Raw genomic sequence first — 71,831 nt, forward strand, 5'->3', positions numbered from 1 at the left:
CTTTAAGATTAGACTCAAAACTTTCCTTTTTGATAAAGCTGCTCATGTGGCCCTGAACCATCCTGCAGTTATGCTGTTATAGGCTGAGGCTGCTGGTGGACCTCCTGTGATGAAATGAGCTTCCTCTCACTCTTTCACTCTCTCAAATATACTCTCCCACAGATTTGGCTTATTGTCTGTTGCCTCACCATATAGTTTCCTTGCTCACGTAGTTTCTGTTCTTTCTTTTGCAGATGTCCCGTCATGGAGCCACATGTTATTGTCGGCCCCACCAACAGTTTTGGAATGTTTTGGATCTCTATGCTATCCTTTTCTCTCTCTGCTCTCCTCTCACTACACTCTCTCACCGGTTGAGGTCCACCTCTGAGCCTGGTTCTGTCAGAGGTTTCTTGCTGTTAAAAGGGAGTTGAGAGGGAAGCTCTGTTGGAGGTTTTTCTCCCTTAAAGAAGAGTTTTTGCCTCCTAGCTTATGTGGGATTTGCTGAATTGTTGGTTTTCTCTGTATAATGCTGTAAAGTTCTGCTGTGAAGACTTTAATGTGTTAAGTGCCATGAAATAACCCGTGTTGTGATTTGGCGTTATATAAATAAAATTGCATTTTTTTTTTACTTACAATAAAGTTGTAAATATAAGTAACCATTCCCATGGTAAAAATAACACCATTTTGCACTTTATCTCAAAGTAGTATGTAATATTTATATCACTAAAATATAGGTTACTCATTATCTATGGTCGAATAAGGTAACACAATCATTATTGAGCCTGTTGATGAAATTCCCTGCCTTTACAGTATTATAAATTGAACGGGCTGCTTGTTAATAGCAAAATTTGGGGAAAAATCCCAAGCGAGTGAGGCCTTTTCCATCACCAAGCAATGTTTTATCCACCAGAGTTGACAGACAAAGCTAACACAACAGGCTCACTCCTCAACTAACTTCAATCTTTGGAAAGTGAAGTCCAAAAAGGTGGTAATTATTGCATACACACAAATCAGCCACAATGTTAAATCAAGAGCAGGTCAAGTGATTGGCATAGATTATCTAATTACAATGGCATTATCAAAAGGTTGGACAGTAAGTGAACAATCAGTTCTTGAAGTTGACGTGGTGAAAAGAGGGAAAACAGGCAAGTAAAAAGATCTGAGCGTCTTTGACAACAGCCAAATAATGATGTCTAGATGATTGTGTCAAAGCATCTCCACGCAGGTCTTGTGGGATGTTCACGGTATTTAGTTGTTAGTCCCTTCCAAATATGGTCAAGGGAAGCACATTCAGTGAAACAATGGCAGCGTCATCAGCGCCCAAGGCTTACTGTTGCACGTGGGGAGCAGAGTCTGGCCCATGTTGTCTGACCCCACAGAAAAACCCTGCTGCTTGCTTTGAAAGAAAGGTGTCAGATCACAGAATATGTGCATACAAGTGCATATCATTTTTTTGTATTTAAATATCTTAAATATTTAAATGCCGTGGAAGCTTTTCATAAAAAAATTTACGAGAGGAAATATACTTGTGTGTAATGGAAATCCACGATGATGTCAGTCATCGGACTGACGTCATCGTTATATTAGGTTGTTGCCTTTAAAGCTAAGTTTGAAAAAGAGCATACCCCCAAAGTCAGCGAGAGCACAGGTTGAATATGACTCACAGGCAGGACCACCAGCTATTGACCTTGGATAATAATTGATGACGAGCAGAGAAGGTAATTCAGTACACGGCTGTATCAAATGTAAAGAGAGAAAAATTGCAGATATGCTCCTGTGGCTGGAGGAAGGTGACTTACAAATAAAGTTAGAAATCAATCCCAATAAAAGTGAATCATGCATGTTAAATTATCTAACCCCCCTCCACACACACTACCACCACCACAAATGTGAAACACAATTTGTGAGAATAGTTTACGATAGACAGTCAGGGCTATTAAAAATAGTTTGTGTAATTGCTGTCATTGAAGTGGTTGCAATATAACACCACAAACTGCATAGACACTAATTACTTTTTTAAATAAATGTGACTGTACAAAAAGAACTATGAAATGTAAATCGATTACAGTTTTACCAGTGCATGTAAAAACCACAGTGACAGTTTCACTAAGGGTATCAGTTTGATGTATAATTCTTGAAAAAGAACCCAAACCCAAATGAACAACAAAATATTTAAATATGGTAAGTTGAGTTGCAAGTCAGTCTTCTCAGCGGAAATTGTTATGTTCTAAATAGGGAGTAAAAGGCCAAAGCCTAGAGGGGTTCAGGCCAGTGGGCATGTATGAATGTAACAGTCACCCTGTTACTCTGAAGGTCAGTCTGAATATGACAGCACGAGACCATCTGCCCAACAACACTACTCTCCGGTGTGTATGTAAGTGTGTTTGTGAGCGTGCAGTTGAGTCACGTGGAGCACAAGCTACTAACGGTCACTAAAACTTTCATTGAGTTAAAAATCTACCCCTATGGCAACTACCACAAAAAAATCGGGTCAGTTTCTCTTTAAGACAAGATAAATTATCCTTTTAGACAAATCTTTATCTGATTACACAGTTGCCTCCAAATGTATTTAATTTTAAATCAAAAACTGAAATCAGTCATTAAAATAGTATTTAGACTTTTAATTCAATGATTTGTAGAAGCCCCATTTGGCAGCCATTACAGCTTCAAGTTTTCTTGGTAAGTGTCTGCAACCTTTGAAGACCTGGATTTAGGCAGTTTATTAAATTTTTCGTGCAGAGCGGTCAGAACTGTCATCTTCAGGGCAGGGTCACATAAGGGCAGTCAGAGACTTATCCTGAAGCCACTACAACATTGTTTCATTTCATATGTATACGCTTGTACAAATATATATATATATATATATATATAAGCACAGGAAGGAATAAAATAACCATTTTGCTGAAATAATCCGAATTTTCAGACAACATTCTACACTGTAAAGGTACAAAACCATAAAAAATGTCTTACAAAATCTTGCTGGAGGGCTGCTGTTGAAAACATTAGACAGCTGGTAAACACTGGCACAGAAATGTATAAATGTCATATATACTACATGATTTTGTTGTGTACTGATTACCTCTATGTCACAGGACAAATCATTATAAAGGTTCTGTCTTTTCTGCCCCACCCTCTCTCTCTCTCCCTCCCTCCCTCTTTTTTCTCTTTGATATTGAGGTGTAAAAGGGAAGGGAGGGACTCTTATATGAAGATCCTACGGTCTTTGCATAGAAACGCTTCTATCTGTGCTCTCGGCTCTGAGACAGGAGCTCCTCTGCACTCTACAGGATGCTTGGAAACAATAAATCAGGCAGGTATTTCAGGAATAGAGCTTTGCATAAAAGAACTAAAAAGAAGAACAATCACTTTTTCTGCATGTCATCTTGGTCTCATCCCATAATTTTTCAACCCACCACTCCATTGATGGCTTTGTGACTTAATTCAACTCTTAAAATTTCATACCTCTCTTGCACATTTAAAAAAACGCACATTCACATTGTCAATGGTGCGATTCTTAAGATAAGGATATAATTCATGCTGAGACTTGTCTGTGAGTTGCTTTGTTTTATTTCCTATCTTGTTCTTTTCTTGGTCTTTGGTTTCTTCTAGTTTGTGTCGTGTGGGTGGTGTTGGTTTTTCTGATGTTCTGTAGAAGGCTGACCAGCGTGGATGCAGCACCCCACTGTATCAATGCCCAGGCTGGGTGCCATGGTCTCTCCCTGGCCAACCTGTTTGACCGGGTCATTCAACACTCAGCCAGGATGCACGGCATTTCAAACGACCTTCATTCTGAATTTGTAAGTCTCTTCATACAAATAGTCTCAGAATATTTCCCTAATGATGTTAATGAATATGTTTGAATTTGAAATGGGGATAAACTAAATGTTTTTTGTTGACAATGTGTAAATGCCCCTTAAACATGACAACATTTTTATACAAAGTTATTTTATAATATTGTTGTATTGAGTTTTTCCATTATTTAATCGACTCTTGTTGATTTAGATAGGATGGACAAAATAATAGAAACACCTGTCGGTATAACACAATACAGTTACACAGTACCACCGACTGCAGCATCGGAAATGATTAGTTGAATCAACACCTCTCTAAACTTTAGACTACAATTGTGTTGTGTTAGGCTGACTTAGTATTAGCTAAACAGGGAACTGAGTGTAGACACACACATAAACACAAACATTTGCCCAACTATCCTTCGAAGATCACATTGATGTCCATTGATTGACAGCCTAACCAAACCCTAATCCTACCCTTAACTATAATCAGATCATGCATAACCCTTATCTTGATCTAACTTCAATTCACTTCTTGTCTGAACATTAACTAGGATCCTAAGACATTATGATTTTCCTCCTTAGGACCGGGCTTTGGTCCCCATGAGGTCTACTGATCCAGACAAGGTCAGTGTTTATACCGGAAAAGGTCCCATAGAGGTAACAAAAATCTGTGTACACCCACACACACGCACACACACCACATTCTACTATTTCATTCATCACTTCTGCACTCTAGCCATAGCTGACATTTATATGACACCTGACCTCTGACATTGTTTCATTTTTGTCTCGTCAGGAGCTTTACTTCCTGCCCAGTAAGAATCAGATCGGCCGGGTCAGTCGCAACTGTCACACCTCTACCATCCTTACCCCAAACGGCAAGGAGAACGCTCAGAGAATGGCGGTGATTTACCCTTTTAAAACCTTTCTTGAGCTAAGCTGTTTGATCTTTGCTCTTTTGTGCAACACCTCATATGGATGTTTGAGAAATGTTTTCCATTTTAAATTTTCAAAAGTTTTCCTGTATTATCTATATTACTTAATTTTTTTTTTTTCTTCATTTTGCATCCATTTACTTATATTTTTGCATCATCCCAATACTCCAACAACAATCAGTGGTTCAAGCGTATGACTATCTACAAACAACTGTCAAAGGATGACTTCAGTTTGAACTGGTTTTTTAAAATGTATTATGTGTTTAACTGTCCCATTATCACCGTAGAGAGAGGAACTGACGGAGGTAATCCTAAAGTTACTGGTGGCATGGAGAGATCCTTTGTGGCACTTCCACCAGAACATGGCTCACCACCATGACTTCAATAACTTCAGCTCTAATAAATCTCTTGAAATGAGTGACATGGTGCTCGAGCTACGCAAAGGTGTACAGAAAGTGGTTGAGAAGGTACTGTATCCCTTATACCAAAGTGAAATAGTATATCACCCAGTTACAGTACTTGCTTCAAGTCAGAATCAGAAATACTTCACTGATCCAAAAAGGGACATTAAATCGTAGAGTTAAGTGGAGAGTTCATTCTAACATTTCTATCCCAAAGAGGAGACTTAGAACCCAAAGTCACTGTCTCACTGCATCACATTCATCAAAATGTACCAATATTTGTGGTAAATGCTGGGAGGTGCTGTTTAATGTAGCTTCCTGGGATGTAGTTTCTTGTGTAGTTGTATAACCAAAGTAATTGACTGTGAATGAAAGTGACTGAAAAAAAAGGTCCTTGCGTCACTAAAAAAAAAAAATCAAAAAAGCACTGCTCACCTCCAGATGACCTATTGCTCGGAATCTAGGCAAACGTTAAACCACAATCTAGACATTAAGAAAGAAATAGACTACACTTATATACGCTCTCACACACACACTTCAGTTGATAAAAAAAAAAAAAGTGCAGGCATTCAGACTTTCTTCTCCCTGGAATGTGTATAGTTTAGATTATAATGCATATTCTGTATCAAATCTGTTTTGTGATTGTTTTTTTTTAAATACACTAAAATGGCTGAAATAAACAGTGAATAAATAAAATAAAAAATCAAGATAAACCCAATACAAAAAAGATACCCTTCAAGAAGTCAACCTACCTTTGACTTCTTGTACTTAGTCATTTCCAGGATTGTGTGCTCATAAACAATGATGTCTTCTTTCTCATGAGTGCAGTTTGTTGTAATTGTACGAAGCTGATGTGTATATTTGTGTCCTTTTTGCTTCAGATGCAGATGCTGGGACTAATAAGTAACTCTGTTAGCAGCCTTGCTTCTCCTGAGGCTTATTTGGCATCAGACAGTGCAGAGTGGCGCCTCATGAAAGACTATGACCTCCTCTACTGCTTTCGCCGAGACTCCAACAAGGTCCAGAACTACCTGAAAATTCTTAAATGTCGCATTGTTCCAGAGCATGGATGCTAAAGGCCAAAAAACAATGGAGATTGTGTTTAACCTTTGGAAATATCAACAATGGAATGGAAATTATTTGACTAGAAACTACACAGATAAAGCTGTAGTTTTTGTTGTTTTCGATCTGCAAAGTATTGGATGTTACACACATATATTCAGTCCCATGATGACTGAAGTGTGAACCCAAAGACTCTTCCCACCCTGCCCCTCATGCCTGATATTATATAGTCCATCCTCACCAAGGATGGACAGGATTGGATGAGTGTAATACATGTTACGATACACTTCTGTAAAATGCATATCATGTTGAAATCTAGTAATTATATAAACATTTCAAGAAACCCCTTTTTTTTTTCATTTCTACTGAGAAAATGGGTAGTGAAAAGACTTGTCATCAGAGTATAATGACAAATCACACATGATGCTCAGTGTCTGAGGCCCACAGTTCACCCAGTAAAGAAGGGTCTGTTGTAACAGAGTACTCATAAAACATATGTGCTTCAGAAGAGCTGCTAAAGGAGGTCAAAATCAATCATGTCTTAGAATGTTGTTGCAACAGTCAAAGTCACCAACTCTCTCTTAATACGCTGAGTCCAGACCATAAATATTTGAAAACGCCTTAGTGCAGGCTAAAGGAGTACAGCTGTCATCACAGACCCTGATACAGTGGATGGAGAAACACCAAAGAGCCTTAGACCAGCTCATACAAATCATTTCCAATTTGCTTGGTTATCCTAACTTCGACCTCCCTTTTGTGTTACACACACACATCAGAACAAGGGCTTGGTGCTGTGGTATTCCAACCCCAAGAAGGGAAGCTCAGGGTAATTGCCTATAGATCCAGAGCACTAACCAACATTCCTTCAGGAAAACTTGTATTTCTGGTGTTAAGGGGGCCATAAGTGAGAAATTATGAGATTACACGTACCCAACTTCACTGTGTATCCGAATAACAGTCCGTTGATATATGTAATGAGCACCACCAAACTCAATGCGCTTGGCTATCGATGGGTGATGCCGACACACTGTCAAGTATTCCATTAGACATTGGCAGCTATGCTGACTCATGTACGGAGGAACTTCCATTTTGGTGACATGGGACGGCAGCCGAGCTTCTAAGCAAGGAGACGCTGCATATTTCCCTGTCCTGAACCTGTAGCAAGATAGTTCAAACTTACAGTTGCCAGAGGTGCTCCCAACCATAAATCATGACCAGCTCATAAAATCTCTGCGGGATGATTTCGCCTTCAGTCAAGTGGAAGAAACTTCACTTCTAAGATGGTATCTTATACAGGAAAACCAGCTAGAGGAGTCAACTGGTTTTGTGCGTTCAGCATCGTTCTGCGGTACTGGTATTTCGGCACTGTTTGTGCACTACCGCAGAAGGCACCTCCATGGCACAAGGCCGAGGACTGTGGGACATCTCAGAGCAGCAATCTGGACAGCTGTCCTAATGAAGCACCGGTTATGAACAGGAAAGTCATTATTTCCCACTGTCACAGAGGGCCACAGCCCAGTAAGTTTTCATCTGGTATGTGGGTACAACATAAACAATCGCAGCTATAAATTGTTGGTCATTGAAAGAAGATTCTCTAAATTTAGTGCCCGGTGAAGATTAAGCAAACCTGATACAAGGTTCAAAACAAGGAGGCCTGTTCAGCTGCAACAGTAGAGAACACGTGATGAACTGATGGCACTGGAGAGGCATACCAGGTGTCAAGCTGTCCTTCATCACAGACTCCTAGATGCAGCCTCTTACAAAAACTGGTCTGGTGCAGGGATGTGTGGGAATTTCACTGTCTGATATTTCACTGTTGTTTGCTAATCTCCGCAGCACACGTCACTGTCCGGATAAGGGCACATGTATCTGTTGTTTGCTAAATCTCCGCAGCACAGGACACTGTCTTGGGGACAACTCCAGATAGGCAGTGACTGTTGACGACATCACGGTGCCAGGTGCCCAGCCAAGGCTACCGACATGCAGCCAACTCATGGCAGACAACACACCGGGCAGAGAGCCAATTGAAGGAAGCCACCACCCCAGAGGAACTACCTATACAATGTACTATATAATACTGGAGCCAGGGACAGACAGTCAGTCAGACTTTGCGAACTGACACTCTGTTGTTGTCAGGGACACATGGTCTGGGCTCCTAGCTGGAGATCTGATACTCTGTTGCTTTTATAATAAATGCTTTTGAGACCAGCCGATTCTCTCCTATTGCCTCATTAAAGAATATGCAGGACTGGGGGCTGACACATATTGGCGTTGTACTAGCATAAGCCCGAAAAGTCCAACAGATGGCACACAAATGGCACGCAACATTTGTTGGCACTGATAAAGACATGTAGAGCAGACCCACAAGGACAACAGATTCACCCCGCTGGAGAGGAACAACACTTTGCTGGAAACACAGGGGCAAATTTGACGCCCAATTCATTCAAATCATTTCAACAGAAACAGGATCACTGGCCTCAAGCTGAATTAGTACAATTACTTTTTAGGGGCCAATCACAAGTCTGACCAGTACTTTGCAACAGAAATTGTATCATTGTTCTGCATTTAAATACAGAATTAAAAAAAAATTAACCAAATAGATTGTTAAGGCTTTTCACAAATTTAGATCAAAATAAAATTTTAACTGAAAAACAGATATGAAGTACTGCACAACATTGCCAGCTTTTCATCTAATTATTTGGACAGAAAAGTTTTCTCATTCCTGCATATCAGGTATAAAAATAAAGCACTCTTTACTGAGTGCATTATTAAAAAATTATTAACAAAGTGAAAAAGCTATTTTTAATACACCTACAAAAGTTGAGGAACTGATACCAAGCTACAAGCTAATGTTTAATGCAGGGATCTTCAACGTTTTTCAGGCCAAGGATCCCCAAACTGATAGAGCTATGGAGCAGGGACCCCCTACGATATATATTGTATAAAATTGTGTTTTATATTAAACTGGGCCTAGTGCCATGTATAAACATACCTTGTTATTGTGCATTCAAATAACACACGGGTTCATATGTTCATGTTTTTATTTTAAACAAGTAAATATTGTTTTTTCATTTTTGTTTGTACAACTGTATCTTCTTTTAAAATAACATTGCAGCGTGCCTCCTTGTGTCTGGGATCTTAGTCAGCTGGGGACTGAAGGTCAATCATGGGGAACCTGACAAAGCCAGCATGTAACATGCAGCCTTGTGATTGGCACAGCAGCGATAGGGGCGGGTCCTCCTCTTTGTGTGCAGGAGGCTTGGAGGGACAGGTCCAGGTTAGTCTCACCTGCCAGTGAACAGGTGCCCAGTTTGAGAGAGCTCCTGTGTCATGTGAGATAACATCTTCTGCCTCCATTTATCCATTCACTACAATATGTTGGATTCATGTTAATGTGTATTTAAAGACATTTAAATTGTGGAAGAAAAATTGGGGGAAAGAAATATGAAAAAAATATGCAAAATTGTCTAATCAACCAAAACTTTCAAGACCCCCTGCAGTACCTCTGCAGACCCCTAGGGGTCACGGACCCCCTGTTGAAGACCTCTGTTCTAGACAACAAAGGAAGAACGCTGTTTGTGCAGCTACACCTGGGTTGCAACCCAGTTCTGGTTAAATATGTACAAGCATTGTCCTTGTTTTTCAATGTTCACCTTGAAATTGTCATCTGAATAAGGGCTTTTTAAATTTTGCAAGAAGAGAGCTTTGGAGTTTTTCTTGCTTTTTAACCAAGTTATTCCAAATTGAACCTGCTTGAAATGTACAGTCACAAGTGATGAGACAAAATGGCAAAATAATATAGTATAATAGTTTTTATTATTTATTTGCTTGGGTTAGGATTAGGGTTAGGGATAGAGATTAGGGATAGGGATAGGGATAGGATTAGGATTAGGGATAGGGATAGGGATAGGGTTAGGGATAGGGTTAGGGATTAGGGATTAGGAATTAGGGATTAGGGTGAGGGGTAATGGTTAGGATTATGGCGTCTTCTTTGCAGGAGTGGAATCTGCTGCTTCGTTTCTTGCTTGAATGCATCTCGTTCAGCCTTCAGCCTCTGGATCTCCTGCTGCTGCTCTGATAACGTTTCAGAGTGAGACCTCCTTTCTGTCTCAAGAAGGTGCTGAAAGGTGTCGTTCTGTCTTTTGGTTTCTTCTAGCTGTTTTCCCAGTTTCATCTTCTCTGTCCACTCATTGAAACTCTTGGTTTTCTCTTTGCGTAACAGTTGGCTGCGCTGCTCCATTCTGTACTTCAATCCCTCTCAGTCAGCCTTCAGCCTCTGGATCTCCTGCTGGTGCGCTGATACAGTTTCAGAGTGAGACCTCCTTTCTGTCTCAAGTTGCTGTTGAGGGGTGTGACTCTTTGTTCTTTCAATGTCATATCTCTGGTTGCCACGGTGTAAAACTCTCATGTTTTCAACCTCCTTCCTCATTTAATTTTGCTTCTTCACCAGCAGATTCACCTCTTTCCTCTCATCAGCCAGCTGGCTCTGGGTTTCTTCTAGTTCCCTGCTAAATGTGATCCTCAGTCTCTGCTGCTCCAAATATTTGGCGATGCAGATCGCGCTGCTCCTTTGCCAAGGTCTTTTCTTTGTGGAGCTCAACGGTCAAGTATTCAATCTGGTCCCAGAGTTCTTTGTTTTCTTTCTTTTCTGACATCAGGTTGTTGGAGAGCTCTGTGAGGCTCTTCTCCTGAGAGACATGGTGTTCCTCGGCCCTTTGCAGCTCAGCCTTCAGCTCCTCCACCTGTCCCCTCTCATGAACCAGCTGCTTCTTGGTGTCTTCGAGTTGTTTGCTGAGGTTGATCCTCAATTTCTGCTCATCGAAACATTTAGCTCTTTCTTTGCCAAACAGATCGCTCTGCTCCTCTGCCCAAGTCTTTGCTTTGTGGAGCTCAACGGTCAAATATTCAATCTGGTTCCTGAATTCTTTGTTGTGTTGCCCTTCTGACTTCAGGTTGTTGGAGAGCTCTGTGAGGTTCTTCTCCTGAGAGACATCGTGCTCCTCGGTCCTTTGCAGCTCAGCCTTCAGCTCCTCCACCTGTTGGAGTAGAGCGTCCTTTTCCCTGATTAGGGCTTCTTTCTTTTGGCGTTTCCTTTCCTTTTTTGTTCCTGAGAACTTGTTGAAAATCTGCTGCCAGGCGCTGTTGTTGGTGCCTTGGGCAGATTAACTCGCTTTCGAACTAATCTTGTATTACTGACCTGTTTGTTTTGTCTATGTAAATTTCCCCTTGTAGGATTAATACAAACTCTCTCTCTCTCTCTCTCTCTCTCTCTCTCTCTCTCTCTCTCTATCTATCTATCTAGCTAACTATCTTAAAACTCGCTCAGGGTATTGTGTCAGCAGATGCAAGGTTTGGAACTGAATGACCTCACAGTTTGCCAGATGTCTAAGTATAGACCTGATGATGTCATAATGGAAGGGAATATCCAGGCGAGGTGTACTAAGAGATGTTCACGTTTCAAGAGGAGGCGGAGCTTCACCGTCCAAGACCGAAGAAAACATGTCAGGTCAGGAGACACCAGGTGGGTTTTCTTTGACGTTGGCGGGGTTGTGTCACTGTGAATTCGTCCCCCAGGGTCAGACTGTCAACACCGAGTTCTACTGGGACCTTCTGAGGTGTCTGTTATGGTTTGAACTTCTTTTTTGCTTTAATAACTTTAATAACTTTAATATCAAGACAAACTTTCAACATCCTTCAAGACAATATATTCTAGACCAGGGGTCTTCAACGTTTTTCAGGCCAAGGACCCCAAACTGATAAAGAGATGGAGCAGGGACCCCCTACGGTATATATTGTATAAAATTGTGTTTTATATTAAACTGGGCCTAGTGCCATGTATAAACATATCTTGTTATTGTGCATTCAATACTAAGCTATTCAAATAATACACAGGTTCATATATTCATGTTTTTATTTTAAACAAGTAAATGTCATTGTTTAAAAAAAAAAAAAATTACAACAGTATCTTCTTTTCAAATAATATTGCAGCGCTACAATATGTTGGATTCATGTTAATGTGTATTTAAAGACATTTCAAATTTGTGAGAAAAAAATTGGGGGAAAAAATATTTAAAAAAACATAAAAAAATTGTCTAATCAACCAAAGATTTCATGACCCCTTGCAGTACCTCTGCGGACCCCCTAGGGGTCGCGGACCCCCTGTTGAAGACCTCTAATTTAAAGGATAGGCTCAATATAAAACAGCTTATAATGAAGTCTGTTATTAGTGTCCATAATAAGGATTGAAATGCAGTTGTGTGTTTCTTTATTCCATGTGTGTACTTCAGTTATTTCCCTGACTTTAGAGTTTGGTTAACGACACAGCAACACAACTATTTCTCTCTCTCTCTGTTTATCTTAATTCCTCACTCTTCCTTTTCTCCTCCTTACTACATGCATAAGAAAAACATGAATTGCCTTATACAAGGCACTCAACGATATTTTCAACTTTCACGTAATGTGATTACGCTACTTACCCAACACAGTTTGCATGTAGTAAATTCAGATGCAAATACAATCTATACATTTATGTGTATATACAGTATATATATATATAGTTCATATAATCAAGAGAATATAATGATCTCAAAGTTGAAGTAGTCACTTTTCTTATCCAGGAAAAATGCACAATCATTTGTAAAGTCTCACTTAAGTCCTCAAATGACAATAAAAATGTGATCATGCAAGTTTGAAACTAAAATGGATGTACAAGCGTGTCTTGACCAAAAACAAAGTGGCATTCAAACTAAAAAAAAAAAACTGAAGGAAAGTGTTATTATACCGACACAAATCTAAATGCTTGTTTGTTTGTTTTTGTTGTTGTTTTTTTATAAGCACATAGCATCAAAATAGTACATTTATCATGGATTTTAATGTCAAATCAAAAAAAAATATTAAGACAAACATGGCATCAGTGCTGTGCAGCCTCAGTGCAATTTATTCATTGGTGTGTTGCAGAGCGTCATTACAAACAGTAGAGGGAGACATTCGATTAAATGAAAAGGTCTTACATGAGACAGAAAACAGCTGAACAAATAAAACATTTCTGTGCTAGGACAAGACATTGCATTATTTAATTTAATTATTTGGTATGGCTGAAATCGTACTTTTTTTTGTGACAGTCCAATAGCTGCTTTTTCCCATTCATGCTCAATTACAAACCATTTTAACACTTAAGCTTGAAGAGAGTTACATTACAGATATCTGTGATTCAATTATGACCAGTGGAAACATTAACAAGAAATAACTTTAACTTCTTAAAATGCTTTTCAAACATGTCCTGTAAACTCCAGCAAAAATTACTTTTTTACTTGTTCCTTTCAATTGTATTTATATTTGAAATAATACCTTGTCTGTGTTATGATTCATCATCGTTAAAAGGGAGATATCTTAAATGTACTGCTTGAAAAAAAAAACATACAATAACAAAACGCATGTTAGTATAAGTATAACAAGGAGGAACACATTACAGCAATCAAAAATGGTTTTAATGTACATTGTTTAATGTACATAGTTGATGATCATGTGTCTATTGTTTTTTTTTTTTATAAAGACTTGAAAAAAATGATAACTTTTAGAACTCTTACACTTGGTCAGTAAGCAGAGGTACTGTATCTGAAATAGCCAAAGCCACATCCTTCAGGACAATAGATTTATCTGCCATACGCAACATAGATTTAAGACTTGCCCAGAAAACCTGCTGCTTCCGTTCGTTGTTTGGCCACTCGAGGTACGTCTGCCTCCTCATTATCCTTCTAAGTCTCAAGAACTTCTTCGGAAGAGAGTCTGCTGGAATGGGCTCCAATAATATGAAGACTAAAGAGTCCCGCTGAACGCTGATGGCTCTGTGCTGGGCGAAGAAGAGCTCGTAGTTGCACCATTCGCTCTGCACAAAATGTTTGGAGAGGACAAACAGTGTCTTGTAGCTGGACTCCACACAGTTGATGATGTTGTCTATGATCCATTCACCCGGGACAAAGTCTCGCTCATGGACACAAAGTGAAAACCCAGCACCTTCCAAAGAGGCCACCAACTGGGTGTCCACCCAGCCAGAGTCCTGATGACTGTAGGAGATGAACGCATGATAATTAAATGATGTATTCTTCAACATGTTGGAGTGTTTTTTGCCTCTCCTCTTCATCCTCATCCAAACCCATAACATCTTTGTATACCAGACGCCATCGCATCTATGGAAAACCAGACCTATGCCTGCAGCTATTACTATTATCAAAGGCAAAGAAACAGCCAATTGAAACCACGTCTCACATGACAGCTCACTAGGTTTGTACTCTGACAGTGACAGGCCTGCGAAAGATGGCGGGGTACTGCATGTGTAGTCTAACGGCCAGTCCGAGAGCAAAGACTTGTTGAAAACAGTGACGAACCAATAGGAATCACACGAGCAGACAAATGGATTGTTTCCAGCTTTAAGGGTTTGAAGTCCGGGAAGGCCTGCCAAAGTCTCCCTGGATATAGACGAGACAGCATTCTGGTCTACGTAGAGACTGAGCAGAGTAGGGGCAGTGAGATCTGCAGGGATGACCTGGATACGGTTAGAGCTGAGTTGGAGATGTTTCAGCTTTGTAAAGCGGGACAGATCCTCTTGCATTATGGCTGTTATTCCCGTCTTTGACAAGTCAACCCTCTCAAAGTTTGATGACAGATATTTAAAGACACTGTTGCCTAAGTTGTTGTTTCCCAGGCTGAGCTCAGTCAGCTGAGCAGGCCAAGAGCAGTCCTTGTCCAAGCGGATGGAGTTGAAGCTGAGATCTAGAGATGCCAGTGTTTTCATCTGATGCATCATCTGAGAGATATAGGAAAGACTGCTGAAGCGGTTCTTGTTTAAAGACAGCTGCTGCAGTTTGGGAAAGACAGAGGTGTGAGAACACGGAAGCCACCAGAAGCCTGACTCTGTTAAAAGATTATCTGACAGATCAAGCGTCTCCAGTGACGGCAGGGCAGATATGAGTCTGCAGGGTAAAATGTTCATTCCAGTCCCAGAGAACTTTAAATAGGTTAGTCTTGAGATGGCCTCAAAACTCATGTTGATGGTGGGATATTTGTATTGATAGTGATTGACACTGTTGAATGTAACAGAGTAGAGATTAATTGTGTGATTTATAGTGTGAAACTGAAACCCGTCTGATGTATCTTCATTATAAGTGATGTTTACAAATGAAAGGTCATAAAGTTGGGAGAGCCACACGTTCTTCAGTAACACCTCCATAAAGGAGCTGTTTATCCAGGTGTTTTCGATTGTGAGATTTTGTATAAATGGCATTGTTCTAAGGTTCTTAAAGGGGTTTCCGCACACATGGCATTCATCTGGAAATACATTGATGAATCTCAACGATTTTGCTCGTGTCACATTTATGTCCACGAGGAGGTCATCCAACATTCTGAAGTTTCCACAAAACGATGCTTGAAGGGAAATTTTTTGGAGAGACTTAAATTTTGCAAGAGAACCAGAGTCATACTTTTGCCACTGAATTCCTGCTCCCAATACCAGATGATCCAGAGAAACATTCATCAAGGGATCAAAGTCATTGTGGTTAACTGATGAAGCGGCTCTACTACCTAATAACAGCACTTTCAAATTTGTTAAGTACTGAAATGATGCAGGTACTTGATAGCTGGTGTACCAATTGTTAACCAAATCCAGAACTTTCAGCTGTTTCAATGAAATGTGAGGCATAAAAGTCAAGTCATTGTAAGATATATTGAGAACATTGAGTGCTGGTGTGTGACTGAACACAGCAGTAGAAATCTCCTGCAGGCCACAGTGAGTAATCTTCAGGAAACAGAGCTGGGACAGTCCAATAAACTGAGCTTCTTCCAGTCTTGGGATGAAGTTGTGAGAAAGATCCAAATACTGCGTGTCATTGGAAAGATTGGAGGGAACTTTTGTCAGATTTTGATTGGAGAAGTCTTTCATTCCTCTCCTTGATGTGACGCACAGTTTAAATCCCTCGTCATCTTCCATCACAGCGACACAGTCAGGTGTCATTAGGGACACAATGACAATGGTCCCAATCAACCAAGCAATACATGTGCTGAAACATCAAAATACATTCGATAAATCACTCAATAAATGAAATGCATTCCAGGACTTGGTAATTTATTACGATGATGAACATTCTAAACGTTGACAGAACATTCTATAAGCTGTATGGCAAAATAGAAGAATAAATATAGCCTACTAGAGAAGTAAATATACAATACCTTCGAGTGGACATAGCTCCAGAAACAGTGAGAAACTAAGGTCTGAAATGTGTGCACTGACTTGCAGAGCAATTTATAAAAAAGCTAAAGCTGTGTTCCTTTTTTTTAATCCCATAATTTCCTCTTTTCTCAGGTTTTATTTCACATGACTGTGAAAGGGGAAGTTTTGATTGACGGTTACAGCGAAAGAAAAACACAGACAGCAATATAGCAAGCCTTCATGTTGTATTTCTTTTTTTTTTTTTTTATAACAGCAGCCAAACATGAGGATGAGATAAAGCTATAAAATGAAACTATAGAAACATTTAAGATATTTGTGAGGAAAAACAAACATGTCTAACAAAATTTTATATCTAAAATAAAATGAAAATGAATTAATAAACAATTGTATAGTCACACAATTTGATCATCCAGTTATTTTATTGTCCCAATCCAAGTGACATATGATCTGTCATTCAGGTAAGTTGACAATGTGTTTCTATATACAGTACTTTTCAATAGTATTAGCTAATGTAGAATTCAATCGATTATTACTATTATACATTGACGTAAGTTCTGGAACATGCACAAATTGCTGGTTAGTGATTAGAGGTGTGGCAGAGTCTGGAGAAATATATCTGCAAAGACCAAAAAAACGGTTAAACTATAGGCCAGTTCATAGGATTTTGACTTCTCTTCCTTCACAGTTTTTGGTCAACTCAATTTGTACCTTGTAATACAGCTTTTGTTTATTTGTGTATTTTTTTTGTATACACTGTTTGAAATCGACTTTTTTTTTGCATTTTAAAAATTTCAAAAACACACATATCTTATAAAATAAAAAAGTTATTGCTTTTTTAAAACTAAATTTAAACTTTAAAGCCTGCTAAATAAAATTGCAAATTTAGAAAATTACAATCAATTTGAGAGAGTGGGAGTTTTTTTTTTTTTTTTTTTTTTTAATTGTTGCTTAAGAAACCATTAAAAACTTTTGATTATTTGCAGAGGTATTGCTTACACTTTACTCTGTTTTTTCTCCAGTTGACCAACCACCAAACATATTATTGGTCAGAAGTGGATAGCAGTAAGTACACAGAGGATACCCAAGTTTGTATTTACAACCACACAACAATAAACTGATCAAGTTTGTAAAAGTGATATGCAGCCGTTTGTTGTGACAGACTCTTCAGCTGGCACTATCCAAGGATCAGGTTACAGGTGTCCGAAGCATCTTGTGTAGTGTGGAATGTATGATTTTATTGTATATTGTCTAATAAAGAGGAAGAACAGTAATGTCTGGTGAAAGTTCATTCCTTGTTTAGAAATAATAAAAACAAATCTTACTGATTGACATACAGTTTCCTTAAAGACATATGAAAGGACAGATTCGTGTCCATCCTGCCAAGAGTGGTTCAAACTCAATTGTAGAGGAAATCCCAAAGTTTCCAAAAATCCCAAATATGTCAGGCTGAATTTTTGAAAAACATTTTAGGGAAATCCTGTAAAATGCATTTCCCCAATGTAAAAATCATATGGCCTTACGAAAGAACTGGATCCACACAAAAATAATATTCATGTGATACTGAGACAAGGTGCGTGTGTGTGTGTGTGTGTGTGTGGGGGGGTAGATTGATATCCACCTTCCTTTGTTGGAAGTGAGTATGTGTAAGTAATATGACTTTTTTTTAAGGCTGATTATTGCTGTACATGCTTAAGTGTCTTTGAAGTGGATTTTCACTTAAAACAAAGTGAATTCTGAGTTTCTCTACTGTTAGTTGCTAGGACCACCAGTATTGCTGCCTACAATTCTTGTTTTATTATAAGGTGACTGACCACATGTCAGTGCTCCTTTGTCTGTGTCTGATGTTCAATGTCACAGTATTTTTTTTTGTAAGTCTTTTTAAAAGTGATCAGTATACATCAGTCATCACCACTCACTGTGTCTGAGTTCAGTTGTCCAAACTGCCTCGCACTATAGCGAGCACAGGAAGTTAAACATTTAACATTATCACATCAACACCTTTGCAATCCCATAAGGATGCTGAAGTCCACTCCGAGACTCTCTACATTGTCTAAAGTAACTTTAACAAACTCCCTCCCTCAAAGATCCGAGAACTCCCCTCAAGGTCCCCTTGCAGTTGTAGCTCATGGAATCTTGCTCACTACCCAAGAAACCTCCTTCAATTAATCTTCTCACTGATTCACTCAAAATCCTCATAAACCCACCTTCAGTCAGCTTTAGCAACCCTGGCAAACATTCTGGAATCCACCTCTCTGAAGTACTCATATAACCCCACAAGTGACTTTGAATACCACTTCCCCAATCGAGTGGTTTCCCACATCATTATTGTCATAAGTCCATCCTCTCTACTGTGTTTGTGCAAAGCTTGTAGAATCTGAAACAAACAGGAAGGAAACTATATGTTGCTGTTTGAATGTTCCACACAAATACAAAACTTTGGACAATCTGGTGTGACAGACCTGAAGGAGTTCAGTGCTGAATAACAGTAAGCCACTGGTTTTAGCTCTAATAATTTATGGAGCTTCATAATGAGTTAATATACTACCTGCTCAGCCCCAAACAGTAAACAGACACAAAGACTAGCGAGTCAAATATTTCACTCCAAAGTTGGAAGAGTCCAAAAACTGAGCTGAAGAGAATCATTATTGGACTGTGTGTACATAAGCTCCAAATGAAGGATCATGTTCCTCCATTTCATCTGGATAACTTAAGAAGTTCACCCCTGAAACATAAAAGGTGATGATATTAAAAGTTTCAAAACATATAACATGTCAGTTTCTTTCTCCAGAATCACAATACAGAACCCACTGCTGGAGTGGGTTTGCTCTTTAAATTACCTGTGTGGTCTTTATGTTAGCCTGAGTCCAACTTGAGCTCCCATTGCCAACAGACATTTGTGCAAACACCTAAGCATAACCTACTCCAAATCCTTACCATAGTGGAAAAGAGAGTTAGAAGAGGAAACAGACTTTGACTCAAGGCCATGCCACAAGCATGTGTCCAGCAGATGTCTTCACAGTTTTTTCAGTTTTCCCCAATGTGCACTTGCAAAGTCAATTATGAGCACATTCATTTTCCCCAAAGGAAAAATGATTTATCTTTCAGGCCATTTAAAACCTTTCCCCTATTATTTTCGCTATTGTCATCACTATTATTTGTGTGTTGTAGATGTTGGTTTTGGGCAGAGTGTGTAGTGTAGTGAAATGTAGGCTATATTCAATGTTTCTGTTCATTCTCTGGTCAGAATGTGAGAGAATGATTTTTGTATAAAATTATTCTTGTCATCAGAATTTGCTGGAAACTGCTAATTACAAATTTCACAGAGAATAATGCACTGGTACTAAAATACAGTTGTAAACCTGTGAAATTAAACACGAGTTTTGTAAATTGAAAGTAAGAGTTGGGTCTTAGCAGTCATTACAACAATGTAAACAGAGAAACAGATGTTTTACGATAAATGCATATTAATGTTTTCACCACCAACACTGATTTATGGACAGTTTGTTGTACTTCCTACACCAGGAGCAGATTCTGAAAAAACTATTCCACACATTCAAGTAAATCAGGTTCAACTCCTCTAATGCTCTCTGATGACACAAATTATTTTTTTTCTTTTTACCTGACTACAGGCATTCAATATATAAAACTAAACACAGCAGCTGAAAGTGTTTACCATACATAACTAATGATTTTTTTCCCCATAGTGACCAATTTAGAGATCAGGTGATGATAATCTAAACAATATCAGCGACAATGTTTTTGCAGAAAAACACAAACTGATAAAGTGAAGTGTCTCACTTTCAAATGACACCACTGAAATCATGGAGGAGGCATAGACAAAGACAGAGGAGAAAACACCTGCTGCCTGCTCAGTTTGCTTCTGCATTAACTTTAGTCCTGCCTTATATACTCATGGATGTTATAATGCCCCCTGGAATCCAAGCAACAGGCTGTCACACTTCGGGCATGAGCCTTCAAAATTCCTCTCTGTAAATTGCCTCTGAAAATAGTAACAGAGTTTGACTGGAGTTTTGTAGAAAATGTGTGTTGATGAAATGTTCTTGTCAATTTGGAGGCCTTTGGGAGTTTGCACACCTGTTTAGTATTCAAGTTCATTCTATTATCGACTGCATATGTAGCCTATATCATGTCAAATTCAGCCCTTGAGCTCTAATTGGAGGAAATATGACTCCTCTCTGGTTGAGCAATCGCAGGATAGTGTGTGATGGGAATTTCCAGTGTAGCCATTTCCTTAAAATAAGGTTATGAAAACATGTTATCATACATTATTTCACAAAAAACAACTCCATTATAATGCACTCAACCTCCTGATGTGAATAACTGTACTGTAACGTGCTTGTAGGAAACTTGTGTCCAAGCACAATGTCCATGTGGGTTACATGCAGGCTAAACGTGTCAAACATTTATTCAGTAACATAAGTCCCATACCAAGTCCCTTGGTTTCTTCAGGGTCAATGCTTTGAATGGAATGAATAATCAATAACCATTTAACATTTTAACACTGTATTTACATATCATATTGATTTAGGTTTCTTTAAATTTGAGAGAAAAAAACACATTCTTTGAGAGTATTGCATGATATCCTGTACATTTTAATACTAAGAAGGCATGTTTCTAGTGGCATAAAATGTCTCAAGATGTTTTGGAGGGATTTCCATGCAATTTGTTTCAGCAATCAGGATTAATTGTCATAATTGTGTTGGCCCTGTGACTTTTCAGTTCGTGCCATCATCAAGTTCAAATTTAATTTGTCCACTAATTTTGTTAATGACCAAATACATGCAGACTAATAATATTCCCATCAAACTCAGCTGCACACTGTGTTTATCAAATGTTCCTGAGACCATGTGGATATATACTGTGCCTATTTGATCTAAAATGAGATTGACATTTTGGTATCTTTGCAAAATGTTTAGATTTCCATTAGAATGTGAAATGAACTTCTGTTGGTTTGAATGATTGAATTAGATTTGAGGATATTTTTGAAAAAGTCGATTTTTGTTGTTGTTGTTGTTGTTTTTTGTGTGCATTTTTTCCATCCAGGACTAAAACAAACATTTTCAATTCAATTACATTTTATTTATATAGCGCCAAATCACAACACAGGTTATTTCATGGCACTTAACACATTAAAGTCCTTACAGTGGAACTTTACAATATTATACAGAGAAACCCAACAATACAACAATTCCCACATAAGCTAGGAGGGAAAACCTCCTCTTTAAGGGAGAAAAACCTCCAACAGAGTTTTGCATAAGAAGCGAGTGTGACAATGGTGCCGCACAGTGGACGGATACGAGGCGACAGGTTTTCGGTAAACTTCGTCTCGAGCCGTCCATTTACGAAAGAGGCCGAGATTGAGCGGAGCTGTCCGGAACATCCGGCTGGAGCTTCTCAACATAAACAGCAATGGCGGAGGCAGCAGCAGCGTCTACGGCGGCTTCATCGGTATCAGGAGGTTGGACCAAACACGTAACCTGCAGGTAAGACAAGGCAGTCGAGTACTAACATATCGAAGAAGATTCTATCGTCTATCGTTGGACGCTAGTGAAGCGTTGATACGATGGCTGGCGAGCCACTGACAGCAATGTCTTTTCAGGCTCGGCTCAGCTGTTGGTTAGCTAGCTGTAACGTTACAACACTGCTGTGTTGTTATGTTGTGGTCTCAGAGCAGACTGGTGTGGGAGGTTAGCGGCCAGCTTGCTAGCTACGTTTTTCAACTATTAAGTCGGCTAATATTTATGCAAAACTGTGAAACAAGACTACGTAAATGAGCTGTCATACCACAAAACCCCGACGATAACGCTAATGTTCACAGGCACTCGGTACACTCTCACTCTAAAACCAGCTAATTAACCAACGTCCAAACCAGCGAGTTGTGCTGGTTGCTGTCTTATTTTCGTATTAGTCACCGCACCAGCTGGCTTCCACATTAGCTAACGTTGTGAGTTGAATTGTTTGTTGTTCCATCTGAAAGATGAACTTGATGGCGTTACCAGTATGAAAGTGAAAGATGAAAGTTACCTCGCTTGAATCGAGTTAGCTGTTTATCCTGTTATTTACCGACCAAGTTCAGCTTGACATGCGGATTTGAAAAAAAACGAATACTTCGTTTTGGTTCAAATTCAACTGTGACCGGGAACATATCTGTTAACTCGACAACTTTGTTTTGTATTTTCAGATATTTCATGCACGGTCTTTGCAAAGAAGGAGACAACTGTCGATATTCCCATGATCTGACCAGCAGCAAACCTGCAGCCATGATTTGCAAGTTCTTTCAGAAGGGAAACTGTGTGTTTGGGGAGCGTTGCAGGTAAAGATTAAACTAAAACCAAAATAGATATACACACTCTAGTCAGATGTGGGTGTAATTGAGAAAGGCTTGGATCTTTACAATATGTTCAACTGGCATGTTCACATTCAGCTTAAGAAATAATTATCAGTTGAGCTGCATTCAAATTTCCTTTACTCTCTAAAACTGTCTGTCTTTGCAACCAAATGACAGCACAGCAGCTTTGCTAAGGGGCTTCGCAGAAGTGCAGCCTGCTTCTCATGTGTATTTGACACTTGAGACTGCTGCTCCCTAATGTCAACATGTTGTTGGTCTGTGGCAGCCCATGACAGGCCAAGGAGTCCAAACTGTGCTCGGCCCTACAGCTTTGCTTTGCTGGATAAAAGTATGCACTGTAAATATATAGGTTTTACATGTTGTGGTTGTGTTTGTAGTTAATGCGTGTTTTACTTGCCTGCTAGCACAAATCTCTGTCTGTCTACAGAAGTTTTGAAAAAAAAAAACCAGAGTAATGATTTCCCACTTTTCACATTTATTATTTAATTCAAAGGAATATTTGAAATGTATACACAATAAGCAAAACATGAACTTATTCTGTCACTCTTTTTATTAAATCACTTCAGTTTTTATAATGTATCCAGTTTCACCTGCCATCAGGTAAAGATGGGCCAAAATATATTGATTAAAAAAAAAAAAAAAAATTCAATTTGGCCATCCAAAAGCATTCAGAGATTCTTGTAACATTATTTTAACCTTGTTTTTGGAACACAACATGTTTGTATTAATGTCCAAATATCTCCTGCCTTTCTACAGCTCCAGCATTTTATTAATTTCACTGCAGTGTAATAGTCAACTGAAACTTGCCTTAGCTTGGTAATCTATGTGAGTCAGTGATCATCATGTGTATCATCAGTTTTATTAATATTAAATGTGTTCAGAATGATTTAAAAAAAAAAAAAGGCTTCTTTATCATGTAGCAAAATAAAAGTAGACACAATTATTAGGCTCCCAGTCTGTTGTCAAGAGTGTACCCAGACAGCAGCAGCCAGCTTGTACAGACAGTGTCTGCTCCATGTCTGGTTTCAGGAGCATCCCCATAGCTACTGAAGTGCTCTTGAGGACCACCCTTCACAGCAGCAGGGAGACATCAGCTCCTCTCTTTCTTCATAATTTTTTATTGAATAGTCAGCCCATTGCCTTTAGGAAACCTTTTGATCGAGTATATATATCACTGAGCTGTTGTTGTGCTGATAAGTCACATTCCTTCATCCTTCTAAAGAAGCCGCAGTGAGGAGGGTGTCCTCATTATTTCTGTGACCCAGAGGGGCTGTGCACCCTGTATTAAGAGTCCAGAGAAAGCCTCTCGTTGTGGGGGTTTATTATGGTTGAATTCCCTGGGCTCTCTATTGTGATGGACTCTGTCTCGCTCTCTCACTAAGTCTCTGTGTCTATCCCTCCCTCTCCCTTCTGCAGCCCCCAGGGCCAGACAGAGTGCTCTGCAGCCTGCATGGCAATTGCATAACGATCTCTGTTTCCCTCCTGTTCTCTTTCTCAGAGCTTCTCCCCCTCCTCCTCCTCTGCTGTTGCTGGGTTCCTCAGGTTCACTGTGCTGTAGCACCCTCCTCCTCCTCCTCCTCCTCCACCTCCTCCTCTCTCATTTCTGTATGCATAGCTCCAGCAGACCCCCTCCCCAGTTATCCAGCACTCCAGTGGCTTTCTTGGAACAGACGGTTAACAATGTTTTAAGATAGAACTAAGCATCATGGAGGAGGCTGAAGGAGGACAGGACAGGTCTTACTTTTGCATAGCTTTGTGTATCTGGGGATCACGGCATGTTAGTCATGCTCTATTGTCTGAGTTGTCTCGCTTTTTTAATAGAGGTCACACTGACAGACAGTTCAATGTGGATGAAGTATCTGTTTTTACCAGGGCTGCGCCATTAACATATTATAATTTTGATTCCTTATTATTTGCTTATAATATCAGTTAAAACATTTTTTTAAATCTCTTTATTAACTTTTATAATAAAAGGAACAACATAAACAACAACAATAAAACATACACAGTTTGAACATCTCAAATACACACCAATACGATGAAATTTAAATTAGAAATTAAATGAAATGATAATTAGAAAATAAAATGGAATATAATGAATTATTTAAATACAAATAAAATACAGATTTAATTTTTGTTTTAATTAAATTGAGAATAGAAAAAAAAGGAAGGGGGCTAGCCCTATAAGTATTTAGAATTTAGCTTAGCTCATCAGTCCATACATTGTATTCTATCTTATTATGTTCCAAAACATTCTAAAAGACTTTCCACATTTTCCAAAACTTATCCATTTTGTCCTTTGTAAAGTAACTTGTCCTTTCAAGTGCAAAGTTAAAAGACAACCCTTTTAGCCACTAGGAGATTCCATATGTTGTTTGCTTCTTGCACCATTTAGCCTGCAAAAAAACAGACATTAAGCAGGGACTTTTCATTGTTTAAAGTTACTAAATCATCAGGGTAAATATTCCGAATACATAGTTTAGGGCTGAGAGGCACCTCATGATCTACCTGCTCAGGTCTAGCACCCTTTCCCAAAAGCCCATTATCTGTGGGCACTCCCATACATAGTGAAATAAGGACCCCTTCTGGTGATTACATTTAATGCACGTGTCGGGAATATTAGGGTTGAAGTGGTGTAACGAAGCTGGAGTGATATACTGTCTGCTTCGCCATTTGTATTGTAGTAATTTGGAGTGTGTATTTTCTGTTTGGGTTTGCACTAAAGAGCAAGCCTCTGACCATTCCTCCTCAGTTATATTCTCCTTCAAGTCAGTTTTCCATGCCGGCAGGATATTGTTTGATGATCCTTTGCACTTTACAAACAAATTATACAGTAAAGACACCTGCCCCTTGGCCTCCAGGTGCTCTAAAGTGATGTCTTCCAGCCTAGATAAATTGGGAAGCTCTAAACTGTTGCACTGCCTGGACATGATAAAACTTTGGATCTGAAGATATTTAAAAAAGTGCTCTATCGGAATTTCATATGTGGTCTGAAGTTCTTTGAATGACATGAATATGAATTTATTGCCATTGTAAAGGTCGGACATCTTAGATATTCCTTTCGTACACCAGGATTTGAAACCTGGGTCTTGCCCTGCCTGGCCGAAAGTTATCATTACCAAAAAGCGGTGAAAACGAATAGTTGTTGTATTTCACAAAGATGTTTGAGAGCACTGTGCCAGACCGTTACTGTGTTTTTCAGGAATGGGTTTTGTGTCTGTTTAATTACCTTTTTCTTATCTACATATACAAGTTAATATGGCTGGTAACTGATTGGGGATTCCATCGTGACCCACACTGGGGGACGGTCCTCAACAAAGTAAAACATAGGTGCTCAAATTTGAGTTGCCTAAATATAGCAAGGACAGTCCAAGTCTTGGCCGTTTGTTGTTCCAGATAAAATTTGTAAAGGTTTTCTTTAGTGATTGAAAGAAGGACGATGATGGCGAGAGTGGGATTGATTTGAAGAGTTACAGAATTTTGATGATTTGATTAATAGTTGGGATGATTTTTAACACCCAGATAAGTAAATCCCAGTTTTGAGACCACAAATGGGGTTGAGATCGGAGGGTTGAGTCTCTCGTTTTCGGACATAAACATTATTACAGATTTGTTGTTGTTTATTTTGTAGACACCAAATCAAATACACCCATCAGATCAAGCAAGGTCAGTACAGTTTGTTCCAGGTCATGTGCATATAGGGCTGTACGATGTTCCATATCTCCTGTTTATATTGCTGGTATGCCGGGGTGATAACGGACTGTCATGGCTCGATAGCCAGTGTAAACAGCAGATGTGATGAGGGACAGCCCTGTCTTGTTCCTCGGTTAAGTTTAAAGGTAGTCGATGTAAGTTCATTAGTCAAAATTTCAGCTTGTGGGTTAGAATATAGAAGCCGCACCAATGTTCCTCTTATGCCAAACCTTTTTCAGGACTTCAAATGGGTACTGCCATTCTATCCTGTCGAAGGCCTTCTCTGTGTCTAGCGACATGATCACATTATCCGGGCAACAAGATTTCTCAAAAAGTATGTCAAGCGTCCTTCTTATGTTGTGAAATCCATGTCTTTCCTGTACAAATCCATTTTGATCAGGATGAACAATTTGAGGTAAAATTGGCTTCAACCTCCTATTTTGTGCTTTACATAGAATTTTTTGATCATTATTGAGAAGAGAGATTGTTCTGTAAGATCCACATTGTGTCGAAGGTTTTCTGGGTTTTAATAATAGTGTAATTATTGCAGTGTTAAGCGAGGGAGGACGGGATCCGCTATCAAACGATTCTTGATTCTCGAACAGAGGCGGTATTAGTTTGGTCCTAAAAATGTTGTATATCTCAAATGGAATTACGTCGGGTCCCTTCAGGCTGGATGTAGCGTCAGACAGTTCCTGTGCTCTGAGGTCAAGCTCCAGTAAATCTAGTGATTCTCTGGCTAAGGGGATACATTTTGATGACTTTAAGAATTCCTTTTGAAAGGTCAAATTGGCATTGGAGTATTCGGAACTGTACAAACCTAGAAAAGTAATATTAATTTATTTTGGGTCATGGGTTATCTCCCCCTTATCTGTTTCAATTGAGCTTATTGCCCTCTTTGCTTGCATTTGTTTGATACGCCAGACTAGTTGCTTGCCAGATTTTTCACCTTGCTCATAATAAGACTGCCTAAATCTCATCAGGCTTTTTGTTGCCTTATCCGCACACAAGACATTGTATCTTGCTCTTAGCTTATTGATCTCTGCTGTTAACTGATTGCAATGATTTTGCAAAATTTTAGTTTAGATTTCTTTTAATGATTTATGAATTTGGTCCATTTCCAATCTGTTAGATTTGTGTTTAAAACTTATAAAATGTATCATCTGACCTCTTCAAAATGCTTTAAAGGCTTCCCACCTCACAGCTGCAGAAGTCTGAGTCGGTGTTATTTTCAAAATAGAAATCTATCTGTTCCAACAAACCTAATACATTCTGGATGCCTGAGCCAAGTTCTCTGAAAGCGCCACTTTGGGGCATGGTTTAAAATTTGGGGAAATTTGAGCAGAAGTGAGAAAGAGGCGTGGTCTGAGATTAAAATGCTATCATACCAACAGCATGGAATTTTAGATACTAGGTCAGCTGAGACTAAATAATTGTCAATTCTGGTAAAAGTCTGATAGATTGTGGAATAGCAAGAAAATGTAAACTGATTGGGGTGTTCAATCAGTTACATTTAAGCTAGGGAGGTAACAATGCACAAAGGTTACAGTTCGGTTTTGGGGCCGCAGTTCAGTACATTTTTGGTGCAGCAAAGACAACAAAACAAATGCAAAATAATGCATTTATGTTACCAAATGTAAACATTCAACAGCGTGTCACTGCTGCATAATGTCAGTAAACAAAATGACAGTAATTGTCTAAACTCTATCTTGTTTAATCTAAAGTATGAAACAATCAAATGAAACATGTCAATTAAGACAATTGCAACATAATTATCTTTAACATTAAAGCAGCTTTGAAAATTGCATAACATATAATGCTGCTTTTCTTTCTTTTTGTCAGCATTGAGAATAACCCCATCTTGTCCGTCTAAACTTCTTTGGAATTCTCATTGGATAAAAACTGACGGGGGGCTTCATGCCTGCATTCGGTGTGAACTCCACGTTGTGGCAGGGTTGAGTTTGAGCAAAGAAGTCGCAGGTTTGGCCATGCAGGATAGCAAGTTCTTGCTATTTTGCTGTAGCTTTCCTGATAGCTAATCAGCTACAACTAGCACGCAGATAACCCCTGGTACTGAATGGTTGTAAATACTCCTCAGTTTGCCTGTGTTTGGATCAGCAAATGATAAAACAAACACCATAAGACAAATTGTCCTTTAAAAAAAAAAAAAAAAAAAAAATTTCATGACCAAAAAGGAAAGGCTTCCAAATGTAATAGAAATGGAAGACCAGTGAAGAGTGATCTATTCTCAAAAAGCATCCAGACCAGTTTTCCCAGGTGACAGAACCAGAACTTTATTTGTACCAGGCTGGGGCCGGGTATCCAAAGAATGTTGAGACCATTACCGATACTTTGATGCTGCGCTGCTTTTTCAATATCATTTTTACCGAGTTGGCACAGGTGAACACAGGTCAACTTGAGTTGATGACAACTTAATTCGTTACATGAATGTAAAAAAAGCGCAATAAAAACCAAACCAGAATATCAGCATTTAGTTTTTAAATGTATCCTTCCTTCCTTTCTACTGAAAGTAGTATGGATGCTAATGTTAGCAGCTCTGCTCCTGATCAAGCTAGCAGTCCAACACAGAGCTGCAGCCCCCCAAATATCTAATTTTATTGTGTGATGTGATGACATTTTATATTCAAACGGTTACGTTTACTGTTATTCAAAAGCTCTAAAAACACCTTAACCTATTGTGCCATAACGCGGGAACAAAAAGGGAGATTGGGAGTATATTTTCTATTTGGTGGTATACTGAATGGGTGACAAAAATCTTGGTTGTCCACCTAGAAACTCTGGTGATTGTATTGATATCCGTGCTGTCGCGGTGACGATGTGACTTATCCACGTATTTCACTCATTTACCTGATACAGAAGGAAACGCAACAACATATATGAAGGTGCCTGATAGAGGAACGGGAATGTAAACTTTGGACACTTGTTTGTTTTGTTTTTTTAGCTTAATTGCAGAAGAATAATGAATCTGACAGTAAAAAACAATCAACCTCAGTCTCTGCTTTTACTTTTACAAACATTTGAACAAAAATAAAATAAATAAATCTTGCATTTTCATTTTGCCAGTGTCTCACTCACAGACTGCTGGTTTCTACTGCATCCTTGTAATACTGCATCGAGGGAGAAAGTAGGAGCACTTGTTTTGATGCAGTTGATTTCCTTAATGAAAATGTGGTAGAATCATTTTCATTTAGAAATGACATCACAGAGGTATGAATTAAGAGCACTTTTCTGATACAATTAATCATGCAGCCCCTATTCATGTTTCCTAGATGTTTAACCAGCCCTTGTTGATGACTGTTAGCAACCCACACATTGCCAGGAGTGTTTTGCTGCAGCACTCTGTATATCGCTGCATATTTACACAGGCACATCTATGCAGCCATCATCATAAGTCTGGATGAGACTGTGCAGCTCTACCGCACAAATATCCATAACCAGAGGCTGAAAAATGAAATCATCCTACCTGACAGGCTTGCATGGAAACAAGCCAATTAGAGATTATAGTTATTTTATCATGATGACAAAAAAAAAAAAGTTTTTCATTGTAGCATCAGATGTTGCTGTGCTGTAGAAATCCTGTGTCATCCAGGCCCCTTCTGGACCTCTAATCCTTCCCATCCCCCATCCTCAACCTCCTGTTAATGCTTGGTACTATGTTCCCAACATAGCAAACACAGCTTGGGGTCAATGCAGCTTGTCATTTTGCTTGATTGTAAAGCGGTGTTTCCCTACAAGCATTTAACAGTGGTGGTACCCCGCTGATGAAATATAGTCATGGATAAATTTGTTGATAAACCTCAACATCAACATGAAATAAAGCTTCAGTACTCCCTACAAGTAACAAAATATGTTACCTTTCCTGATCCACAGCTCTTAATACTGGTAGTGTCTTCTAACCTGGCTAGTAGCTGATAACTGGAGAAGGAGAGGAGTTTCTTCCCTCCTAGCTTATGTGGGAATTGTTGAATTGTTGGGTTTCTCTGTATAATGTTGTAAAGTTCTGCTGTAAGGACTTTAATGTGTTAAGTGCCATGAAATAACCTCTGTTGTGATTTGGCGCTATATAAATAAAATCGAATTGAATTGAAACTGCAGCGACGTACTGAGGCTGCATACAGAGGAAACACCGGTGTCCGCCTTACCACACTCACCATCGCTCATACTCACTCACTGAGCCCCTTTTTATTGGAAACACAGAACCGTTCAGAGAGGCTGAACATTTGGGATCTGACAGACACGTTTTAGTGTTTGTCATCTGTTTAAGTTCTACAACGTAGGAGGCATGTTTGTTACCTTTCATTTTTCCCCCCACAACTTTCAGTTGACCTGTTGCTCACCCAGCACCTGCTGCTGCCATTATAGAATATCTAATACCGAGAGCGTCTACAGTAACACAACCAGGGTCAGAGGTGGGTGGCCATCTGCATCGACAGGTCGGGACAAGGAAGAGAGAAACGAACAGCATAGACATCCAAGAGACAATAAACTGTTGGTGTGGCCAGTAATGGCAGACCAGACACATAAAGCTCCAGAGACAGTTTTACCTGGATACAAATGCGGGGGGAACTACAAAGATGGATAGAAAACAATAAACACAACTTTGAGAGAAGGCAAAATGTTAAGGAATTCTAACCGTGGTATGCAGGTATTTTGAGAGGGAAGGAATGAGAGAGAAGTTGAGTTCATCATGAGACGTCCCACAGCAGCGTAGGCCTATAACAGCATAACTGTTGACTCATGGTCACCTGAGTCAGCTCTAACTATACGCTTTGTCAAATTGGATTTTTTTTTTTTTGCCTAATCTTAAAAGTAATATCACAATATATCTGGGTATTTTTTAGGATATGATAAAAACTGAAAAATAATTGATTATTAATTTTAATTACATCCAATTTCAACAAAAGTGTTATAGAGTCGTCAGCAAAAACTTAACATTATGCCTTCAGATATTCATTAACAGACTAAACAAAAATGATGTCTCAGTTTTTTAGTTTGTAAACAACAGTACCTCCAAGTGAGATTCAGATTGTGAGGGGGGATTTGGAGGTGAAGCTGTGCAGGAGAGCCGCTGCTCTACCGTGATCAGCTGCAGAGCTTATAATCACTTCATTACCACTGTAGGCAAATTCAGCGGTGTAGGTCTGATTTTCTAAAGTTTAGGGTCGATGTTTGCTGTGGTCTGCTGTGACTCCGAGAGGACAGAGGAGGAAATGGAGGAGAAATTGCGCGTCCGTCAATCAAACTCACACAGAGCTGAAAACCTGTGGAATACAGCGGCTCTCAGGCGTGCTTGTTGCTCGATAAGCTGCAAACAAATGTCATACAGTTCCACTGCGTCATTACGTCGACAGGTTGGGAAAATTGCCATTATCACGATATCATTATATCATTTTTTTAGTTTGTAAACTATATATATATATTTTTTTTTTATATCGTCTGAAAAATGATACCGGTATTATCGTGAATGGTACGATATGGCACATGCCTCGTGTCGGCCTCCTGCACCAAAGCGAGGAGCTGGTTTCACAGCAGAGGAGCCTGAAAGCCTCTGCCTCTGCCTCCCATTCCACGTTTGGAAACTCTAGGAAACCCCAGCTGGCCAACAGTCTGAGAGCAAAGCGTTCTATTGGGATAATACACTTCTGTAAGCTCTTTGAGATAAGATTGAGTTTAGCCATGAGGGGTTTTGAAAGTTCTGCGAAGAATTTTGAATTCAATTCTTAATTTTTATGGGAAGCAGATGAAAAGAAGCTAATAGAGGAGAATTTTGTCTTGCGAAATCGTGTCAATACTCTTGAAGCAGCATTTCTGATCAAATGCAGACTTTTCAAAGAGTTATTGGGACATCCTGACAAAAAGGAATTACAGCAGTCGAGTTTGTCCGTAGTCGTTCCAAACAGAATCACTGGAAGGCGAAAGTGAAAAGCCTGCCAATAGGGTTGTGTTAAAGTTGTGCACCTGCCATGAATGGTTATATAGCAAATAAGGGAAAAAAAAAAAAAAAGGTTAGAAAGAGATGTAACACCTCCGGACTCGCTTTTGCCTCCACACAGCTGGCCAATCATGGCTCGAAGTGGGTGCGGTGGTTAGATCGTTGATCCAAACTTTTTGTTTGGAAAGTCACAGATGATGCTTGACACTGTCGTCATCTGTGATGCTATCTGATCTTTAAAGCTATTGGGGGAGGGGCTTTCTAAGCTATCCAACCCTCTGACGGACAGTTTGGACAGACTGTAACTTAGCATAATGCCATATTGAGATGAAGAAACCCCAGGACAATGACAAAAAGACTACTAATCTAAATCTAAAGTTTGTTTAATGCTTCCTTGTGGATCTGGAGATATATAGTCGTAGGATATTAAGATCCTGGGTTGCACATATTTGGCATCTTAAATATGTTTTTGGATTCTTAATTGTGCACTTTAGTTTGACTGTAATCCAGCTTTTCATTTTTGGCAAATAGTTTTTTATTGGTCACCACTCTGGTTGTAACTTTCCACCATTCGTGGTGTAAGACATTACATCATTTGCACTGTAACAGTTCTGGTCTGATGTGCTCCCTCAGGTTCGAACACTGTAAACCGACAAAGAACGAAGAGCCGCCGACCTGCCAGACGCTGCCGCTACCCTCCGTCTCGCCCGCCAGCCAATCAGACCCCGAATCCAGTGGGCCACCACCTGCACCAGGGGCACAAGACTGGGTCAATGCTGCAGAGTTTGTTCCAGGACAACCGTACTGTGGACGAGGTGATTGGCCAGTGTTATTGATAATGTTTATTAGTGATACTCGCACTTTTTCTAACTGTCATAATGGGATGGTCTTTTTCATACCATCATATTTACACATACCTGACAGTAATTGGTGATCATAACTGAAAGTAAGGGGTGCACACTTGCTAGACTCCAGCCTCCCCCTCCCTCTGAGATCTGGTTCCACTCTCACTGTGACTCTGTGACTTGACATCTTCCCAGTACATCCTTGGATAAGTTCCAGTTCTGAAGCTAGATGACTTTTTCATGATGCAATTGCGAATGTAACGCCAAAGGAAGTTCTACAGCTTTTTTTCCCCTGTTGTTTCTGTAGTTATTCATGTCTGTTACTTGTCCACCTCTGAACATAATCGCTTTCATTTAAAAAAAAAAAAATGTGGCAATCCACATTTGCAAAGTTAGGGTTAGGGTGCTTTCTTTTCTTCTTTTTTTTGTTGTAAATTGCAATTGCTTGATTATTGTCTTTTCTAAAAGAAATTGTGAAACAATTTGTGGAGTTTTATGGATTTTTGTTAAGTGGTAATTCTTTTTGAAATTACAGGAATTGTTGATTTTTAATTTTTTTTTAAACAACTACCTAATAAAGACAGCCATATGTTATATGCATTCTGCACGTCACTAATTTTTTTTTTTTGGTTAAGGAATCATGGTCCCAAAGTTACAAAAACATTTCTGAGTCATAAAAGTGACATGGCTCAGGCTACATCTTCTGTAAAAAGTAAAAGCCTCAATGCTGTTAAAAATAATAGCACTTAATACACACTAGAAGCACAAACACAAAGTGCAATCTCTTAGAAGTGTAAGGGTCTAGAAAACCCATTTTAACACAATTGATCACATACCTTATTTTCATAAGACCATATTGCGCATAAACACTCACTTCGAGGATGTTGGGAAGACCATTGCTAACTGTAATTGAGTTATTTTTTTTGTTGATTAAGCAAGTTTTGTTGAGAAAAGCTGACTGTACCACCATACCTTCAGCAGAGCTTCTACTGAGTGCATCTATTGTGGAGATGAGCATGAAATCTGAGAAAAAGTATTTTGGAGATTGATTGAATTTGCATTATTGGGAATGCAACATTGCGATTTCCTTGAGGGACTGCTTGTAGCTTGCTCTGGGGATGGGGCTCATCCACTGCTCTGAAACTGCAGAGGAGCTCAAATTTATATCTTGTCAAGTTTAATTGTAAAGGTTCAACAAATTGTATTTTGAGGTCTAAAAAAAGTTTTGTCTTTGTTGTGATGTGCATGCAGCTGAGCCAGTGAAAGGGGAAAGCTCCGTCCCGCTCATCGAGGAGTTTGACAGTGATGCAGCGATGGACAACAAACAGTTGAGAAAGCAGCTCTGTCCGTACGCTGCTGTTGGGGAGTGTCGATACGGAATCAACTGTGCCTATCTCCACGGTGACGTGTGTGACATGTGTGGCCTCCAGGTGCTCCACCCCACTGACAACGCCCAGCGCTCGGACCACACTAAGGTAACAGCTTCAGTCACATTGACTGTAAATGAGGGCGATGCGGAAGTGCCATAAGCTGCAATAGCACCGAGTGCCACTAGAGGTTGGCTTTAAAAAGCCGTTGGCTCCATAGACTAACATTCAACTTGTCTCATGAAATACAAAGTCAATAAAAATTTTCAGCGAGTTCGTAGGCTGTTGTTAGCTAAAGTCAATTTTATTAGTTTTCTTGCTGTTCCGTCTGAAAAATATCACGTCGTAAATGAGAAAATAAGCCTCAAAAAGCTGTGTTTTTGGTAGTTTGATTGAAAGGTCTGTAGTGCAGTCAGGTTTCCACTACTGGTGGGCGGGATTTAGTATTGTCAGGTTTCCAACAAGATCGAGTCAGATCCGCTGCTCACTCGTCACCAGCTCGTCCACAGATTAAAATCAAATTGAAACATTTATTGACTTTCTAAGAATATCCGGGGTGATTTCACACAGAATGCTTTGGGGTCTCTGTGACACATCTAGATTCCTGGTCACTGTTTATCACTGAATTCCCTCCATGTCCCCATACTCCTCAGCAAGATATGACATTTTTACATCATTTTAGTTGCACCTTGCTGATGCATTTCAAAGGGATTTATTGCCTGAGGTTTTCAAAGGGTGAGGGTTCACCCTTTGATGACGTCGGAATGTTAAAATTGACCGGCCATATTTACTTACATCAGCGTTGCCAAGTTATCGCACATTTTTATCCATCAGCGGTCTTTTCTTTCTTTGTTTAGTTACTTCTGCCTCTTTCTCTCTGATACTACAGGCATTGACAGAGTACTTGAATCAAAGATTCAACGAGAGATTTGTTGCCCACAAACTTTAAGGAATACAGGTATTTTAATAACTTGGACCCAAATACAAAATAGAGCCGGTTATTGGAACCCGCCCCTACTCGAGCCAAGTTCAACCTATTTGCCTGAGGACCACTGCTGTGTTAGTACAATGGTCTCCGGGAGTTAGGAGGCTTCTTTTTGTATGCAGCGCTTTTGTCGTCTGAATACGCCCTGAAAAAAAAGTTTATTAAAGCCAAAACACACGAGACATTATCTGAGGACCTCAGCTGACTGTTACAGTGATCAAATGGAGAAAAGGCTGGTGTGTTATGATTTAACTGTTGACTCTTCTAGGCATGCATAGAAGCTCATGAGAAAGACATGGAGATTTCATTTGCCATCCAACGCAGCAAGGACATGATGTGTGGAGTCTGTATGGAGGTGGTGTTTGAGAAAGCTAATCCAAGTGAGCGCCGTTTTGGCATCCTCTCCAACTGCAGCCACTGCTACTGTCTAAAATGCATTCGTAAGTGGAGGAGTGCCAAGCAATTTGAGAGCAAAATCATCAAGTAAGTAGATCTACCTGTTTGTGATTAACTTGGAAAAAGAGGAACAGGCTGTAAAGTAGAATTGTTCTATCTTTGGTAAAGTTTCTATGGATTTTAAGTATTTGTAAATCAAATAAGTTGTTTTTCTTGAGTTTAAGTCTGTAGAACCTTAAAACGTATGACCAAAATGGTGCGAGATCCATGTGAACAACTGTGAAAACCAAAAGCTATTGAATTTACGGTTAGTTGACACAAAGACTAACATCTGCACATCTGATAAGCTTCAACCGATGTCTTAATAAAAGTTTTAAACAAAAATCAGCTTTCAAAATTGCCATTGAATAATCTTCTGCAATAACTCAATCAAGATCATTTCAATGCTGTTCGTCATTCCAAGAGTAAACATTGTTTGATCAGGTTGTTTTTAGCTGATGATATTTTAGCAATCTTTGCACCATAAAATAAAAACTACCAGGACTTTTAATTTATTTATTTTGAATTCCTATTTATGAAGCTAGTTCTCTAAATGGCAGGAAGCTCTAGATATAGTGTCAGTTAAAGCTCATCCACTTGCTTGACTAATGGAGGCCAGACTGTCTGCTTGTGTTACCAAATTTCAGATAGTTAGTAAAGTTTATTTAGCAAAGCTACTTTCCAAGAGCAAGGTCACAAAGTGTTTCACAAAAGTAAAGTTATTAACAAATAAGATAATCAAGTAAACAGTAAATATAACATTAATAAAACACTAAAAACTATTTTTAAACAAACTTTAAAGAAAAAAAACCTATAAATTCTGACCGATCATATAATAGATCATAACTCTATAGGAAGAGCGTTCCACAGTGTTGAAGCCACAACTTCAAAGACATGGTCACCTTTTGTTTTTAGTCAAGAGCGAGAGACGACCAGTAAACCCTTAGTGGAAGACCCCAGTAACCTAGTTAAGGATGGAACAGATCACAGATGTACTTGACCATGCAAGGCAATATTTGTGGAGACAAGAACCCCCAGCTAAATCCCAAACACTATTTGCTGAGGCTGTTTACGCCTCACAGCAGCATTCTAAAGTATTTGCAGACGGTACAGGGACAACAAAAGGGAATTCCAGCGGTCTAACTGGGATGGTATAAAAGCGTGGATGATCATCTCTGGTTCAGGTTGTGATTCAGCAGACCTCAGTTTGGCAGTGATGTAAAGTACATTGTCTGAGATTAAAATATGACTCCTAGATTAAACCATGCAATTGAGGCAAGGGAACTCTACAGTGAGCAACCTTGGAAGCGACACTGTCTGAAGCAGAGATAACTACCTCAGTCTTATCAGTGTTCAGCTGTAAAAGGTATTTAGCCTTTCAGTTAATGTCCATCATGCAGTTGTTTATGTTATTAGGTTTAAAAGAGACATAAAGCTGAATGTCATCAGTGTGACTGATGTGAAATTCCTTTTAATTTGACTGATAATGTAACCTAAAGGAAACATATGCAACGCAAGACAGAACCCAGGGGCAAACCACAGGCGAGAGAAACGGTTTCAGACATGTAGGGACCAAGTGACACAGAAAAACTCCCGTCTGGGAGATGGTAGTCCATGGTGCTTAAAAATTTCAATTTAGGATACTGGGATCTACAGTATCAAATGTAAACTAAGATCCAACGGCACCAAACATAGCATTCACCACATCAGAAGCCCTCATTATGTCATTGAAGACCCTGAGAAAAGCTGTTTCAGTGGAATGTTTGTGACGGACACATGATTGTAATTTATCTGAAATGTTGGATGCAGTTGGGACACTGAGCTGTAATCATCCAGTGAAAGTCTGATATTGCGAGATATAATAGATAAGCAGGTTTACCAAGTGAAGATCCAGTCAGTGGGACCTATGATACCCAGTTGTCTGCATTTTCAAATCTTCTCACGGCAGACTGAGAAAATCTTTCTTGTAATTTTTTTAAATGTATTTTAAAATTTGCGATTACACTTTCACCTTAAATTTTGATTGGATTTTATGTACTTTCAATTCTAGAGTAAAGAATCATTTCTGTTTCAATTTGCTTCTAAGCTGTTCTATAGGCTAAAATAAGAATCAACAAGATTTTGAGATGAAAAAAAATTAGCAAGTTTAAAGGCTGATAAACGGAAAATATTTTATTTTTTATTCTGCACCCAAAGCTCCCACTATGTGTGTACCTGCGTGAGGGTCTTTGAATAATAGTTCCCAGCATATATCGAACAGTATTTTTGCTTAAAATGCCCATCCCCAATTGATATCAGTCACCCTCTCTTCTAAATGACATATGACCAAGCCAACGGCAGGTTTTCTTTATTCTTTTAGCTTGCCAGCTCTGTAAAGAAATGACTCCTATGTGTTTTCTTTAACGTAAAAGTTAGGGCAGTGAGTCGTGTGAGGGCAGACATATAATGTGAGCGCGAGTTTCACAAACTTATGGAAATCCAAACTATAGTTGCTGAATACAAGCTGAAATTCTGAATTTGATATACATTTTACAGTATACATAGACAATGGTGGACAATGTCCAAAACACAAATCCACTGTGAATCCTTTTGACCCTAACATGATTTCCCCTCACATGGTTCTCAATGAGACCGTTTTTTGATAAAGAAAATATGATCATCTCTTTATAAAGCAGCAAATGGAGTCTAGTTGACAGGTTGTCTTTGTATTAAAATGCCAGGATTTCTCACTGACCCAAAACAGTGACCTCATAACTAACCTTGCATTGATCTGTTATTAGTGACTATTCCTGTTAAAAGGCCGTGTTTGCTCATATAGGAATTGTTTAATTTTAAGTTTCTTTATAATATTGCACGGTCTCAGCATTACTATGTAAAGTGCCCTGAGATTACTTATGTTGTGTTTTGGTGTTACCTAAATCAAATTGAATTGAGCTGATTTATTTATTTTATTCATTTAAATTTTTTTGTACTGTAGATCTTGTCCAGAGTGTCGAATCACATCCAACTTTGTCATCCCAAGCGAGTACTGGGTGGAAGATAAGGAAGACAAACAGAAACTCATCCAGAAATACAAGGACGGCATGGGGTACACATACAGTTCTTTTTCTTTTATGTTGTTTAATAGTAGTTAGCAAACAGCATTTAGATGCATTACTGCCACCTTCTGGATTGGAGCGGGGAGGTTGTTACTAATGGTTCATATAAACACACGTCCACACTTCCACACACTTACTACAGTAGAAGACCAACTGGTGTGTCATCCACTGGATGTGATCAGAATCATCAACAGGAGTGTGATGGTGAATCTGCAGGAGTAACGTGTGATGGTGGGAAACTTTGCAAAGGAGCGGCCAGACAGAGGACGGAACAAAACTGGGTGGTGCAGACCTAAACTTTGAAAAATCTTTTGGAAAAGTGCTCTTCATTACAATAATGAAAAGTTCCACTCAGAAAACACCCATCATCCAAAGAATTATGAGTGTTGCTGTGTTTTTGTGTGAGACGGTCTAACTTGCTTTCTGTATTTTCTGTTGTTTCCAGGACTAAACCATGTCGATACTTTGACGAGGGTCGTGGGACGTGCCCTTTTGGCTCAAACTGCTTTTACAAGCACGCCTTTCCCGATGGACGGCTGGAGGAAGCTCAACCTCAGCGAAGACAGACTGGATCCAACAGCAGGAACCGGGTAACAGTTCTCACTAGCTTCTAAAATACTGTTGTTACATCCTCGAAATACATTAGTTTGCATTACCAAAGTCTTCAGCGCCAGTACATAGTAGAAAGTGTAATAACATACAGGGTGCTTCAGACATTAGAAACACCTCTGTGGTAAAATGCAATATCAATGCAATGACCTTGCTTAAAAATAATCTGTATTTGTTGTATCAGCATTGGGACGACTTTATAAAATAATGACATCCAGTTCCACTGCACCACCAGCTGCTGCCTCAAAAACAACTGAAATATAAAAAAATAAGGTGTTTCAGGTTCGTTGTATGGAATTGTATTTTAAACAAAATGATTTAAGTCCAGTGATTTAAATTAAAAATAATAATAATAATGTCATGGAAAAACTTGATTCGCCTGTTTGTGTTGTTATACTGTCAGCAGCTCATTTTAGTTTTTCACTCCACATTAGTGAGTTTTTTTTTTTTTAATGTAAACTTTGGTGAATGGTGTCATCAGAGCAGTAAACAGCTTTCTGATATGAAGGAACATATTAAAAAGTCTTTAATCTGCTTTACTCCTGTGTTATTATAAACATGTAAAAATTGTGCAGTACTTTCTACAGGATTTCTTGTGATCTGCTCCCTCAGTGCTATTTTGTTAAATGGTTTTTTACATTCATTATACTTAAAAAATATATTTATCCTGACAGTTTTAGAAATGACACGTTTACATTGTGGCGAGTATGGTAGGCAGGTATTTATCAAAGCTGGGAATGTTAAGATTACGAATAATGATTTCAAGTTTTAGATTTACTTGTTCCACATTATGAGATACGTTGTCAGTTTTAGGAGATTGTCAAAATTTGGAGCAACTTTTAAAACACTTTTCCCCTTTCTCCCCCAGAACTCGAGGCGAACACCGCTGTGGGACATCTTCGATGAGCGGGAAAGCACCGACTCTTTTGACAACGAGGATGAAGAGATGGTGACGTTTGAGCTGAGCGAGATGCTCCTCATGCTGCTCGCCGCAGGAACAGATGACGAGGTGACAGATTCCGAGGATGAATGGGACTTGTTTCACGAGGAGCTGGACGATTTCTATGAGTTTTACCTATAGCAGCCCTACCCACTTAGCCCCGCCCCTTCACTCCCTTCATGTATACTAGACACTAGAATGGACTGTCTTGTGCGAGTGATGGACAGTAGCTTTCCCCTGACCCTTCTGTATTGTGGCAGTGCCTTTAAGCAGGCCATTAATAAATGAACTTATAAAAGATTTAAAAAATAAAAAAAATTCCAACAAGTCAGTGCGCTCGTGCTAAACATTTTCTAGACCTCTATCCTCGTGAGTCTGTCTTGTGCAGTTCATGTTTAAAGGAAAAATCACAAAAAGAACTCAATATAAGATTTAACAAAAATTATAACTTTCTTCAGATAATAAACATCGTCAGGTTTATTTGTGGGTGTGGGTTTGACTTGTTTGTCATCTACCCAGGTGTTTGTACATACTTCTGAGACTCTAAGGATGCACTCAAACTTACTCGGCACCATTTACTGTTATTGTGATGGGCATGTGGTAAGATTTTACGTACGGTTTTTGAAGGCCGGAACTTTTTTTTTTTGTTGTTTATTAAAGCTGCTGATAGCCAATATATTGTGCTGATGTTTAATAAATTTACCATAATCATTTTCGTGTTGTACTGAAAAGTATTTACTGTGTCCCCCCAGAATTCTGTTCTTTAATTTTTTCAGGGTGAAACAGCCTTACACGAGGTGTTTAGATCACAATGGAAAATTAACTGCAGCCCCGATCCACCACGGCCATCTTTGTTACTCTGAAACTTCACTCACTGAGCAACTCGTGAAATTCTTGACAGGAGGAATGCCTAAAATATGAACACACCAGGTGGTCAGTAGTCATTGGAGAAAACTGACCGCCTTTATTTGACACCGGACAGATGAAGCAGATAGAATCCGATAAGACCCAATAAGATTCTGAGCTTGTAAAATTATGAGGAAAAATCTCCAAGACTGTATTTTTCATGACCTTTAGTAAATTCAAGTTGGTCAATGCATTGAAAAGATAACTTTAACTTCTTTTGCTGAATTTTCTCTCGGGTTTAAAAGGCAATGCTATGACCCCTGGCTTTAAACTGAAAAGTCAAACCCATTAACTTGAACCCACAATGTGCTGCTCAGCAGCTCTGCACCTAGTGCTGCTGTTGGTGGCTGGAAGCTGTAGCACAGCATTACTACTGAACAAAATGGTAATCCCCTTTGTACTGTATATGTTTGAGCCACCGGTGGACACTTTTTTTAGCTGCTCAGTAACTGAACTCTCTGGGTTATGGAGGTCAGTGATCAGGACCCTGTCTGTAGTTTTAACAGCAATGTGATTGGCTCCCAACATCAGCAAAGTGCTGCATCAGTCAAATAGACAAAATAAAGATGGAAAACTTCATTTGAAATCTTTTCTATTCCACCATCCTGAATCTCAGCATCCAGGGACGCCTGTGGTACCCAAAGGAAAGTCCTCCTCAAAACCAAGAGTCTCTGCGTGATGTCAGAAAGTCTTCAGCAGAATCGGCAGTACAGCAGACATAACACTGCAGTCATGGAGCTCAGAGATGCTTCATGTCTTAGAACACCCGTGTTAATTATTAATTGACTGTTCTCTGTTGGCTTCACTTAGTAATACATATTAAGCTTTGCTTGTTGAGACACTGACCCACAGACTCTGGACAGCTGGTGCTGACTTGTTGAACTCCATTGGAATGCATATGTTTATACTGAAATGTATGTTTTCTATGTTCCACAGCCATCCATCTTAACTTGAAATTAAAGTTTATCAATCTCTGTACTGTGTTGAGCCTTTTTGCTTGCTGTATGTACATGGAGTGTAGGTTTTTAAGTTAAATGCATGTCCTTAAAATCATGACCAAACTAAGTGAGTACTGAATACTTTACTTAAACTTTGGTCAGCGGTTGATAGATACTGTATGACGTGTCACTCGTAATCCATCCATCCATTATCTATACCCGCTTTATCCTGAACAGGGTCACAGGGGGGCTGGAGCCTATCCCAGCTCACATTGGGCAAAGGCAGGGTACACCCTGGACAGGTTGCCAGTCCATCATAGGGCCAACACATAGACAGAGATCATTCACACCTAAGGGCAATTTTGTAGAACCACCAATTAACCTGAGACGCATGTTTTTGGATGGTGGGAGGAAGCCGGAGTACCGGAGAGAACCCACGCAGGCAGAGGGAGAACATGCAAACTCCGCACAGAAAGGCCCAGGCCCGGATTTGAACCCAGAACCTTTTTACTGTGAGGCGACAATGCTAACCACTGCACCACATGCCGCCATCACTCATAATGAACTCAGAAAATTATCACCGGACACAGCAGTCTACTTTTTTACTCAGCTTTTTAGCATTTCTTGCATCCTTGTTTTGGTTTTATCAATCTGCACACTCTCCTTTAGTCAGTATTGTTTTCAGCAGCAGATGGCAGGTTTTCAGTGGAAAAACCGACAACACTACCTGCTGAGCAGCAAACGGCACAGTCCCAGAGGGTAGCGGTGCAGAGTGGGTCGTTTAACCAGTATGAAACTGTAAGCTGTAGGCTACATAATATAATGGGAAAATGAAAAGCTGAAAAAAAGTAGTAATGAGGAAATGTAACTTAATTTTGTAGCTTTAGGCTCTGAGTTCTGATTATTTACTTTCAGTCAAAGTAACTCAAATCCATATGCTGTATCCACTTCCTGGTTTACAAATTGGCTTGTTTTCTTTTCACAGCTTTTAATTAATTGTGTAGAGATGGTTCTTGCCATAAATCTATCATGAAAAGCCCAAGCACACTGTTCCCTAATGTGACCCCTGTAACTGTGCCTGCAGGGTGCTGGTGGTGCCTGGACATACACAGAGTGGGTGTCCACTCTGAGAGAGAAGCAGCTGATTCCTCTGAGACCTGTTGGGAAGTATATGCAAACAAGAAAATAATAACAATATTTGAATGGAATGTGAAATTAACACTCTTATGTAATTACAAATGAGATTATGCTGTGCAAACATGGAGTGAAAATTGGTTTTATTGCACTTCCTGACAAAAGAACAAGAATTAACCGACCTTGCATTTTAATGAACTAATCAAGATTCACAGTTTTCAGGACTCATTTACTGTCAAGGGAACAAGAGACCAGTTTAATTTGTGGCCACAATTTCAGTGGTTACCACTAATGTTATGAATTAGTAAATAATGTGTTTCTAAGGCCTAACATTTCTAATTGTTATTTGTGCTGAAGAATGTGACTTGCCGTTTTTACAGTGTATCTCAAAGTTCAGTTTTAAACTTTGTCTGCTGCCTCCAAGCTGCGAAAACATCAATAAAAGCTGGTTTACAGACACATTAATTATTTTGTTTGCATACATATTGCATACTGCAGATCCCCCCAGATCATTTTAAATTTGTACGTTCCTGTCAGATCACTGGTGAGCATGTGAAACTCAGCTGTGACAAACTCAAGATATCAGATTTGATGTTATTTTCCTGCTCTATCGAGCTTAATATTGAAGAAGGTGAAGGGTCAGTTCTGCCTGTAGTACAACTTCATGTTTAAGGTGCTAATGTCAGCTTCACAGCTAAAATACCTAAAGATGTGGCCATAAAAAGGCATGAAGTATGCAATCATTACCTTCAAACCAGAGAAAAGAAGGCTTTTGCAGAATTAAAAAATGCAATTAATGCCTGAAAGTAGAACATTTTTCCATTTAGAATGGAAGGTTTTATCCCTCTGTTGAACTGCAGTATACAACTGTAGTGTGGGGTTGTGGTTGGCAGTAAAGAGCTAGACGACATACTTACATGTCAATAGAATTTAACTTGGACAGACCATCAGTTCTGACTACTCCCTCTGAATAACACATGCTTAAAATTGCAATGGCAAAACTTGAAGTTGAATCTGAGCTGAGGCTCTGGGGGTGTGGGTGTCCTTTAGCTTGCTCGATCAGAATTCACAATAAGCCTTAAGAACTATAGCAGGAGTCAACAGAAAACTATCCACCCATTACCTATACCTGCTTTATGCTGAACAGGGTAACAGGGGGTTTGAGCCTATCTCAGCAAATTTTGGGCAAAAGCAGGGGTATATCTTGAACAGGTCACCAGTCATTAGGGCCTAACAGAAAAACAGACAACCATTTTCATCTCACATTCACTCCTATTCACGACTGATTTAAAATCACCAATTAGGATACTGGAGCACAAATAGATGCAAACTACACAGAAACCATATAGCACAGGGTCAGCTGATATAACCAGGACCTTAATGCAGGTTCTTTGTTACCTGATTTAAAGGTCCAGCCTGGAAGAGGGTCCCTTATTTCAATTTTATTCTTACATCTAGCAGATTCCTGAATTTTAATTTAATTTATTGCGCATCCGGAGAACAGGGGAATAAGATTCAGTTAAACATTTGGGACAAAGCAGGTTCATCTAGCTCCTGTTGCCACCCAAAACCAACACCAAGACATATACAACCCTGTTTCCAATGAAGTTGGGAGGCTATAAAAATAGAACGCAATGATTTGAAAATCGTGTAAACCCATATTTGATTGGAAGTATAACAAAGGCAAGATATCAAATGTTGAAACTGGAATTTTTATAGATAAGAAAATATGTTGTCTCATTTTTAATTTGACTCCGGAAACACCATTCAAAAAAGTTGAGCCAGGTCATGTTTACCACTGTTTCGCATCACCTCTTCTTTTAACAACACTCTGTAAACATTTGGGAACTGAGGAGACCAGTTGCTGGAGTTTTGAAAGTAAACTGTTGTCCCATTCTTATCTGATATAGGATTTCAACTGCCCAACAGTTCAGTCTCCTATGACATGTTTTTTGTTTCATGATGTGCTATATGTTTTCAATGGGTGACAGGTCTGGACTACAGGCAGGCCAGTTTAGCATCCAGACTCTTTTAGAACGGAGCCATGCTGTTGGAATACGTGCAGAATGTGGTTTGACATTGTTTTGTTGAAATAAACAAGACCTTCCCTGAAAAAGATGTTGTCTGGATGGCAGCATATGTTGCTCCAAAACCTGAATATATCATTCAGCATTAATGGCGCCCTCCCAGGTGTGCAAGCTACCCATGTCATGTGCACTAATGCATCACCATATAATGCTAACTTTTGAACTGTGCGCTGATAACGAGCTTAGTGGTCCCTCTGCTCTCTAGCCCATATAACATGGTGTCCATGATTTTCAAAAATAATTGAAAATTTTCATGTTTTGTTTTGCTGCCATCAAATTCAAAATGAGCATACATTTTTCATAAAACAATACAATTTCTCAGTTTCAGCATTTGATATGTTGTATTGGGTCCATTATCAAATAAATATGGGTTTACATGATTTACAATTCATTGTATTGTTTTTATTTACATTTTACAGTGTATCAACTTTTTTGGAAACAGGACTGACAAAATTTAGCCAACAAAAATATGTCATAGCAATTAAAAAAATAGACAAATAAAAAGGACAGCCTTTTAAAACTGACAACCAGTGGAAACATATGACTTTAACATTTATTTTAAAATTTGCAAATACAGTTGGTGTCACGTTGCATTTTCTTTATTATCAATATTTTTGTTCTTATCAAACTATTTGTGTATAGAAGCCTGTTTGTTACATGTGTACCTTTTACTTTTGACATTTATAATGATTGAAAAACGCATAAACAACCTATATTCAAATGAATCGACAAGTAGATGAAGCAGCTGTAGTCCGTTCCATGAGAGTCCATGCCTCTCTTTACTCATGGCTCTTTCTCTCCACCTTTAAAAGCATCAGGAAGGAAGAAAAGAGGAGAAAGGGAGGCGACAGCACAAATACAATGATCTCTGAAACTGGGAAAGACATTCCGAAAAACGATTTTCTCCGATCCGAAGCCACCTATCGCCCAGACTCCCCCGTCTCCTCTTCCTCTGAAGCCGGGCAGCTGAGCAGGAGGCGGGACACCCAGACCACCAGCGGCAGCATCATCCCGGAGGAGAGCAGCAGTATCCAGCTCCTGGTCTCCTCATCCGCAGCCGCCGCCTGCATCATGACATCGGGGGAGTTCATGCAGACTGCTCCCCTGCTTGCCAACAAGTCCAAGAGGAGCCTGCTGTACAAGGCGCTTTGCTTCCTCCTCCTCATCTTCCAGGGCGGCATTCTGGACTTCTACCTCATCATTTTCACCGACTTGTACTGGTGCTCATGGATAGCCACGGACCTGGTGGTGATTTCGGGCTGGGGAATTTTCTTCATGAAGAACGCGCGGAGCAAGAGGGAACGGGCCTGCGGCTTCCACCAGAAAAGCTCAATTTTCGGCTGCAACCTCGGGGAGTTCACCTACGCCTACCTGGCCTGGCTCATCTATGTCATCGCCTGCACTCCGAAGATGGTGCTCATCCTGGAGACCTCCATCCTCGACCTGATCGCGCTCAAGGTCCCGTGCGGAGTGACCGGCTTCAAAATTATCATGCTGCTGTCAGCACCGCTGCTCTTTTGCCTCATCAACTCCATCATCGAGGATCTAAACGGGTCAACGCGGCACCACTCCCAGAGCTGCTTCATGAGCACCTGCCTGGACCTGCTGGACAGCTTCACGCTGGTGGAGATGCTGCTGAGGAACGAGATCCCCACCCTCTACCTGAAGTACACCGTCATTTCCGTGTATTTCGTGGCCCTGGCCGTGCCGGTGATCTGGCTCTATGAGCTGACGGCGTCGGAGCTCCGCTGCCGGTGGCTGTGCGCGCGCTTCTCCACGGGCCTGGTGGTCAATGCACCGCTGTTGGTGGTCCGGTGTTTCCAGGTCTACGTCTATAAGATGCCGGTGTCGGTGTTCATGTTCAAAAACATCTTCGTCCTGGCGTGTAAGTTACTGGAGCTGATGGAGCAGTGCGTGGCGGTCCGGGGGGTGCGGAGGTTGGCTGGCGGCAATCCGGCCCAGTTCTCCCACTGCGTGTCCGAGAACGACATGTGTCCGCACGGATATGTCAACACGCTTGCCGTCACCCAGTCCTAGAGCCCGGAATGAAAGCCAGTGACTGTGGTGATGGGCGGAAAGTGTAGGAGTTGCGCTGCCCTCCAGATACAGCAGAAAACTGGGAAATCCCCAAAACAAGCCCAACCTCCGCCTCCGGATAGTGGCTTCGGTGATCACATGGAAAGCAAACCAACACAACAAGCGGACACATCAGGTATTTAGGCAACAAGGTTAAGAGAGTAAAAATAAAAATAGTTTTAAAAAAATATATAGAAAACAGTCAAATCCTACATTCACATTAAAGGGAAAATGTATTTTCCAAAAAGATTAAACTTAAGTTGTCATCTCACGCAAACATCAGAAATCATCTAACTATGAGATTTCTGTGTTCACCTCAATATATTGGCAGACGGAGTAACCTCCGTCAAGGAGTAGCCTCCGTCTGCCAATATCCCAGGGACAGGTAGTGAGCTATCGGCCCCTCTTGAGCCTCCGGTATAGCTTAGTTTGGTTATAAAAGCATTTAAGTATAATTCCAACTAAAACATATTAAAACGTTTGTCACAGGAACTCCTTAAAAGAGGGCTCGTGTAGGGCCCTGGGGCCAAAGCATTGTGCTATACAGGTGAATAGAAATAGTTTGTAGTCTAAAATCTAACATGGATGTTTTTTTTTTAAGGAGCATGTCTTTTCATAAACAGTGTCCTGATAACTCTGGACAAACAGACCGAAGACAGTTTTTATAAATTCCTATAAAAAAAAAAAAACATCGGTGACTTTTGGACACATCGTTGCTGTGTTCCAAGTGTACTAACGCTCACTATTTTGAGTGCATAAGTGCGTTCACACTGTCAGTAGAGATACGTAAATAAATTTGAAATTAAGGCATCTGAGGAAGCAGCAGCTGTTCCTGAACACTACAAAAAAGTGCTTCTCTTTCGTTACTGCTGCTGGACAGAATTTATTTCGTGTTTTAAACAGAGGGCACAAAAACACGTTAATTTCTAGGCAAAATGATTAAAGCTGCAGATATATTGGCAGATGATGTGTTCATATGCTGATGTTATTTCCTGTAAGTGCAGAACAGCAGTGTGTGATCTGAAACAACACTACCCTGTCAAAATTCCTACATGACAAAAGTAAGAGTCCTTTGGTGGAGGAGCACTATTTATTTGTGTACTACGGGAAGTATGTCATTTGGAATACTGCACCTGAATCCCAGACCGTGGTACTTGTGCGAGGCTCCACCCGGTGGTGCGCAACCACCTTGCTGAAAACAGTGGTGTGGTATACTTAATATACTAATCTGCAGATTCACATCTAGTGCAAACTGAAATGTCCAGAAACATTAAACTTCACTGTGATGAATACATAACAGGTTCGATTAAGACACCGTAATGGATGTAATCATGGTTGTGACTAAACATTAATAGGAGCAGAATCCATGTGAGCATCTCCAAAGTGAGAGATTTGCACACATTTTTGCGCACAACAGCAGTCGGCTACCCTCTTCAAGTACTTAGTCAATTTTTCCTGATAGACAGGAACAGTCATTATCTAATAACAGTAAATGAGAATGTGTAGCCTGTTTTTCCTCACTCACTGTCAACAGAGTAACAGTCTATAAACTACAGTTAAATTATTGTTCCATAGCGCCGCCTCAGGTTGAGGCTCAGCATAAACTCCATCACTTTAGAAATACTTTTGTCTCACTCTTTGTTAAAGTCTGTTTAAAAATGCAAGAACCACATTCAGGCCTTTATCTTGGTGGTGCAAATAGCTAAATAGCTAAATAGCTTAATGATGATGAAATAAAGTACCACATAGGAATTACCACATATACAGGTGTTTTTTGGGGAGGGGGCCTGGAGGCCTTTAGCCCTCAGACATTTGCCTACTTGGTAATACAGGTGTAACCAGCTTTGGTTAATCAAAAAACACACTGCAGTTATGATATTAATGTTATGTTATTAAAGTTATGACATTCTGACTTAACATCATGTAATGCAGAACAGAATCTACTGATTCGGGCCTGAGCACCGAAGGTGCGAAAGCCTTATTGTTATTCATTATTACTTCTCTAAAATAATTTTCAAAGCAGTATGGCTCAGTGTGTGTTGTAGCTGTGTTGGAATGACATCAGAAGTCTGCACATCTGATAGTTTGGAGCTGACAGTTTTTTTTTTTTTTTTTTTTTTTAAGTTTTTACTTGGAATTCTGACTTTTGGGGTGGATAACATTCTCCATGACAAGTGAATGGATTTTCCTGTTTTTGGCCACTTCTGGTGTCGTCTGTACCAGCCTTACAATGATCCGTCTTCAGACAAATCTACAGGTGCTACAGTCAGACACAATACCTGCAATATTGTACATCAAATGGAGAACAAACTGCAAAGTCTTGGACCACGTTGGGTTTTGTCTGTTCAGTTTGTGAGTGTCACCGCTGTACTTGAATGGAATACAGAAGGACAGCAGCTGGACTGTATTTTAAGATGCAAAGTGCAACGAAAAATCCTTTGATTTCACTCCAAACAACAAGGCTTTGCTCCGCCCATGTACATTAGTGTTTTCTATTGATGACAGTGTTGTGTGCTGGTCTGTGCTGGTTCTAAAAGCTGTGTCTGGTACGAGTAGACATTTATGATGTAAATTAATGCCATGCGTACAGACCCAATAGTGCCATGACAAGTTTTCTAAAGTCCTTTTCAAATGGACCCGTTGCCAACAGCAGTTTCTGTTGGTATCACTGGCTGCTCTACTGTTTTACTATTTCTCTCACTTTTTGAATTGTGAGTCCTAAAAGATCACGGGCAACTGCTCACTCCGACACCTGTCATTTCAAGGCTTGCCGTTCTCTGGTTCACAAACAGGCCTAATTCAATTCCTCAAAAAAATAACAACAACAACAACAACAAAAAAACAGCCTTCCACCCACTAGTTGATTCTCAGACTTACAGTAGGTTCTACCCTGAGAAGCTCAGCACACTTTAAAAAAAGGTTTGTCATTTTCAACACACCTGTAACAAAAATTCTGGGCAAACTAATATTTGTTTTATTTTCTCTTAAATATATGGAATCCCATTTCTCTCAAGAAAAGCCATTTAAAAATAGAAAAAAATAATCACAATGATAAACAATGTTTTCAGTATGTCATGATATTTTTTGCCAAGCAAAGTCCATTATGAGATAGGATGTCACAGATTTGACCCCAGTATTACAACTAAGACTGCACTAATAAATATCTTTATATTAACAATTAGATTTAGATTAGATTTAGACTTTATTAATCCCATAGTGGGGAAATCCTGTCGTCACAGCAGCACAGAAAAACAAAAGGTGCACACAATATGAAAAACTTTACAAATACGTATAAGATATAAGAAGTAAGATAGATAAAAAGTAATTATTTTAGAAAAAAAATAAGAGCAATGATTAAATACACACACAGACACAAAAAACAAATATAATAAAATATACATAAATAAATACAGTTTGGGATGATTGGAAAAAAGCATCAGGTGCTATGGAATGAAAAAGAAATGAACAGTGCAACGTTATTATAGGGTGGTGTTGGAAAGTCTGACAGCCATCGGAACAAACGACCTGCGGTAGCGCTCCTTCCTGCACTGAGGGTGCAGCAGTCTGCCACTGAAGGAGCTGCAATTAATCAAATGACTATGTTGCTCATATTGAGGAACCCACAAAGAACCCTTCTCTGATGTTCATTTTAGCTCTTCACAGCCGTTTTAGCTTGTTTCTGCTGAGTGTTTTGGTTTTCCAGTGAGCATTGTCATCCTCGTCGACCTGGTTTCAGCAGACAGCTGTTTTCAGTCAAAAACAGCTCTGATAAGGTTGAAGACCCACTGAATGTGATGCAATGCAAAGCTTTTTCCAATGTATGTTCTAAGGGATGTAAGTGCCTCTCAAAGCATGGTGGGACACCAGGCTATTTGTGAGAAAAGGTGAAGCAGGTGAAACAGTGAAAGGAGGTTTTGCTGCTGTGCTTACTTATCTGTGTACGGTAGACAAAGGTTGTGAGGGTCATGACTGTCATTTCTGAAATCCTTTTTTTGTGTGCTATGCCTTCAAAATTACAGAAAACAGAGAAAACGGGGTGCTGAAGGGAGACTCTTCACACATAGTCATGTAAATTGTTGGAGAACACTTTCAAACTCCCTTCTACTGAGCTTTTGAGCTGCAGTAAACATGGCCCCAGATGGATGATGATGTTACTCTGTGTCAGTATCTGTAACCATATTCACAACAATGATTTCATTCAAGGTTTTCAAACGTCAGTGTTGTGTTTTTAGCATGTACAAACAAGGCCAAATAAACAAAAAATATCAATAATAACAAGGAGGCAGGTTTAAGAGGTCATAGTTATACACATATTTTTTAACATTTCTAATCCTCTGTTAGATTATTGTGGGAGTAAATGGGCTTCCATATTATATAGCATCCCTCCTTTTTGGTGCCACCAAGGATTTCAGTGGACTTCAAAGTAGAAACTGGAACTGAGATATTGTTGGTTCTGATGCTTGTGGAAATGCAGCTTTACCAACAGACATGACATCATCTTTGCCACAAAATGACAGGATCAGCTGTTCGATGAAACACTTACTTTGTTCATGTTGTTCTGATATGCCACCTCCTGGGTGACTGCAAGTTGCACATCATGGCTCAACAAAGCTTTAAGTTGTCCAACGCACTTAATAGTCCTTTACCACAGCGGTGACAGATTAGAAAATATGATGACATTTGTGTTGTTGAATGCACTGACAAACAATATCGTACTGACAGTAGGTCAACTCATTTAGAGGGCACCGAGTTGGAGGACTAATGGCAAAGTACCCAGTCCAGTTATGTCCTCATGACAAAGCTCCCAAGTTTAGGCTCTGAGCTGCGCTAGCTGTTTCCGCCTCCACTGTCTGTTTTTATGCTACCTACGTCTCTGCATATATAAGACAAGACCATCAAACAACAAACTGTTCCATTGAAATGATCCATAGACCAACTTAAACAAAGGAAACTGACACAAACGCATTATCCAACAGTTTGTGTTGAAAATCCATGTTTTTCAGAGTTTACATGCTGATGAGTTAAAGTCATCCAGGTAATACCGGGATCAACACAGGTGATTTCAGACTCCCTCTCACTGTGGCAGTGTATGGCTTACAGCAAAAGCCTACATTTACTAGACCATACTTTGTTTGAAGAGGGAAAATGTCGTGGCACGATCACTGTCCTTTGTGTTGAGCTCTTCCAAATGCTTATACTAACGTTGTAACTGGCAAAAATGGCTGATCAAAGTTTACTGTATTAGATAAGTATATGTGACTGAAGATGATGTATTGTGATGGCATTGTGCAATATGAGTCAGACAGGTAGGATCTTTTAGTGCCTATTATTTTGAAGATTTAATGAGTGACATTACAGAAGTCAGCGAAGAGAATTTAATCACAATGAGGTTATGTCTGCAATTCCCCAGCTTTGTTTGCTTCTCTGTGAACAATCAATGTATGCAGGTCAGAGGTCAGGGTGACTTGTGCCTTGCATGCAGTGTGGGAGGACTGTTGAGGGTCTGGACGGAAGGAGGAAGAACCACTGTAGAAGTCCATATCAGAAATGTTTAGCGCCTCTTTTTTAAAGATCACAAATACTTTATTTTATTGTGTTGTCCACTTTCCAGGCAGTCAGTGGTTTCACGTTATTTCAATACCGCTTTGGTGAAAAATTTATGTAACTGCGACAAAAATATATTATGTTATGTTCAACGTAAAAGTTGACCTATCTGAAGCACGTTTCAGGTCTCTTTAATGCTCTATTGAAATGAGCTGATATTAGTGACTGCCTGGAAGAAGTCAATCCCAAAACATGCACTTTGCTCAGAAGATGTTGAATCGCCACCATGATGTAAAAAGGGTCAACTTTGCAAAAACCAAGTCACATTATTTGGCCGGCCCAGCTGCACTGTCATTGTAGAATCAGGCCAGTTGTGCTCTGATGGTTCTCTCTGTTCTGAATTGAGATTGGATTTTAAGAGCTTTCAGCCCTGAAACTTGTATTTACACCCTAGTGTGGAAAGTTTTCTTCAAACATCTTGAAGAAACCTTTTAAAGAAAATCTATGCAGGAAAAATAAGAACATGTTTCAAACCACTTGCGTTCCAAAGAGACAACACATTTTTCATACAGTGACGGGAACTCTGCTGACCTGCTTTGAGGATAAGTAAGGAGAGGTGACTGTCTATTTGACCAGTACTAACAAGCGTTAAGTCTTGCTGCCTTTGTTGCATCATGCACAGCTGAACTGAGACCACCTTTCCCTAAAACCTCTGACCTGCAGCTGTCAGCTAGTACAATGCAGGTCATCACTTATGTTAAGTTGTGTCTCATATTATGGCCACCTGACCCATCCTAGGTCTCCATCCTGCAGAGAGCAGGCCAACACTTGCAGTCAGTCTCCGGTTTCCAACTGTGAATGAAGTGTCATGCTTATGTCACAGCAGAGGTTTCTGCTATCTATCTTCAGATAAAATCTTGGTCTTATATTGAATAAATTTTTTGGGGATTGAATTGATGTTCAGTCACTCTGCGGACATGAGGTGGTTGTGAAGTTGACCTTGAAGTTTGACCTTTATGTGGAGGATTACAGAATATAACATGTTGATTTTAGTGCTTCTCTTGACTTTGCTTTTCATATTGCACTGAGAGCAGAATGCTTCTGTTAGTTTGTTGCTTATCATATATTGCCAAAGTATTTAAAATTGTATATTTTATACTATTTTGTATTATTTCCTTGTGCCAGTAATCTTTACATATGTATACAATGCTGCCGCGTTGGCTCTCTAACAATCTTTATTTGGATTTGCACATCAAGCTTGTCACAAAGTTTATACACAAGCATTCAACTGTAAACTGAAGTACAGAGAGCCTGCATGAACAAGCACAGTGCATAACTCCACAGAAACTACCAAAGGCTTTCATTAACATTGATATTAACAGGAGCCAATCATGCTTGTTTTCTTCTTCAGCCTTTGTGCAATGAAAAACTGTGTGCATTAGAACATATTCTTAGAATATATTCTTATAATATACAAACTGTCCTTTTCTTTGAACTTGTTTACGGGGACATTGTTGTTGTATACAGATAGGACTTTACCTGTACTGTAAAGTTATGTGGTGTATCTGTACTGCTATAATCCAATCTATGTACTGTAGATGTAAAACAGAGTATTATGTGGTTGAAACCTGAAATAAATCAAAGGAAAGTACTTTACAAAGTATTAATTCATTATGGAAGTCATTGACCCTGAAAAACCAAAACACGTATATATTGAATACAGCCTCTGAGTAATTTTTCTAACACTCGCCATTAAATTCCCCAGTATGTCCTGGATTGAAAAGGAGCTGTTGGTCCCTCACCATCCATCTGCTTCTCCCATTCCGTGTGTATTCTGTGTCATGTTATGTCACGATTTATTCATGATTAATCTATTTTACACTCAATAATAATAAATCCACCAGTCCGTTTGGACAAATTATTAAAAGTAATTTAATTAAACAAAATCAGTCAAACATAACCCTTCCACCTATCAGAACATCATTACTGTGACAACATTTATGTTGAATTGAGGGCATTTATTGAGTACTTTGACAGAATTGTATAATTAGTGTGAATATGGGAATATTACATAAACATGATAAATACATTTATATAACAAATACATCAGAAATGAACTTTGATGAGCTAATTTGGCAGTGTAATGAAAGGGAATATTGAAGAGCGTTACAAAATTAATTCACCATGAAACTACAAAACCGGAGAAAAAATTATCTTGCAGAATGCTTAATTTACGCAATTAACTGACGGCACTTGTTCTTCCTTGGCTTTAAACTGCTAATGCAAATGAGTATGAGGTTTGAGAATTACAGAGTTGTTTAAGTATGCTGCTTAAAATGTTTTAAATACATCAACAAAAAGAATGATAACGGTAACAAAAACTGAAACAACAAAAAAAAAGACAAAAAATTGGGACAAGACTGTGAGTAAAAGGGTCATTCTCTGAGGAAGTCATGTTAGATTTGCTCAGGTTGAGAATGTAGTATCAAGAGAATCCCTTATTTCATTCCACCAAACACGACTTCAACTATAGTACAGATTACATTTGATACGACTGTTAAACCAGATGATGAACAGAGGGGGAGGAGGGTGAGGGGGTATCCTGGGTATTGGGAGGACACCGAAATCTTGTTAACATCTCCAGTTTACCGACAGACACACGAAAATATTGTAACACATGAAATATGATAAATACGCTGTTGAGCTTTACAATAGTTCATTCTTTTGTTATACACAGTCACGGGGCTTTTTGGTAACCATCTCAGAACCAGATGGTTGGGTGGTCACGGGGCAGCAGGGAGAAAGCGCTTCATGGTGGGTCAGCTCCTGGAAATTGTCAAATTTAGGAATTCATAGATGTGACGAGAACTGGTCTGAAAAGGGTTTTAAGCTCATGTGGTTGTATTGACAGAGGAGGGTGGGAGGGTGGGGGGGGGGGTCATCCATCCTTGAATCTGGTGACTTCGGTTAATCCAGTCAGATATGTAGATTCTCCCTTTGACAGCTGGAGTTTCTAAAAGTAGATCAAAATGATTACAATGATTTAGACGAAGGGTTTTTCTGGTTTGTCCCAGGTCCACATTGTCAGGCAGAAAGAGGTCGGACAGCCGCGCGTCTGTGGCTAAAGGGTTGTCGAGAGGGTGGATGGCTGCTGGACCTGGAGGAAGGAATGTTTGGGCGTCTCCACTACACGTGTATGTTTTAGCACAACTCAGCAAAAACTAGTTAAAACTACATTTTAACTTGAGAAAAAAGACATTGCCTTAAAGCGTCAGTTTGGGCTGTTTTTTTTTTTTTTTACCAAACTGTAAATTGGCCGCCTTTTGAGGATCGAGAGCTCCTGGGCGACTGCCGCTTTGCTTGTCGTGCAACCTCCTCTCTAAATGACTAACCCAAAACAGAATTTCATCCAACTGCAATTTGCCTCATGACCACTGGGTGCTGGTTCCAACAAAAGTCCTTTCAATGATTCCATCCAAGAAGCCGAATATGTCTTGTGAAGAAGTTCAGGAATTTTCTGACCTAAAAATGTATTCCAAATTGAAATCTTATCAACTTGAAAAAGTTGAACAACAGCACCAATTACCGCGTTTACATCTTTTCTGTAGGAAGGTGTGATCATTCTGTCTTTAAGCGCACACATCATATAATTTACCATAAACCAGTGACTCATACCCAAAACTTGTATTAGCTATATTTGGGTTATGTTGAACACATTATCGACATAATTGCTGTTTAATTCTTCATGCAGCATTTGAGGCTCTTGCAGGCTCCTCCTTTCAGGCACTTAATGATCAGATTTGTAATGTCAGTTAAAGTGAAAGAAGGACCAGTTACTGAGAGCTCATTTCAGTTCCATTCAGGACCTCCATCAGAGAATCTGACATTGTCCTGAAAAAGCTCCTCCTGCAGCCTCGCCAAAGTCACCAGGGTATCCTTTTTGAAAGGGGGCTCATGCTGGGAGGATATTTTGGAGATGTAGCCTTGATCAGATCCACTGCTTGGACCTTTTCCACTCGGCTCCAGATCCGTATCTTCCTCTATTTCTACAGGCTGCGATCGGCTGATTTCAGATGAAGGGAAAAACTCGCTCTGTATGTTTGCACATAAGGATTGTGGATCCAGAGAGTTCTGTAGGGCTGAGCTTCTCTGGTCCGACTGGGCAGACGGTTGGCTCGTAGGCAGAAGGGAGTTCTCTTCATTGTCCTCAGTGGGACTTTGACCAGAGGGTTCTTCCTCGAGGGACAGCCAGTTCTGTCTTAGTGGTGGTTTGTTCAAAATAGGTTCAGCTATGTAGACGGGCTGTGGACCAGGGCTGTGAGGATACAGGTGATCTGTCAACACGTCCTCCAGGCTGGGTGGATAATGATGTTTCCACACGGGATTCACTATTGGTGTAAGTTCTGCCAATGATGGCAGCAGGTGTTCTCGGTTCAGTTCAGGTGTAAGAATGTGAACACTGTTTCCATTTTCATTGATTTCTACCTCATGAATGTAGACAGGAAGCCCTTCTCTGATCAGAGGCACACACTCTAAGACAGGAGGGATCTGCATCTGATCAATGAACACATTGGCTTCTGTCCTGACCTCCTCCTCGCTGACGACACACTCCTTCTCAAACCAATCAGGATTTTCAAACTGGAAAGCCTGGAAGGTTTCAATGGCATTCTTCAGGGCTCTACCGGAGGGACAGTGGAAATATTCTTCCCCACCAATTCCCTCAATATGGCAGACCTGATCTGGCTGATACTTCTCAATGTCTAAAATGCGGAAGAACAGTTCTTCAAAGTGCTTCATCAGGCTGTATTTGATTGCAATATCAAAAACCGATGGCACGTCTCGTTCACTGCTGATGTCATCAAAGTAAGCTACCATGTATTTGCCCAGCATACCAGCCTGGTGCATTTCTGGAAGGAAGAGGTTGAGAAAGGGCGTGAGCATGTCATCTGTGGGGGAGAAGATGTCTTCCCTCAGTGTCACCCGCCCCTGACCGCACATGGCCCTCCACTTTGCTTGGACGCCTCGCGAGCACAACACCAGGATTTTGTCAGAAGGGTTTTTCAGCTGCTGTCGTTGCCCTTCAAGCCAGCGGAGGCGACCGACCATGCCGACGGTGGTGGAGTCCAACAGGTCTACCAGCACCTTGGTGCCACACTTGGCCTGAAGGAAGGTGCAGAGCTTCAGCACTATGTCCCTGTACAAGTGGTGGTCCTGGGAGTAGATGACTAGCACTTTGGGAGGCTGTGGAAGCGGCTGCGGCCGCGGCTTCACATCTCTCTCATGTTCTGGAATAACATCAGGTTTGCCTGGAAGTGGAAGGGAGCAACAATATAAGTCCATTAGCAAATTCCAAGCCATAATGTCAAAACCACAAATCAACAAAAATCACTTTTCCAATCAAATCTGATGAATTTTGAAGTTCAATTTTAATAGAGATCGAAGTGAAAATTATATTTGTACGTAACCAACCTGTCTTCCTGCAGAGGACAAACATAACAACTGCCATCACCACACACGTAAACACCACTCCCAGGGCAGCTAAGGGGTAAGGAGAAACATCTGGGGCATCTGTTGGCTTGTCTGTGGGAAACAACACAATTTATTGATAAGCAGTACTGCTGCTTGTTCAGATAAAAGGAGTCATCAAAGCTAAGGTTGGACCATTTCTCTGTTTGACCATCGATGTTTTCATGTTTGGTCTACCAAAAAACAAATTATTGGCCAGTTACAGATTGTTCAGAATGCAGGTGCCTGAGTTCTGACGAAGACCAGAAAAAGAGAGTAAAGTCTTTTAAAGTATTGCATTGGTTGCCTGTCATTCTAAGAACTGGCTTTGAGATTCTCTAATCTCTCTGATGGTCCGGCACCAGCCCACCTCTCAGACATGATTTTTAAACCTGTGCCTGGCAGATCCCTTCCATCTTCTGCAGCTGGCATCTTAATCGCAAAGACTTCAACAGAAACCCGCGGGGGGCCCAACTTTAGCCACTGGGGCCCTCGTCTGGCTGAGTATCTGAGAGACTCCATCTCTCTAGAAGAAACCTCAACACGTATGTTTTAAGCTTTGCTTTTATTTGAGGTGCCTCGTCATTTATTGTCCGATTTCAAGTCCTGTTGTTTTTTTTTAAATGTTTTTTTAAATTTATTTAATTTACTGTAACTTTTTTATTTTGAACATTTGATTGTTTTGATATTGTAATTTCTAGGTCTTGCTAAAAATGTTGTGTTTATGTTTTTGTGTATATTTTTTTCTTTTTTTTTTAATACCTTTATTCAAATGTTTATGTTTTTATACTTTTCAATTTTTTAATTTTTTTTTTAATACTTTTATTTAAATTTGTATGTTTTAATTTTGTTTTGTTTTTGTATGTGCTGTTATTTTGCTCTGTAAAACACTTTGGGCTGCATGTTTGTATGAACGTATAAATTAAGCTGAGTTTTCATAAGTTGCAGTGTGCTGAGCTCATAGATACAATTACAAGTGTAATAACTGATCACCAACTAGGTACATCCTCATTTCTGTCTGAGGACAAGAGCATCATAATGTGGGGACAGAGCACAGGGCTGCATGATATTCATACTCCATATCTGCCAACATACCAGGACAGATATCATGTGTTCTCTTTCGACGGGTGCAGTCCTGGCCACATTGTGGGAAAAGAGGTTTTATCTGCAGTGAAAAAAACTCATGTTACCTCTCGCATGTAGGCCAAATTGTGGCGAATTCACAGGTATTGTCAACTAAAGAAAAACAGCAAAAAAAAGTATACGTTGTACTAACATCACTCAGCAGAAGAGATTTAAAAAGTTCTACCTCAACATCAAACTGGCAGCAGGATCTTTTCCATTTATCAAGGCTGAATGATACATTCAGTGTCTCCTGGCGGTCCTGGAGAACAGGTGCACAGTTTTAGAGTACTGAACTGTAAGACTGAATTGTACTGCTGTGACAACATCAAATACCAATATAAATTTAAATGTTTACATTTTTCAACATTATTCTGGTGCATTTAAACGTGAACACATTTCTGTTTTAAAAATAAAATCAGAAAATAGGGGTCAGTCAAGAAGATGCTTTCAAGTGTTTCGCTGTGGCAGCTGTACACCTCGCATGTGCACATCTGACACAACCTGCTGCTCATCGTCCCTGCAGTGTGTCACTTTATTACGTATGCCTTTAGTATAATGTAACAACCCTTAATTTAAGGGTAGGCTATGTAATGCATCAGAAAGACAATATATAATTCAAGAGCACCACAAACTACAGATTTCAAAATGACCACAGTGACACATTCTAATATTTGGGCACTAGACACTCAGGTACACTACGTCTAGGAGCCCTATGTGAACAAAGTCTGTGTTTTGAAGAGGAGTTTAGCACCATGACTCAGTGGGAAACAAGTCTGATCACTGTGGTTCTGACTTTTCAAATAATTTAGGGGTTCTTTTCACACTTGGAAACAAACTCAGAGCGATTAGTCAGCAGTTTTTGCACAAATGTTAAGACTCCAACCCAACTTAGACCACCTCTGGAAGAGGTGTTGTAAACTGTATGTTGTAAAAAGTGCCCTGAAATAACTTGTGTTGTGATTTGACGTGACGTAAATAAAATCAAATTGAATTGAAATTCCTTAATGTTTAAGTGATTTACAAAAAGAATGGGCAGCCTTTTCTACAATAAGAAGGAAAATACTGCAGAGCGAGGCAAGGCGAGTTTCCTGTAATGAGAAGAAAAAAAAGAAAAAAAACTGGGGTAAAAAGTAGGTTAAGGTACAAAACGCAGGATGTTGTAACGAGCAGCTAGAGAAATGTTCTGCATCACACCGCTGAAAAGGAAAAAGCATTCATCATTCATGCAGACATCCTACCGCACAGGCAGAAGGATGTCTTGCAATTACAGAAGCATTTGAATGCCCAGCACCATGTGACCTTACCTTGTATGTATGCTCTCCATGTTGGTTAGTGGAGCAGCTGACAATAACCATGTACTCCTCGCAGAGTCTGTCAGGGCTGAAGCTGACAACCAGAGATGCAGGGGTCTGAACCAGACTGATGTTCGGTTGCCACAGACTTCCTACAGCGCAGTCACGAGACAGTGTTAGAAGTAGTTTGTATGATTTACTCACTCTTATTGCTGGACTTTAGAATATATATCTGTGGCTCACCTCTTTCTATGCAAAACTGTGTCTCCCTCATCTTGGGATCCTGACAGTCTGAGTTAACCAGAATCAGACAATTTCATGTCAAGAGGACTAAAACTTCAGCAACGTAAAGATAAAATACAAACACAAAGTCTCCCTATTTATTTTTTTAAATTTTAAAACAGTTGTTTTGAGTACAGAGATTGTGATTGTCTGAGCTCCATTCACCATCTTACAAATCAATTTCCAAAGTTACCACAATGGTTGAAATTTCAGTGCACACTGATCAGCCATAACATTAAAGCCACTGACAGGTGGAGCTGAAAGAATAATACAACAGCCAGGCAATAAATCCTCCTTTCATAAAGATTACAATGTTCAGTTATTCAATTTGATTTTGTCCCACCTATTGACTTGACAAAATATTATCAGTATAACCTAGTATAGTGTTATTATGTAATGTTATGGCTTGATCCGTGTATAAACGGTAATTAATCCTGTATATTGTATTCACAGTATTTACCGTTCTATTTAGGCTCCACACAGAAACAGACATAAAGAGGAAAGATTGATTACATGAGTTAAAAAAAAAAAACACAAAAGAAAGTAGAACAAGAAAGAATAGCACAAACACAAAAAACTACATTATTTCATAAAACCAAACTTACTTTGTACTTTGAACTTTGTTCAAATATTGTCCACAGCATAAACAAACCACAGAGACAATAGTTTCATTTTCTTAATCAAGAACAAGAACCAAATGCTGGCACTAACTTCAACTCACCAGGGACAATGACATCAGTGCTGACATCGTAGCTGCTATGGCCGAGCTCTGGTTTGGGGATGTTGAGGACAGAGACATGGTATCTCTGACCAGGGTCCAACACCAGCATGTTAGTTGTGAATGACCACTGAAAACACAAAACATGACTGTCAGGGAATGAAACTTGGAGGTGTTCTCCAGCCAAGGATGCAGGCTTCATAAACAATAGGAAAACTTTCTGGGAAAACGTGGTCGGTTGTGGAGCGGCATCAACCATCCAACTTTAGATGTAGTCAGGTTCAGTTCAGTCTTCTTATCCGGGGAGTCCACAGGGCATGTGGTCTATGTGTGTGATGCATTTATTTTAAATTTATTTAACATCCAGGAAAACTTATTTCTTCTCCTGCCAAAAAAAGGCAGACACTGCTGTAGTGGTGTAACGTATACAACCGGAGTGCCACAGGGTATTTTATTTTGAAAATGGACGGTCCTCTATCCTACTTCCTGCAAGTGGCGTTGAACTATGTGTGCGTTTGAATAGTAAAATTTTTTAGGATGGTTCCTAAATGAGCGACGTGACCCGGAAGTAAATAAGTGTCAGCCAGCTGTTCGAATTCTTCAAATGTTTAGGAAAGGAACTTCAATAATTCCTCTCCTATCTCCTTTCGCATAGGATACAGCGGACCATCCTTTATAAAGGATAGGAGATAACGCCATCCCACAATTCCTTGCAGCCGCAACATTTATTGCAACAAGAAATAATAGCACAAACACAAAAAACTACATTATTTCATAAAATAAAACTCACTCATAACTTTGTTCAAATAGTGTCCGCAGCATAAACAAACCACTTGTCGGTACAGGAGTGATGATATGAGCAGCGGATTTGACGCTTAAAATGTGATGTGCATGTAATTAGAATTTATTTAGATAAATATGAGAACAGGAGGGTGAATGTGAGCAACCACTGCTCACGTTCACCCTCCTGTTCTCATATTTATCCAAATCTGAGAGTCATGAAACATGAAAAGTATATTTGACAATCCATTCCCTATTTCTTAATTATTTATTATTTATTGTCCAAGAGAAAAAACAGTATGAACACGATCGATACAGATCACGCGTGGACAATCCTCCCTCCACCTGCTCCACAGACACCGAGTGAGACACACAGAGATCAGAGGACAGAAACTGCAACCTTCAAAATTCAGCAGAGACTCTCACACTGAGCTGGAAAGAAGCGGGTGCTCATGAATTAGGCAAATAACATAAATTTAATATTCTCGGCTGGACTGCAACAGCGGGGCGGAGCTATAAAGCTAGTGTCTGTCACTGAGAGAGCGAGAGATCAAAGTAACATGGCAGAAAAACTGAACGCAGCAACTTTTCAAACTAAAAGCCCTCCAGTGGAACAGGATTTTCCGAGTTAAATCTTATATTAAAGCGCTTTATTTGACACTTTTCAAAACAGTTTGGCCACACAAGAAATGCGTGTTGTGCAGTATGCATTTGTGTAATTGTAGATACATTTACAATTATCTAAGAAGCCCACAATGTTTGCTGGACACCACCTGAGCAGCCAGCGGTTAAATGATATTGTGACTGCCATCACTGGTCAGATTGGAAAACTACAGAGTCCCACATTGTTTAGGCAAAGTTACACACCAATTCCACATTTAATTTTAGTGACCTCAGATTGCTGTTATCGGGTGTCATTACCACCGAACTGCATAACACCCCCAAAATAACGATATACTGTTCATTTCATTTCATAGCTCCTGACACTTTTTCCATTCATCGTCTGAGCTATATTTATTTATTTTTATTTTATTTGTTATTGTGTATATAGTCTGTATTTATTCATTGCTCTTATTTTTTTCTCAAATAATTATTTTGTATTTCTGATTTCTTATACCTTATATGTATATGTACATTTGTTTATATTGTGCACCTTTTTGTTTTTCGATGCTTTTGTGATGACTAAATTTCCCTACTGTTGGATTAATAAAGTCTAAATCTAAATCTAACAATCTATTAGTGTTGCAGTTTGCAAAGACAATAGTGCTGTATCAAGACCATGTAAAATACAAATTTGAATGATATGTTGCCAGTATGTTCAAAAATATGGAAATATGGCTGTTATGTGAACATAAATCTCTTCAAAAATCTGAAGTAACTGAACCACCTACCTTTTCCCCAGATGGAGTTCTCATTGGGAGTTTCTCTTTGAAAGAATAGCGAACACACAGGTTCTGATTGGTGGACTTCACCAGAACATGAAGCTCCGTGGCCTTCAGGTAACCGATGCTGCCTGAGAACGAACACAGGAGAGGTCACATCCCTGTCTGATTGCACCTTCCAGGCTCCATCACTTGTACTGAAGGAGAATCCAATGTTTCTTACGTAGACTGTACATTAAAATGGATGTTAGTCGTCGGACAGCTGACTGACTCACCGTCATCCTGTATTTTCCAGCTGGCGCCCAGTACAGGTTGCAGGCGTCCTGTCTCATCCTCTCTGGTGTCCACTGACACCTGCAGCTCCACTGGACCGCTGGGGGTGTAGTCATTAACATCCCGCCAATTTTCGTCCATACAATTACCTTCACACACACACACACACACACACACACACACACACACACACACACACACACACACACACACACACACACACACACACACACACACACACACACACACTGAATGGTAGACAGCTTTTCCATGTACATTCTATAAATCATGCAGTTACAGCTTTTTTTTTTTTCTTTTTAATTGCAAATGTATTTTTTGTATTTAAATGCAAAGGTTTTCTGGTGTGTGGCCTTCATCAGGATCACGGGCCTGCAGATAAACAGCATTTAAAAGTATTTGAGCCACTAAATCAAACTCTTCTCTTGTTTTCACTGTCATAGCCTGAGAATCACTCTGTTTACTTTATCTTTTGTGCTGTAAAATTTCATAATAAGTTATATAAAATGTTTTTTTCCTTAAGTGAGTTTTAATTACGTTTAAAGTTTTCATTGTTTAGTTACCAGTTTTAGAACTTTGAACCACTGGTTCTACTGACTCATCAAAGCAGGCATTGGAAAGTTAGTTACATATTTACATATACTTCCTAACATGCACAGTTAAAATTCACCAGAAACTCTTCTTTCTTCTCATTTGAAAAGTTACATGATAAGTCTCAAAGGAGTCAGATACTCTTCTCTCAGATTCAAAATAAAACACTGCGAACTGCTCGTGTCCTGAACTGTTACTGTTAACAGGTTTAACAGTAAATGAATTTGGAAAAAAAAGAAATAATGCATAGTGCAGGCTTATTTGAAAACCAATTTGTAATTATGTAAATTGTAATCTTGAGCTATTGATTGCTGTAAAAGTATGAATTTTAAAAGTTTGTCACCTTGAACTTTTCTTTTTTTTCCTTTTTTTGAAGAAAAATGTTTACATTTCATGACAGAAGTAACCATGTACCTACTTTTTGTCTGAGAATATCAGACAAACCTGTATACAGGTGTGTCTGGTTACAGAGAACTGAACAACACTCTTTAACTTAGGAAATTACAGCAACAAGAATTCAGAAGAAAGAAATTCACTCACTTTGATTGACTGTACAATTCAAATCCTGTGGCAGGAAGAAATGGGAAAAGAAAACATTAAAAAGCAGAATTGTGTTCGTCTATTTTCCGTCTTACAGTTATAAACTAGCTGGGGTAGTCTCCAGCCCCCCTGTGACCCTGTTCAGGATAAAGCGGGTATAGATAATGGATGGATGGATGGGCAGTTATACATTTTTTACCAATTACACAAAATGCCTCCGTGGTGGGCCCCAAAAAGACACTGCCATGATTTAGCCCCATCACCACCATGTTACACTTTATTAGGATAATTACATGATATGATGACATATTTATTGGTATCATACAAAACACTAAAATCATAACTCATAAAATATGAAACATGAAAGATTCAGTCAAAGTCTAGATGAAATTAAGTCATTATGAAACTATTGAATTATAAATGGTTCTACATTTATTTTGCATGAATTTATAATGGAACACTGTAGGCTGTATTGTATGAATAAAAGGTGTATAAAGCATGTGAAGCAGGTGTATTGGGTGGACAACAAAGTGTGTATGGCTGAGAGGAATGCTGTTCAGTCTGGCCTCTAACTGAAGATGTATTATAGATATCATCTATCTATAGAACCGTAAAAGATATTTATTTAAAAAAAATTAGATGATAAGAAACAGTTTTGTTATTAGATATAACATGACAAATTATAAATTTCCCTTTTAAAAAAACAAACAAACCACATAGTGATTAATTAACTTTTAGTGAAAGTGTGCCATGTCCAAAAGGTTTTGGACGCTCTTTTCTGTACAAAAAAAAAAGTACTTGTGCTGAACTGTTTGTTGGCCTCTCTGGGGTCTGCAGAGAAGCTGAAATAATCCTGAAATACCTTCACTCACCTGTCTAGAGCATTTGAGAGGAGGCCATGGTAAAATCCTCACCGTGGACGTCAGCGACACACACATTAACACCAACACCGCTCGATTAAGGTTCATTTTCAAATAATAATAATAATAATAATAAAACTTCCTTTTAGTGTCTCACGGCCAGTTCTGCCATTTCAAACAAACTTCCAAACTGCCTGAACCAAACACCGTGAGCGTCGACTTGACGCTCGTGGAGGTAAATAAGAAACTTCCGACTCTTTTCCGTTTACAGTAAATTACCTCATGCTGCCTTCAAGTCGCTTGGGAATTTAGAACACTAATCTCTTGACTCTGATAATTACATACATGTTTAGTCTTAAACTTGAAACAACATTTTTTTCCATCAGAATGGTGGCACATGTGATGAAAGGACCACTATGATTTTCTAGAACAGTGTTTACAGTAAGATTTGAGGTCATTTTTCTTTTCTATGGCCAGTGTAAGAAATAGTGAAGCCATAATGCTGAATCTGCTCCGGACATCGATGCTGCAAATACTGTACATGTCCAAACAGGTCTAATGATTCAGTCCAGTTTTTCAGCTCCACTTCAGATACTAACAGGTTAATTCGCTCCAGGTGCTGACAGTGGTGCTGTACCCTTTTGAAACACTATCTACCAGGAAGTTGTTTCCTTTCCTATTGACTTTGAATCAAACCATGAATATTTCCTTCTCTTCCTTGTTCTCAGGAGCATCTTACTGCACTCACACGGCGTCAAAGGAACACATTTATCTTGAGTTTATCTCCATCGTGATGAGAGAAAGGACATTAATATCATACAGCAGCCTGTGAAAATCACCGATGAAGGTGAATTGAAAAGAACTTGTTCATCGGTCTCCTCTTGTACATGATTGAGTGTTTATTATGTCATGCAGAAACCAAAAGTCAAATGTATCAACTGATCAGTGAAGGAAGTAAAAGGGGTTTTCCACATTGATTTTTGTTGTTGCATAACTGCACTGTGGCATACTCACCACCAGATGGAACAAAAAGATCAAACGACAGTTGATACATTATTTAAAGACTCCTACATGTTTCATTAATATCTCAATGTTCCCAGATTAAAATTTAGGCTAAGTTTTACCTTCTTGTATTTCCACTCAGGTTTACGAACATCATGGGTTCTTTTTGTTTGTGTACAACGGAGCTACTGGAATACATCACCGTTATACAAGATATTAACCAGCTTGTGGCCGACACTAAAGAGGGGATGCACATGCCAAAATTAGCCACAACAGAATGGAGATTAATAACAATATTAGTGTTAGCATTTTAGTAGTAGCTGTAGGGAATAACAGTAAATGCACTGAAGTGTGACAGTTATAAGTGATGTGCGTGTACCTGCGATGGCCAATATGAGTGATCAGGAAACAGATTTTGGTGAGCAGTAGATGGATGGGAACACTGGTGTCTGCAAAGACGGTCTTACCTAATAAAATGAAAGGCTCAATTTTCTGACACTATTACATATAACATTTAAAGCCATATATTAAAAACATACTTCCTGTCATTTTTTTGAGTGTGTTATCAACAAACCCAGGTGGTTTTATTGTTGATGATAATGAAATGTGTTCACATACAACTGTATATCTGTCAGGAGCCCTGCTGCAGCCTTGTGAACCAAATGCAACCAGGAAACAGAGGAAAACAAGAACACCTCGGGTTTCTTTTTATTATTGTAGCCAGACTGGCAAAGAGTCACGGCAGCTCTGTTGAACCTTGTATTCCTTTAGCTCTGAAAAGTAATGACTCCACGAGCTGCTTGACAAATACAATTGTAACTATTAGGAAAAAGATTTAACACATCTTTCCCACAACGGTCACAGCTGAAACCTCTGTAACATTTATATGAAGCTACTTCTCACCAGTGAGGGTCTCTGAGCTAACTTCCACAAATGCCTCATCTCACCCATCAACTTGTATTTTAGTCCCCATCCCAACATGACTGCTCAAGGACATTTTCCCATATTAGTTAGGATCAGTCTATCTTTATCAACAGGCTAGTAACACAGGTCACTCTAATTAAACCTCTACTTAAAAAGCCACCCTTGCTTGAGGTGTTTTAACCCCCCTTTAATTCTAGAATCCCTTAAAAAGCCGTCACAAATCAATTTTAGAATGTTTTTTAATTAGGATTTCAAGTGCACAGGAACAACACTTGTAAACGCTACCAAAGATCTTCTCAGACAGTGGAGGCATCCTTATTCATGTCCTGACAGATCTTAGTGCTTCATTTGCTACCAGTGATTGTAAGATTTTATCACAGAGACTGGAACATGTAATGTAGGTCAAAAGAGACACAGTAGGCTGCTTTAAATCATATTTTTCTGATAGATTCTAATTTGTTCATGTCAGTGAGGACTTTTCCATTCCCATTAAATTTAGCTGATAGATGGGTCTTTCCAGTTCTACGTAGTATTGAAATTAGTTTTTGTTGTCTTTTCAAAAAATATGGCATGTACCCTGCGCTCTAGTTATTTTTTTTGTTCTACCTCCAAGCCTTTGGCTTTTGTCAGGCTGGTTGAAGATTGAGTCAGGTTACCTTTCAACAGATTACAGTGTGAGCCTCACCGACTCCCAATGCGGTCCGGCTTGTTGCATTATGATGCGAATACATTCCATGTTACATCTTGCACAACTCGCATTTTCTGGATTTTCAACAGTAAATTACATTGTCTCAAAATTATAGCCATAAATGTGTGTTCATAGGTGAATAGGTACAACAAATGTCAGCAATATATCAGCTAAATATGTCTTTTGGTTTTGGTGTATTCTTTGAATGGTTTGCGTTGGTCTCGTTCTACCTGAGCAGGTGGTGGGTTCCAGTCAGGTGAGCCTGAGAGTCAGGTTAACCTCAGCTTACATTGAGGCTGCAGATTTTATTAGTATTCATATTTTTTGCAAAACCTTCTGTCTCTCTAATCCCTTGAAGGTTTTAATGCCATTTATACAGCATGTTGCAGCGGCACCACACCCCATAGCCAAACCTGTTTGCTTCAGCTTTGACCTACTGTACTGACTCTAGTTATGTAGTAAACGTTGTTATGAATATGAATATAAGTTGTTGGTTTGTGTCTGATTGTCTGACTGCTCACATTTCTTGACCCATCAGATCTCTTTTCAATGATGTCATTTTGCGTTCAGAACTCAGGAGAGTACAATGTTATCATAACTAATGAACATTTGAAGTTTTAAAGTTAATTAAGACATTTTAAAATAAGATACAAGTAATAAATTGGAATTATCCTTTAGTATTCTCTTTGAATTACTCTTACTGCCTGTGGCCATCTCCAAACCAAGTAGAAGGTAGTCTGTCATATCTCATCCTATATCCTTGGAGGTGTGCAAAATTTGATGTGGCAGATTACCCTGTCAGGTATAACAGCCTAATCTGACAGCCACATCAGATTTAGCGCACCTCCAACCTGCAGAGAAAGCACTGTACCATGGCAGCTGTGGTCAAAGCCAACCAACAGCCAGTGAGTGAGTGGGACCTCTACATGGGGGCCTGCACTGCAGACGGCTGCTGTGTTTGATGAGGGCTGCCCTCACTGAGCCCAGGTGTGTGCTGATGTCTGAGCAGCACAAGCAGAAATTAGACCCACCAAAGAGAAGATGAGGCATCTTTACAGGAGAGGTGAGAATGTAGACGGTCAGTGACAACACTGGAAGACATGGGAGCTGCTGATTTGCTCCGACTTTCCGACAGAACCCTTCACCACGGTCCAGATGTGTAGCTGCGGACTGGAAATGCTGAATGAGGAATTGTCACATATTGCCACCATTCATTTGTGTTCAGATTGGATCCAAACATTTGTGTCTTGGTTATTGTGTTCCCATCTGCAATGAATCTTTGTGAAGACATTGTTTTGGGAAAACATTGAGCAAAAATGTTTTTTTTTTTTGTAATGCACATACAATTTGCTGATTATGTATGGCATGTAAATAATGCATTAATAAACAATTAGCAGACACCATTTAATATGCAAACACATCACATGTACAAAAGAAACTGAATGCTGCAGTCTGGTTGAAACTGTTTGAGCACATCCAGTTCAGTATTCCATTCGAAGGACTAATCTGCATCACCTGCTTCAGATTTAACCAGAAGGCTTGAGCATCCTTGCTGTGATATGACAGATTTATATTTTGGACTGAAAACAGTTGTTGAATTCATGTGTAATACGTGTGATTTTGTTTTGTTGGATGAAGGCACGACAGACCAGGATTCCCAGTTGATTCGGTTTATTGGGATGATGGGCAGGTAGTGCAGTCACTGGACTGTTCGGGAACAGGTATCTTCAGAAATGAATGATCCTAGAAATATAGAAACACTCATGGTACCACACACCCAACTTGGTGGTTGCAAAGCTTAACTAAAAAGACAGCCTACATGTCCTTGTTCGTAGAACAGACATAAGAAGGATACAGAACTACAGTTGCCCAAGTCTTTGTCCATGTCTAAACTCATGTAGGTACATATGCACTGATATAATAATACAATTATGAACACAAATTAATAATGTTCGTGGTTCTAACATGGCTGACTGCTGTCAGACTGGGAAGAATTTAAGGTGGGTCTTTCCCTTAAGGCAACCACAAATGTTTTTTAGACTAAAAGAGCACTAATGTATACACCTATGTTACAATGGCAAGTGGAAGCATTTTAAACCACGTTACACATAGATAGATAGATAGATAGATAGATAGATAGATAGATAGATAGATAGATAGATAGATAGATAGATAGATAGATAGATAGATAGATAGATAGATAGATAGATAGATAGATAGATACTTTATTAATCCCCAAGGGGAAATGTTTTCGCTACAGCAGCAGGAAAGCAATAAAATAACAGTAAAAAATATTAAATATAAAAATACACAGTATATACAATAAATATAATTAAATAAAATAGAATAATTAAATAAAATTAAAACTAACTAAACAATAGTGCAAAGTTTTTTTAATTTTTTTTTTAAATTTTTCTTTCTTGAATATTAAAAAAGAAAAGAAAAAAGAGACAACGGTGTTATTGTTGTGTGATGGAT

At 39.4% G+C, this 71,831-nt stretch overlaps 5 protein-coding genes across 7 annotated transcripts; 3 read left to right on the forward strand and 2 right to left on the reverse strand.

Moving 5' to 3' along the window:
- The first annotated feature begins 3,178 nt into the window (after positions 1-3,178).
- LOC138631293 (prolactin-like) lies at positions 3,179-6,508 on the forward strand. Of its 3 annotated transcripts, XM_069716131.1 has the most exons (6): positions 3,179-3,293; positions 3,589-3,776; positions 4,356-4,430; positions 4,570-4,677; positions 4,996-5,175; positions 5,991-6,508. In XM_069716131.1, the coding sequence occupies exons 1-6, from the start codon at positions 3,185-3,187 to the stop codon at positions 6,183-6,185; spliced, it is 855 nt and encodes a 284-aa protein (XP_069572232.1). In that variant the 5' UTR covers positions 3,179-3,184; the 3' UTR covers positions 6,186-6,508. The 3 variants fall into 3 exon arrangements, with proteins under 3 accessions (XP_069572232.1, XP_069572230.1, XP_069572231.1); XM_069716129.1 differs by lacking the exon at positions 3,179-3,293 and having other exon boundaries at positions 3,389-3,776; XM_069716130.1 differs by lacking the exon at positions 3,179-3,293 and having other exon boundaries at positions 3,392-3,776; positions 4,356-4,397.
- Positions 6,509-13,081: 6,573 nt separating this feature from the next.
- Positions 13,082-16,406, reverse strand: LOC138631297 (toll-like receptor 1). The gene is made up of 2 exons (XM_069716140.1): positions 16,393-16,406; positions 13,082-16,223 (listed from the first exon to the last, which is right to left on the reverse strand). The coding sequence occupies exons 1-2, from the start codon at positions 16,404-16,406 to the stop codon at positions 13,754-13,756; spliced, it is 2,484 nt and encodes an 827-aa protein (XP_069572241.1). The 3' UTR covers positions 13,082-13,753.
- Positions 16,407-21,788: 5,382 nt separating this feature from the next.
- mkrn1 (makorin, ring finger protein, 1) lies at positions 21,789-42,569 on the forward strand. The gene is made up of 8 exons (XM_069716122.1): positions 21,789-21,897; positions 22,596-22,727; positions 33,043-33,224; positions 34,506-34,729; positions 35,875-36,089; positions 39,019-39,129; positions 39,585-39,729; positions 40,617-42,569. Exons 1-8 carry the CDS (start codon positions 21,824-21,826, stop codon positions 40,827-40,829), a joined length of 1,296 nt encoding a protein of 431 aa, XP_069572223.1. The 5' UTR covers positions 21,789-21,823; the 3' UTR covers positions 40,830-42,569.
- Positions 42,570-46,413: 3,844 nt separating this feature from the next.
- tmem121b (transmembrane protein 121B) lies at positions 46,414-48,852 on the forward strand. Its single transcript, XM_069716145.1, has one exon. It carries the CDS (start codon positions 46,474-46,476, stop codon positions 47,788-47,790), a length of 1,317 nt encoding a protein of 438 aa, XP_069572246.1. The 5' UTR covers positions 46,414-46,473; the 3' UTR covers positions 47,791-48,852.
- A 7,077-nt stretch (positions 48,853-55,929) lies between these two features.
- il17ra1a (interleukin 17 receptor A1a) lies at positions 55,930-66,938 on the reverse strand. The gene is made up of 11 exons (XM_069716118.1): positions 66,752-66,938; positions 65,880-65,904; positions 64,733-64,879; positions 64,467-64,588; positions 62,299-62,425; positions 61,539-61,586; positions 61,308-61,447; positions 60,188-60,262; positions 59,974-60,043; positions 58,843-58,953; positions 55,930-58,679 (listed from the first exon to the last, which is right to left on the reverse strand). Exons 1-11 carry the CDS (start codon positions 66,845-66,847, stop codon positions 57,223-57,225), a joined length of 2,418 nt encoding a protein of 805 aa, XP_069572219.1. The 5' UTR covers positions 66,848-66,938; the 3' UTR covers positions 55,930-57,222.
- Positions 66,939-71,831: the final 4,893 nt, after the last annotated feature.

This window comes from Brachyistius frenatus, unplaced genomic scaffold (assembly GCF_029030835.1).
Source record: "Brachyistius frenatus isolate BFR_SWC_R1_liver_20210118 unplaced genomic scaffold, ASM2903083v1 Contig_152, whole genome shotgun sequence".
In the NCBI taxonomy this organism is placed as follows: Eukaryota; Metazoa; Chordata; class Actinopteri; family Embiotocidae; genus Brachyistius; species Brachyistius frenatus.

Coding starts and splice junctions, on each gene's coding strand:
- LOC138631293 (XM_069716131.1), top strand. CDS start 3,185: ATGAAGATCCTACGGTCTTTGCATAGAAACGCTTCTATCTGTGCTCTC. Junction 4,678..4,995: donor AGAACGCTCAGAGAATGGCG/GTGATTTACCCT, acceptor TTATCACCGTAG/AGAGAGGAACTGACGGAGGT. Junction 5,176..5,990: donor TACAGAAAGTGGTTGAGAAG/GTACTGTATCCC, acceptor TTTTTGCTTCAG/ATGCAGATGCTGGGACTAAT.
- mkrn1 (XM_069716122.1), top strand. CDS start 21,824: ATGGCGGAGGCAGCAGCAGCGTCTACGGCGGCTTCATCGGTATCAGGA. Junction 36,090..39,018: donor TTTGAGAGCAAAATCATCAA/GTAAGTAGATCT, acceptor TTTGTACTGTAG/ATCTTGTCCAGAGTGTCGAA. Junction 39,130..39,584: donor AAATACAAGGACGGCATGGG/GTACACATACAG, acceptor TGTTGTTTCCAG/GACTAAACCATGTCGATACT.
- tmem121b (XM_069716145.1), top strand. CDS start 46,474: ATGAATCGACAAGTAGATGAAGCAGCTGTAGTCCGTTCCATGAGAGTC.
- il17ra1a (XM_069716118.1), bottom strand. CDS start 66,847: ATGAACCTTAATCGAGCGGTGTTGGTGTTAATGTGTGTGTCGCTGACG. Junction 61,448..61,538: donor ACAGTTTTGCATAGAAAGAG/GTGAGCCACAGA, acceptor ACTGCGCTGTAG/GAAGTCTGTGGCAACCGAAC. Junction 60,044..60,187: donor GCTGCCAGTTTGATGTTGAG/GTAGAACTTTTT, acceptor TTTTCACTGCAG/ATAAAACCTCTTTTCCCACA.